The sequence below is a fragment of the Blastomyces gilchristii genome, assembly GCF_000003855.2.
Source record: "Blastomyces gilchristii SLH14081 genomic scaffold supercont1.7, whole genome shotgun sequence".
In the NCBI taxonomy this organism is placed as follows: Eukaryota; Fungi; Ascomycota; class Eurotiomycetes; order Onygenales; family Ajellomycetaceae; genus Blastomyces; species Blastomyces gilchristii.
In genome coordinates, this window is record NW_003101676.1 from 3066850 (window position 1) to 3138100 (window position 71251).

A 71251-nucleotide genomic window follows, 5' to 3' on the forward strand; every position below is an offset into this window, starting at 1 on the left:
ATAAACTCCTTCTTCTTCAAAAGACACTCAATGATCTATGGAATAAAGAATTTATATATATTAGCAATTCTTTCACTGCGGCCTTTATTCTCTTTGCAAAGAAATCAGATGAGAGACTCTGATTCTGTATGAACTATTAAGAACTGAACAGAATAACAAAGAAAGACTGCTACTCACTATCTCTCATCAATGAAATCTTAGCTTGTATTGAACAAGCTCAATAATTTATAAAACTAGATATTATTACTGTGTTTCATAAGATCTGCATCACTGAAGAAGATAAGTGACTTACAGTATTCTAAACATGATATGACCTCTTTGAATGAATAGTTACTCTCTTCAGACTGACTAATGCTCTCAGTACATTTCAAAAGTATATCAACTAAGCACTCTGAGATTTCCTTAATAAATTCACATCTGCATATCTTGATAACATTCTCATCTTCACTGATAAGTTCAGAAAAGAATATCAAGAACATGTACAGAAGATATTACAATGACTACAAGAAGCAGAACTACTGATAGATATTAATAAGTGTGATTTTGAAGTCAAGAGTACTAAATATCTGAGTTTTATTATAGAAGCTGGCAAGAGAATTTGAATGAATTCTGAGAAAGTTTCTGCTATTCTTGAATGAGAAGCTCTGTGTACTGTGAAAGATATATAAAGCTTTATCAGATTTACTAACTTCTATCAGTGATTCATACAAAACTTCTCAGATATTACAAGATCACTTACAGAACTTATCAAGAAGAACTCAGTATTTCAATGATTAGTGAACACTGAAGCTGCATTCATACAGATGAAGAAGATGTTTATCAATATCTCTCTACTAATGATATTTAACTCTGATCATAAGATAGTTGTTGAAGCTGATTTCTCTGACTATATGACAGAAGAAGTGATATTGTAATATAATGATGAAGATGTTCTACAATTATATATCTTCATGTCTAAGAAACTGAGTCTCACTGAATGCAATTATGAGATCTATGATAAGAAACTTCTCACAATTATACACTGTCTAGAAGAATGAAACTTCAAACTTCAAAGTATCTCTGAATTTGAGATAATCACAGATTATAAGAATCTTAAATACTTTATAACAATCTGTAAACTCCTCAAATAATAGATGTGATGATCAGAGTTTCTAAGCTACTTTCATTTTATAATACACTATCACCTCAGCAGTCAGAACTTGATAACAGATGTTCTCTTGTAATAAGAATAAGATATGCTATCTGATATGACAGATACACACTGAATGAATCAAGAATATCAACTCTTGAATTTGAAGATATTAGTTAATCATGATGAGATCACTTATAACACTATACATACTTCATCAGTCAGAACATTCTTCAGATCTACACTGAATGAATTGTAGCATATAACAGCTCAAACTGATGAACTTCTTCAAGCACTTATCAAAGCAGTATATCAAGAAGTAACCTGATTTCCCTCAGAACTACATATAAGAACTGATATCTCAGAATATTCAATTGATGACAATAATACTCTACAATTCTGTGAACAATGCTGAGTCTCTCACTCTGAACTCTTATACACTCAGATAATGCAAGAGATGCATAATTTGTATATAACTGATTATTCAGACTGTGAATAACTGTATAGAATGATCTTCTAAGAGTTTTACTGATCTGAGATATTAAACAGCATTAGATGCTTTGTCTGAAACTGTAACTATTATTCTTTCATCATCTTATAAAAGAACTGTAGAAAAGATCTGCTGAAATTACTCAATATCTCTGATAGAATCTGATAAGATGTAGTAATTAATCTTGCTATTGATCTCTCTGAGAGTAAAGATTGTAGAAACATTCTGATTATTATGAATTAATTAAGCAAAGATGTAATATTGAAATCTTGTGATAAAATAAATACTAAACAAGTCTCTGAAGCTTTTCTATAAAGTCTGTTCTATCAGATATATGAATTACTGAGATCTATAGTATCAGATCAGAGCTGTCAATTTGTGAGCATTCTCTGAACAAGAATCTGTCAAGTTCTTAAGATTATATACTGTTTATCAACTGTCTATCACTCTGAGACTGATAATGCATCAGAATGAATAATTCAGACTGTAAAGAATTATCTTTATAAGTTCTGTAATCACTTATAAGATAACTGATATGATTTTCTTCTACACACAGAGATCACTATTAATAGTCAAGATACTGTTTTAACAGATATAAGTCTGTTCTTTCTTACACATAATTATTACATAAAGGTGTTAGATCTTCTAGAGACTACACAGTTCATACTGAACTCTCACAGTCTGATTCAGATCACTAATAATATAGTAATAAAACTCTGAGATATCTGTGATTGAGTAGAAGTCTTTATGATAAGTGCTAAACAGAATTAAGAAGATTAAATCAATGTTCACTGAGACTCTGCTGAATAATATAAGATAGAAGATCTGATATGATTGAATCTTAAGAATATATAAATCACATATTCATCTTATATACTAGATTATCATCATATCAGATATAAAGTAATAGAAGTTCTAGATAGCTATAACTACTATTTTAACACATTATCAGAGATTCATGATATCTTTTATACAAGCTTGCTTCACTGCACTATCACTGATCTGTTCTCTTCTCAACTGACTTCTAACTGACAATCATCAGAGATTATAGAAGAAGATAATAAACTTGAGTGAGAGATTGAAGATATTCTCAATGAGAGATCATATAACTGTAGCTGATAATATCTTGTGAAATAAGTCAGCTATAATTAATCAATCTGAACTCTGAGTTTCATGTTATCTGAAACAGTAGTTCTTGACTGATGAGAACTGCTTCTGAAAGAAGAAGACTAATGTAGTAAGCTGTGCCTGATCAATTATATAGACTATTTCATTACACTTCACAGATTTTAATCACTTCATTCTTGAATGTGTACACTTCAATTCTCAGTCATTCTTGATGACTGATCCTCAGCTGCCATGAATGCGTACACTCCGATTCTCAGTCATTCTCAATCATCAATTCTCAGCTGCTATGAACACATATAGATTCTTCCGCCCTGAAGCCTCACTACATATATTATCATATATGCATATAAATATTCACTTTGATTGCTGATTCTCACACTTTCTCTTTCTTTTCTTCTCTAACATTTTTCTCTTTATTATATAAGTTCTGTTTATTATACTGATCTATTCGGCGTAGGCCTCTTACAAAATATATAGAAGTATCTAAGTGTTCTTTCAGTGTTTTTATATTTAATTCTATAGATATTAAAATTATATGAGTTTCTTATTAAGTTAATCATTGAATTTTCTTATATTAAAGTTATTAAGTTACATACATATCAGCTATCTATTACTGTTGTAATTTTAACATTACTTAGAGTCACTGTGATATTATATTTATACTCATATTCAAGAGTTCTCTCATATTATTATTAGACATAATTATATTGATTGTTAAATATGTGATATCTGTGAAAGTGTAATTATATAAATATCTCATACATCTGAGATGTCAGAACTCTTGAGTCTTTCACTGATATTCTCTTATAAAATCTTACTCTCTTTATAAGATTTTATTATAAAGTCAGAGTAACTGATAGACTGGCCGGCGGAACCATGAATTTCACATTTGGTCCCATTTGATCTGGTCTCATACATTTCTTGGCGTGAGTCCCACCAGGATCAAACCTCAAAAAAATCTGAAAATGGACCATTTCTGAGAGAAATGATGTGAAAAATGACCAGATTTAATTCAAGAACAGTGAAATGAGAGTAATTTCTCAGGATAAACTGTGAAAGATGATCATTCCTTCAAAATCAGAATGAGACTGAGACTGAAGATCAAAATCAGTCTCATTCAGTTCATTCAGTGATTGCTTATATAATCAGAATTTGATAATGATTATTGATAACACTCATGAAACAACTAAATACATTCTTGTGCAAGTTTATTCTTCACTTTCTCATGAAAACTACACTTCTCTGATATACTATGATCAGAGGTATTAAACTGTCTGATAATTTCATGTTTTACAATCATGAGTTTCTTGATTGTTTCTTCTTATAATTATTCTCAGTGATAGTGACAAATATCTTGACTTGAGTTGAACTTTCACTTCATTCCCATCTCTGTCAATGAAATTGTCAGAATATCATGCATTATCAGTGCAACAGTTGAATATATACTCTCAACAATTTTTCATAACTCTAGAATTGATTTGATATGTAAATTTGTCAGATTATCTTGAAGATAGCAGTCAAATTCAGTTTTACAAGTATATAGTTTTGCCTGATTTTCAGTTGTAATCAATGTATGCAAGTTCTGTTTCAAAGTTAGTATTATAGTTCTATGTGATATGAAGTGTTATCAAAGATCATTACTTACTAGAGAATTGTATTTCACTGTCTTCACATCTCAAACATCTGCTCATTCAAATCTCTGATAGTTGACATTGTAGTAGTCTCAGGCTAATTTGACATACAAGTCTCATTCCTTCTCTATTCAATCTTGAGAAGTGTAGATGTTAACTCAACAGAAGAGATCTAGTAGAGCTGCTATAGCATAGTACTCTGCAAAAGATTGTTCAGTTTTGCTGTAGTAATATGCCAGTTTATTCCTTACAGTAATAATAGCCTGTGCTATAGCATTATCTCAGACTGAATTTCTTTTTGAGTGATTCAACTGCTTCTCAAGATGAGTAAATAAACTGTTATACACTCATCAGGCTGACTGCAGCATTGATGTACAAGTGATTGAGACTGTCTTTGTTATCTTATAAAACTAAAACAGTAAATCAATCACATATTTCAACTGAGTTCACTTCATATCAGAAAGTTTCAACATCTGAATCTTTTCTCAATCAGAGTATTACACTCAATGATCAATTATCTGATATAATCAAAGAATCTGAATAGTTATCTCATATATTGAACTTCACTGTGTTCTAACATTCTATATCATATTCAGTGATGTGACTAATTTGTTTGTTTATTGAATATCATGGAATTATTATTGTTATTTAGAGAAGATACAAATCACATTAGCAATGTTTTGAATCTGTGATATTTAAATTATTAGTCAATCTATTCAAAATTAACAGTAGTGTTATCAAAAAGTGTTATTAAAAAGCAATATTAAAAAGTGTTGTTAAAAAACATTATCTTTTGTAAAGTGAATGCAAAAGTTACTTGAGTAATCACTTTTATCTCATTCTCATCTCAAGAATCAGTCATCTCATTATTCTTCATCTCAATGTTAAGATTCTTTATCACTGTTTATATCACAAGTTGAACCACATGAGCAATGCAGAGAATATGACCTTGTTTATCATTTCAGAAATGCAAAGTCAATTTTTGCTTCAAGCTCTTCATCATAGTGTAGTTATTCATAGCATTATCAGTTGTAATTGTAAGAAGACTGAGACTAATATCTTAATAGTTATTTTTAATCACAGTCATTAATATCTCTGTTATATAATTCTCAGTATGACTACTGATCAATGATTCAAATTCAATTAATGTCTCTTAATAAGTTCAGTTCTCATCAATGTAATAACATGTAACTCTCATAAATGTAAGATTGTTTGTACTAGTTTATACATTCACTGTAAGAGACACTCTTCAATGATTCTTCAACTCTGATTCTAGATGTTGCATATTAACTTTGTAGTGTATCTCAAGATTGAACTGAAGACAGAATTGATGTGAAATATGAAGATTTGAATTAAGTATTTGAAGAAGTGTTCAGAATTCGGGGTTTTCAATTAATTGAAGAGAAAGATTCAGAGATATACACATGCAAAGTAATTATTCACAGAAGTTATCAGATGAGAGTTGTGAAATCAGAGTACTGATATATGATTATTTTTACATGATTTTCTTTAAATTAGAAAGTTAGCATTATTAAAAATCATTACCTGATAGAGCAACTTATCAGCTCAGTAGTAATTTTCTGATTATTTTTCTTTTATTATCTGCATTCTGATGACTTCAGATGTCAGGAAATTCCTTCAGAGTCATGATCAGTTCATGATGAATATTTTTAAATAGAGTTGCAGTGATTGTAGCAGAGAGATGACTCTTCAGTAATCTGCAATACAACCTGTTGATAATTATTCCATAGTTTATCTCAGTGTTTGTGTTGAGTTTTCCATAAATTTCATAGCCTGAAATCAGATGAGAAGAATGAAGTGATTATTCATCATAATTGAAAGAGAGCATTCTGTGTTGAATTGTAAATAACATAGACTTTGTGATTCACAGTGATTTCTTAAAGAGTTTATGAATCTTCAATAGAAGTAAAAGAAGTGAAAGAAGTGAATTCAGAAGATATGATAATAATTTAAGAAAGATAACAATTTATTTTCAATAACTGATCACTGATGTGTGTAAGAAGAATTAATATAAGAGAAAATAATCTTGTTTCTTAGCTTAGTTATAATTTTAGTACTAACTCAGATTAAATATCATTGATGTATAAAAGTAAACAAACAATCTTGATTAATCTCTATCATATTTCTTGAAATATATTAATATTGTGAAAGAGAGTGTTATCAAATTGCATTATCAGATGATATCATTAAAAATATATTAATATTATGAATATCAATATTGAAAAAATGTTGATACTTATACATTATAGTGATTTGTGAATCATGATAGTTAAATATATATATATATATATATTATTCCTGACTTGATTACAACTTGTACAATAATTTTTGAAAACTTAAAATCAATTTTAATTATTAATAATTATGAACTTAAACTTATAACTAACTAATATAAAAAGAAAAAAACTTTTTCTACTTCTTCTCTTTCTCATTCTTCTTATCATTCTTCATAATTCACTTCTTATTCTTCTTCTTCTTCTTCTTCTTCTTATCTGAGATGATAATCATCTCAAAATCTCTCTTCACTGCCTTCTCAGAGAAGGGTTTTCACTGCTCTCTCTCAGCCAGGTCAATCTGCATCTCAAAATCCCGCATTTTCTGATCTGCTGTCTCAGGTTCCACCTCAGCAGCAAGCAGATTGACATGCTCAGAGAGCAGAACTGTCTCCTTAATGTTCTGAATCATGAAGTACATTCAAGACCTGAATAAGACCTCAATTCTCTTCTTCTCTGCCAGCTCCTGCTAATCAATTAGAGAACAGAAGTATATCAAAAATTGTTATCTCTTAATAAATAAAAAACTTATCAGTTTTAACTTCTTTATCTCTTACTTTAACATCTTCTCAATCTTCTTCTGCTGCTGCTTATTTACAGTAACACTCTTCTTCTCTCTTTCTCTCTTCATCTTGAACTTAAATCATTCTCAGAACTTCTTCTAGTTTCACTGCTGCTGCATGAGACTCTTCACTGTCTTCTTCTTCAATCTCTCACAGGTGATGTCATCTGCATTATTTCTATACTTAGTTCAGTCTAAATCTATTAGAAGTATTACTTAAAATCATTATTATTCTACTCTCTTACAGAGCCTCTTCAAGACATCATAATATGTCTTATGATCTGTCTTCTCTCACTTGAACATCTTCTTCTTCTCTCTCTTCAATCTGTGACAGTACTCACGCGTCTTGATGATCTGCAGGATCACAGAATATTTGAAGAGAGATGATATAATTGATTTCAGTGAGTGTAAAAGAGAGATGAAGGCAAAAGAGGCGGTCAGAAATGATATAATAATGATGATAATGATGATAATAATAATAATGATAGTGATGATGATAATGATGACGATGATAATAATAATAATAATGATAATGATGATGATAAAAGAGAGAGTGTATTGAAATATATTACTGACTTATTAAATATAAAGAGACAAAGAAAATATTAACAGCTTTCAGAGATATTCAGAAACAGCTACAGTGTTGCATAGCAACATCATCTTCATTTAATACATGCAGTGTTGATATTCTTTGTATACAGTTATTATATAATCTATATCAGAAATACATGCAGAAAACAGATCTTTATTGCTAGAAAGAATGATTGCAGTGATTCTCTGTTTTCATATTATAAAGATAAGTTATTGTCATTTCTTTCTTCTCTCTTTTCTCTTCTTCTTCAACTCATCACTAAGTTCAAGCTGGTATAAAAACTATTAAAACACTCTTAGAAACTCTCAAATTGAAGAGTATAGACTAATTAAATTTTAAATATAGAAGAATCAAATTACATTCAATATTACTAATTATTCATTCTCTCTTAATAAAATCACAGTCATGTCTTTCTCTCTCCCTCTCTCAAATGAAACATGGCCTGCGAAAAGTGAGTATCACACCAGGTCATAATAATTAACATGGCCTCAGTATGCAGGGCTGCATACATACAGTACATGCTGAACTGAGAGACTGTGTAAATTGCAAATCAGTGTCAGCATCTCAGAAAGAGCTGTGCAGTGTGAGAAAGCTGCAACTCTCAGTCACATGTACAGAGAGTAAATCATCACAGTAAGTGTATATACATTGTATGAAAGTAATGCTTTTTAATAACACTCAGTCTCTGATATTATGAAAATAGAGTCTCTCTGTGAGATCTGTTTTTATCAGAAGTCAGAGAATCTTATATTCTTCAAGATCATCTTCACCCGCCTTATCTGTGAAATCAATGAAGAAAATCATTGATTTCAGTATTCTGTTCTTGATATCATTCAAGTGACAGCAGAGTTCACCCTGATCACACTTTTTAAGTGTATATTTTCTAAATATTCACATTTATACAGATATATACTAATTATTTATTAGATGATATTAAGACAATGACTCATCACAGCTGTGTTACTCTCACTGTGAGAGATATATGATTGATGATGAATATTGTAAAGACTCTGAGAAGTGAGTATTTTGAAGATGCTGCAGCTCTGTGATCTTGATTTTTTTTTGTTTTTATTTTTTATTTTTTTATTTTTCTTTTATTTTTTTTTTTTCTTTCTCTTTTTTTTTTTTTTTTTTTCATTCTGATTTTTTCTTGTTTTTGTTTTGTTTTTTGTTTTTTGTTTTTTTTTTGTATTTTATATTTTTTTTATAATTAAAATTATATGAATTATGATCTGTGTTCAGAAAAGTAATGATATTTAATAATACTCTCTGTTGAATTTTCAACAAATGAGCACTATGTTATAATATTATGTAAGTGAGAAGTGATTTCATAATCTCATTTAATATCATTCTCAATAATGAGATCAGAATGAAAATGTAACTAAGAATTCAAATATATTCTTTATCTGAGACTAGATTTTTATTTGAAAAGTGAATCTGAGATCTTTAATATTTGAAATAACATGATTTGAGATCAATGTAATGAACACAAATCATAATCAGAAGTAATGCTTTTAGACAATGTGATAACTGTAAAGTTTGATTCTGATCTCAGACACGGTCACACAGTCAGTCTAGTAACTGATAAGCAAGCTTCTATCTGAGAACTCAGTATCTGCTTAACTATTTAACTGTTTCTCTATTTCTTATATATTATTACATGTTTGAATATCTCAGTGAGTAATCATTTCTAATAAGAAGATAATGAATATGAATAATTATTTCTAATAAGAAGACAATAAATATTTTTCTAGTATAAGAGATTTACACTGAATAGATTGATATAATATTGATAGATCTTATATAATAAAGAGAAAAATGTTAGAGAAGAAAAAGAAAGAGAAAGTATGAGAATCAGTGATCAAAGTGAATATTTATATATGTATATAATAATGTATACAGTGAAGCTTCAGAGCGGAAGAATCTATATATATTTATAGTAGCTGAGAATTGACAATCAAGAATGACTGAGAATTGAAGTGTACATGTTCAAGAATGAAGTGATTGAAATCTGTAAAGTGTAATAAAATAGTCTATATAATTGATCAGACGCAGCCCATCACAATTGAAAATCAGTTAATAATCAATTCAGTATAAATTATATAAATACTTACTTTATTATTAAATTCAAGAATAATTTCAGTATTAAATTGATTTTAAATTGATTTTGAATTGATTCTGAATTAATTATTAATTAATTATAGTAATAAAATAAATTCAATCTGTATATTTAAGTAATTAACAATTGATTGAAAATCAGTTGATAATCAATTCAGTGTAAATTATATAAATACTTACTTTATTATTAAATTCAAGAATAATTTCAGTATTAAATTAATTTTAAATTGATTTTAAATTGATTGTAGAATTGATGGTAAATAATTAAGAAAGAAAGAGTGGTTTCAAATTACAAGAAAAGATGTATTGAGCGAGGTCAGGTAGTGGCACGGGCCACATTTGCGAGGTCAGCTTACATAACAAGGTCAAGTGGCGCACTTAGCGAGGTCAAGTTTTCTGCTTCCTGCATTGGTAGCTTTAGTGCCAGGCATTCGTTGCTTACTAAACGCACGCTCGCTTGCTACGAAAACAATTTTACGCTTCACCATCCAATCTTCCTTGTGCTGCAACCAACCACCGTTTTCAATCCCCATCGAACTCGACGTCTCAGTCTCCGCCCAACTCGCGGTTAAATCGATTGATTCTCCTGTTCGGAAACTCTCAAATGTACGTATTATGCCTAGAAGTTATCTTGCCCTTTGCTGTTGACCACACCCGTATACTAATCTTGGTATTTCCTCGCTCTTAGAAAACAACACATACAAAAATGAAGCACCTCGCAGCTTACCTCCTCCTCGGCCTAGGTGGAAACACCTCCCCCTCTGCTGAGGACATAAAGTCCGTTCTCAGCGCTGTCGGTATCGATGCTGACGATGAGCGCCTCGAGAAGCTCCTCTCTGAGCTCAAAGGAAAGGATCTTTCCGAGGTCAGTGCATATCACCCCTAGCACGGAATTCCGAGGTCGTTAACTTAATATGAGTGTGGGATGGGATTACTGACATCAATTTCTTCCTTCTTTTTCTAGCTGATCGCTGAGGGAACCGCCAAGCTCGCCTCCGTCCCATCTGGTGGTGCTGCTGGTGGCGCCCCTGCTGCCGGTGGCGCCGCTGCCGCTGGCGGTGAGGCTGCTGCTGAGAAGGCGGAGGAGAAGGAGGAGGAGAAGGAGGAGTCCGATGAGGATATGGGCTTCGGTCTCTTCGACTAAATCAAGTGATACTTTTCATCTCTCGCTTCGCGAGGATATGGTCAACAACTGGGACTGCGATGCGATACTCTACGTGCCGCTTTGGAACAGAAAAATGTATCAGTCTGGCGATCATAGTTGTAAATGCATTGCAGCCGGGATGATGGCATTTGTCAAGATTAGGTTGACTAGCTTTTTGATGACATCCATGATGGAAAGGTTCATGTATTTCTAAAATCACAAACATGCCTAACGTCATCTATCTACTTGCCTACGAATCGAAGATGGCCGTTGTTCTGAACTGTTCAGGTTCCAGTAGTAGTATGCGCCTCCTCGCTCACTACAGCCCTATAGCGACGTGTAGTACCGTACCCCCAGTAGTATCTGCCGTAGATTAAAATGCCCATAAAGCTCTTCCCGCAGTATTAAGCCCTACCGTTCAATCTCTATCTCAGGACCGTCTACGAGTTATTATTGTACTCTGAACGAGCCGTGGAAGTCACGAATGACCGACCCCTTTCAACTTTCGAACAATCCCAAAAGGCTGGAAGCTCTAGGTTCACGCTAGTCCCAATCGAGAGAACAGTTAGGGCACAAACCTTAGCGCCGTCGCTTAGCCGAGCCTCACCCTCCACGCTTTTCAAACTCCTCCGCTGGTCCACCGAACGACGAGGAACGACGACCCAACCGCCTTCAAGCCCCCTTCAAGCGCGACAACAACTACCCATCGCTTTTCGAACGGCACTCGGAAAGCGTCTTAAAAGGGACATTTGCAATCATGGCTGACGTTGAATACGTGAGTGCTACTCTTTCTCGTTCTGTGTTATCCAGGAGAACTATTGAATACTGATTACTATGTGGCATTTTAGAACGCCGATGAGGCTGCTGGTACGTTGCTAATATCTATATCTCCCTGTTGTGTGTGGTTTTCTTCGTCGTCGTTCTGTGTGACAAGGGGTTAATGTGGAAGGAAATATTACGGTTGATGAAAAAATGAGTGGTTAAAATGACGAGGGTACGGGAGGAGTTAATAGGCTGGCCAGAGCAAGGGACAAACGACGTACCGAAAAATTTGAATTGGATCGAAGGGCTAGAAAGGAAATATGCAGTATGGATCAAATTTGGCTAACAGACCGTTCCTATCGAAACAGAGCTCAAGAGAAAGAGAGCCTTCCGCAAGTTTTCTTACCGGGGAATCGACCTCGACCAGTACGTTTGTTCTGCCGTCCTTCACACACACAGCCTATACATATCAAAGGAGAAGCGATTCCAAAAACTTTGAAACCTAGCCATTCTAATCGAAACATCGTTCTGAAATTACAGACTCCTTGACCTCTCCTCCGAGCAGCTGCGCGATGTCGTCCACGCTCGTGCCCGCCGCCGGTTCAATCGCGGCCTGAAGCGCAAGCCCATGGGCCTGATCAAGAAGCTCCGCAAGGCCAAGCAAGAGGCCAAGCCCAACGAGAAGCCTGACCTTGTCAAGACTCACCTCCGGGACATGATTGTGGTCCCAGAAATGATTGGTAGCATCGTCGGTATCTACTCCGGAAAGGAATTCAACCAAGTTGAAATCAAACCCGAGATGGTTGGCCACTATCTTGGTGAATTCTCGATCTCATAGTATGTGCTCTTCTTTCGCTTTTTACCGCTTCTGTGATATAATCGCTTTTGTCGTTCTATTTTGCCTTGGTTAATTCCGCAATACTAACCGTTTCCTTTAGCAAACCCGTCAAGCACGGTAGACCCGGTATCGGTGCTACCCACTCGTCGCGTTTCATTCCCCTTAAATAAACTCAAAAACAATCAAATTTGTTTCCTTTTGTTGCTACTCGGGTCGGGGTTTCCATTGTCTTCAGTTTTTTTTTTGGCAATCTTCATATTTGTGGGCTATGGAGAGGGTCGTGAAATTTATATCTATTCAAAGAGACGCATCAAAAATCCCACTCTTTGCCCCTTTTTTTTCTTTTTTTCTAGCTAGACGTTTTATATGATGATAGCTAAAAAAAAGATAATGTCATGTCCTTATCTGAACGGTTTCTAGCTTGTTTCACTAGCCTTCGAAGCATTTCCTTTTGAGTATTTTTCGAGGGAACGGGGTCCATACTTGTATGGAAAATTTGGGACAATATTTCATCGCTTGGATGAGATGAGATGCGATGCACTAATCTCTGACGCGTCTCTAGAGGAACTCCGCGAAATAGATGCCTTTTTAGACAAGGATTGCATAGCAATAAATGCGGCGCACCAACTCCCCTTCTCCCGCTCTTTCGACCCCTACTGGACCGACCATTTAAGCTGCGCCGTAACGTGGAACATCGTCGCTTTCGGACAAAAGGCAGTTACACACTCCCATAGGCTAGATGAACTACAAAAAATTCTGTGTTAATACAGGCTGTATGTAGTTGGTGAGTTGATATGTAACAATATCTAGCTCCGCCATGAGCGTCGATGCTTGACGTCAACGGTTAGCTATTATTCCGTCATAACTCACGTGGTTATAACGACGGATCAAAACAAGACATCCCGTTCCCTGAACTATACAGTTGCGAACCATCTCTAAATTTCAATCAATTGCTCGCTTTAACGCATACAGTAAATGTATTACTATATGGGAAGATAAATACACACGCGCGCAAGCCCAGCTATTTAAAAAGCGACGGTGTAAAAGACAGCTTTAATCACTTACATCAAATCCAATGTGGAAGCCAGACGACCGCTACCCAACCCAAATGATGTCCGGCCCCTCGAAGAAACTGCTCGCTAATGTGCGAAGGATTATCCCGCCCATGCTGGAGAAGTTTCATAAAGGTGAGTTCTGCTGATGAGGGTGGAAGGTTTCTTTGTCCTTCTCTCCACTCGCATGTGCGCTGCGAGTAGGCTAGCTGTATAGAGTGGATGTGGGATCAGTTAGCTAGTAGCTCGCCGAACGGATAGTACCGCACCCCCATTTTGTATCCTATCTCAGGTCATGGAGCGATGGATTTTATAATTTGCGAAATGGGGTAACTAATACCGCAATAACAGGACAGCTGGGACGTGTTGCAGTTATTGGAGGAAGTCCAGAGTGGGTACCCCGTCTACTACACTGCGTTTTTTCATTCCGCTTCCCAACATATCCAGATATCTTCCAATTTGAGATTGGAAGCAATTATCACCTTTCCATGCGTTTAGAGGCGTCTGTGCTTCATTGGTTATCATGGATTGTGTGCGCCAGAGGCTTTTGCCCTCTACCGCTTTGTCGTTCCCCGCTCTTCTATTTGATAGCGGCTGTTTTCTCCAAGAGAAAATTATCCTATTTGCTATTGAGAACAGAGCAGAGGCACTGATGCCATGTCGAACACTGCAGTTATACAGGTGCCCCGTATTTTTCTGCAATGGCTTCTGCAAGACTTGGTAGGCTTCCCTTTCTTTCCTGCTACATATACATTACACATACCCCTATTCAATTTCAGGACTTTCGAGTTGGATCTATGGGATCAACTAACTCCAATCTCGCTAACTCCATCTAGGCTGCGACATGGTAAGTCAAATAAATCGCTACATGAATACATCTCTTACCACAATTTGCATCCTCAACCTAACATAAATAATGTAGAGCCATGTTATCTGTGAACCATCCGCGGCAATCGTACGTATCCTCACTTCCTCCCCTATCGCAATCAGTTTATCCCCTATATAAATAACCCCTCCCTAACAATATCTAGGTAATAAAATCCTACTCCCCAAATCTCATGGTCCACCCAATCCTCCAATCCTCCAGCACCCTCTCCTCATTCGCCAACAGCCCCCTTTCCCCCCCACACGCCCGTGCGCTCGCAGAGCCCATCCTCTCCTTCCTATCCCGCCTACACGTCCTCGTCATCGGCCCCGGCCTCGGCCGAGACCCAACCACGCAAGAAATAGTCATCGAGATCATCAAAGAAGCACGCGCGAGGGAAATCCCCATAGTCCTAGACGCGGACGCCCTGCTTCTCGTCCAGAACCACCCGGATCTCATCCACGGCTACGCAGAGTGCATTCTGACGCCTAACGTTGTGGAGTTCGCGCGGCTGGCGAAAGCGCTGGGTGTGGATGCGGCATCATCATCATCATCACCACCATCATCCGTATCGGACAATGATGCGGGCAAGTCGGCGGCTTGCAAGCGGCTGTCGATTGCGCTGGGTGGCGTGACGATTATACAGAAGGGGCCCCATGATGTGATTTCCAATGGGATTGCCAATGTCATCTGTGACGTGCGGGGTGGGTTGAAGAGGAGTGGCGGGCAGGGGGATACGTTGACGGGATCGTTGGGGACGTTACTTGCGTGGCGCAAGGCGTATCACGAGGGGCTGTGGGAGACTGGGGAATCTGAGGCGGAGGCTGGGAGGGAGGAGCTATCTGAGCGCGATGTTGAGAAGGAACTTTCGCTTGGTGGTGAGGAGAGTGGCGGTGGTGGAGGCCGGGAGGAAGGTGGTAATCGGCAACAGAAGAAATTATCTAGGCCTGCAACACTTTTGTTAGTTGCGTGGGCGGGTAGTGCGATAACGAGGGAATGCTCGAGGAGGGCGTTTGTAGCGAAGGGGAGAAGCATGCAGGCGAGTGATTTGACGGACGAAGTGCATGGGAGCTTTTTGGATTTGATTGGGGAGCCTGGGGAGGCGAAGCTGTGAGTGGTTCATTGCAAGTACGCATTCATTTTCGGGTTGTAACGATGTAGATCATTGTTTTATAGCTCTGCAGGACCGGGATGGATGAGATTTATGTGAAAACGAGTGTTTTATGATGTGAATTTCCCTACATACTGAAAATTGAAAATGGCAGAGATTGCTAAACAGGGAGAAGTATGACGGGTAATGAAGCGGTGTCCATCAACCGCAAAACATTCTCTAAACTACCCCAAAGAGTTACAAAAGGAATGAAAGGAAACATCAAAGGAAAATAAACAGGAGAAATTATATCCAATCTAGTATTATAACTCGGGCCATGAATCTCTGAGAAAACCTGGCGTATCCCAACACTGCAGCACTTGAAAATGGGAGAAAGACAGGGGGAAAATCAAAGGGGCTAAAAAAGTACGCATGGAAACGAAAACTACCGCAGCTAGATATAAATAACCCTGGCTACCATATCCATCATGCAAAACACATATACCTAATAAGAAAAAAAAAAAAAAAAACCAAGACTTAGATCGTAATAACGGCAGAAGGTCATATTCCCGCGAGCCAAAGATCAAATGTGCTCAATTACCCACCCCATCCCATTCTTCCGAATCCCAGATAAACGAACAAAATTTTTCCCAATTTGACAAAGTCATAACCGCACTGTTTGTATTCCTGTTTAGAAACGAAGAAATCCAAAAGGGCGGAGAGCTTCCTAAGCTCGAAGATAGAACCAAACACAAACGACAAAATTCGTTTAATATATCCTCTAACCTTGGTATCCCAGCGAAAAGGTATATATAGAGCTATATATATAACGTGTAGCATGGGCGCCGCGACCGTCGAGGAGCTTACCAATGCACGTTGATATACAATAGTATTTGGTGGTATATATATTTAGACTGTAAACTTGCAATTGGCGCAAGGAGAATGGTCGCATTGGATACACCTTACTGCGACTTCGTACATGTATTCACTTGTCCCGGAGGGACACTTGCACTGCAGTCGCGCACATCTTGTCAGCTGGTATGATAAAGTGGGGTGAGAGGGGATATATATATTTGAGCTAGATTATTCATCCTCGCATTTTTCCCTTCTCACTCTTTTACAATATTTTAGGTGAATGAGAAGGAAAGAAGGGTGAAGAAGGGAGAGGAGAAAGGCGAAAGCCACTCAATAGAACAACGACACGTTAGACTTACACAAGAAATAATCGCGCATGGCGGAACTGTATTGTTGATAGGGATGAGACCGTTTACATCAACATAATCATAGTTCTGCCCAAATGGGTTGACAGCCGTGGAATAGCCGTTTCCCCTTCCGCCAAACGCTGCTGCTTGCTGCGAGAGTATCCGCTGCTGTCCATCGGGCATCGTCGACGCTGAGTTGAAAGATGAAGAGCGATGAGACACAGCATTGTCACCCGGGCGCGAATCTGCCATGGTAGAGGCGTGTTTACGCTTGGTAGCCGGTGCGAGAGAGACTTGAAGTGCTGCCCCTGGTCGACCGCGAGACCCCGGAGCTGGCGAGCGGCGAGTGTGTCTACGAATGGGAATCGTGAGAGGTGATAGAATAGACTCGGTGGCACTGGCGGTCGGAACGGTAGATTCCATGTCTCTTGTCGGCTCTGCTTCTCCGCCGTCGCTGCTTTTGGGCTTCTCGCCTACATCCTCAACTATCTCAAATCCATTAGACGTTTCCAACATGGCTCCTGTCATATCTTCTTTCTCTATACAATGCCCTGTAAGGGTCCCCTCTAGGTGAACCCAAACATCAATGCTTTGTTTCTGCTTATAATGTTCGTTGTCAATGTGATCAAACCGTTCGTCCCAAGCATCCTGCCCTTCTTTTCGCAGCCGAATGAGCTCGCGGCAGAATCCACACCAGAATTGGAATTGTCCATTTCGTCCAATCTCATTTCGTTTCACGGTTTGCTTTGCGGCCTTCCCGTCGAGGGAGTGTTCGGATTGGAGGTGCTGATGGAATCTGTCTTTGCGGTCAAAGACTCGTGCACAATCGATTTGAGAACGAACTAGGAAAGCCGGAGGGAAATCCTTATGGTCCGGCCCTTCCATAAGTGTCTCATCGCGGATCGTTACATGATCTTTTGGGGAAGGGTTTACTGGACAACGCCAGCGCTGGAGCTGGAAATGCTGAGTGTTTTCATGACGTTTCCAGTCGTTTTTACTTCCAAAACTTTTAGGGCATCCAAGCTGGGTGCACCCATACGGTCGAGAGTGACGCTTCTCGTGCTTTCTAAACTTATCCGTTAGCAATTGAGGTACCCCACTTAGATAAAGAGGAGAAAAGGAGGATACACTTCATCTCAGACATCCGTCCAGTCTCTCGCGTACAACCATCATAGCTACATGTGAAAACCTTTTTCTCGCGACGTCGCTGAGGGCTGTCCTTACTGGTGAGGTTAGTGGTTCTAGGTGGCGCTATGTTTGTATCCACTTGAGATGCTTCTAAATAATTCAGACCGGCCTTGAACATATCGCGTAGGGCCTTGTCCCTAGATTGCTTTGACCCATTCTTAATTACCTCAAGATATGACTCCATGCCGGAGCCACTAGGTAGTTGAGAAGGATAATCAGTGGCACCAGCATCTGGCGGCTCACATAAACCAGCACCGTTTCCATCTCGCAGTTGCTCTGGCCGTAAGTTGGGTACATATTTTCCCATGGCTTCGAACAGACCTAGAATAGCCTCTGTGAATGAAGCAAAATAAGGTCCCTGTTTCGTTTCAGGAAGGAATTGTGAGGATGGGTTATCTCCACCGTTGTGTTCGGAAGGTTGAGCAGCATCCTGTGGGAGTTCGATATCATCCCAGGCATTGAACGAGCTCAGCTGACACCTCTGATCCTCATGTGAAGAGCCGGATAAATCTTCCGTCCCAGCTTCGACAGACATCGAGTTGATAGTGCAGTTCAAGGTGTTACTGCTAACATGGTCCCACTCGTCCAATTGAATACCTTGTGGATAGTGGGAATTGTTGCTAGATGTCCCCTCATCTATGATGGTTGCCCCGTAGGGGTGAGATTGCCGATTGCTTAATTGAGTCGTTTCTTGGAGCGGGTTGAGCCTATAGCTATTTGGATCTATAAGCTCCTGTTGAGCTGAACCAGTGGGCAAGCTATGTCCCCCTGAACCGTTTAGGCCTGACTGCTTCACAGAGTCAAACCAAATATTAGAGCTATTTTTAGTCAGTATACTGATATGACATACTCAAAAGAAGAGAGAAAAGTCGAAACAACGCAGAAGAAGACAAGTAAGAATAATAAATAAATAAAACTGGTCTTACCGCCGTAAAAGCTCGTCGGTATTCTCGTCCCTGTGGACGCGCCTAAGATGTTGTTGAAAATTATCTTTCCGAGGCCAGATCTTATCTTTTGTCGCGCAGTTTGTCCCGAAGCACTTGAACTCGCTTGTATTTCCATGCGTTGGCTTGATCCCATGGCGACTTTTCTGATGTCTCTCCAGGTCATTGATTGTCCCGTAGCCCTCTTTTCGAGGGCAGCCGGGTTCTGTGCAGTGGAAACGTTTTTGATGACGTATCACGTGCTTCCTAAGCGGCTTCACATTAGCTAGGCCATCCTCCATTGAATTTTAGACATTCAAGATGGAGAAGGGAAAAGAAATAAAATAAAAGAAAATACAAAGAAAAGAAAAGAAAAAGAAAAGAAAAAAAAAAGATCAACTCACTTTTTATCTGATTGAGACTTTCCAACCCATTCACATTCAGCTTCATCGCATGCAAACGGCGGATCGTTTACTTGTGATCTTACCTCCATACTAGTCTGCCAGCAAGCTTGCTGTTGCTGCTGTTGTTGTTGCTGTTGCTGCTGCTGCTGCTGCTGCTGCTGCTGTTGCTGTTGCTTTTGCTGTTGCTGTTGCTGTTGCTGCTCACCAACGAAGGCATATTGATTTTGCAGGGGAGGGTAACCCTGTGGTGTATTCCAAAAGGGATCTATCGTCGGCGGATACACGGCCTGGTCAACTGAGAAGGGGCTTACAATGGACGTCGCCGTCACGCTTGTGGCGTAACCAGAGTCCGAAACGGAATGAACGTTGACATGACTACCTAACCCAGTCGGCGTTTGTCCAAAGTTGTTGCCCGACATGCCAACGTCAGGACCTCTAATCCTCTGTTTCTTATTCTCCTGCCTTGGGGTTGGGTTATCTTGGATAGGTCGTACCGGATCCCACAACAGCAGTTTGTTGGTGTTGAGATGCGCGGTGGGATCTTGTTCGAACGAATTACGGTTGAATATGTTCCCTGCAAACATCAACGGCGGTGAGCCTGAATGTATTTCGTAAGGAGTCAACGCTGGTGCAGGTCCCGAATTGTCGTATGAAGGCGTGATCATATGTTGGAAAGTATTTATGTCCATTCCCCCCTGATAGAAATATCCGTTATGCCAGGCTGAATTGCCATGAACGGTACTCGGCGTCTCCTCGTCCGGTACCTAGTGAGGGTGGGGATAAGGTGTTAGTTAGTGCGACTACATGGATGATGCTACCTCTTATACCCCGAAGCGAGGAGGTATATCGCTAATATACAGCTTTCTGAGGGTTACAAGAGACATAACCACATCGCATTAAACATTATTAAAGGAAAGATGAGCCATCCTTACAGTGGTAAGGAGCATTGGTTGCCCATTCCCGTGAGGTATATGATGGTTTGGGGCCATGGCGAATAACCCCACCTTAAACGGTAGACACCAAATGTTCTAGATCAGAGTATAAAATGAACGAGTATAGTAAAGAAGTATGAGAGGGGTACTCTTTTAACGTTTCGCATTTGAATGCAAGTAGAGGATTTAGGAGAAGGTTGTAGCTAAAATGAGACTATAGAGCTCAAATTATGGTCTAGGGAAGTAATGGTAATTATATCAGGTATAAAACCAGGGTGAGTAGCCAAAAAAAAAAAAAAAAAAAAAAAAAAAAAAAAAAAAAAAAAGGGTAACGAGAAGAGGGAAAATCGAGAGAACTAAGCTTATAAAAGTCAGTAGGAGTAAAGGTAGACGAACGCAAATAGAATTGGAGAAAGCTCGAGACAAGGAATATGACAACGGATTAGTTACGGGACAACTCCGGTAGTAGCATGTAAATCAAAGACGAGTCGGAATACTGATCCGAGTACGCATTGATGGAACTCCCGAAGGGAGGAAACAAAAAAAGGGAGAGGACGCCGGTAGAACTTCCAACAAATGAAGTGCTAGCACTAGGCGTGGCTTGTGCAAAAGTCAAAAGCTTCTCAGGTTTTCGAGGCCCTCCCCGTCGGCCTATTTGGCATTCCGGGTTTGGGAGTTTTTTTTTTCTTGCAGTTCCCGTCGTCGGCAGCTCGACGTGGCGGTGAAAGAGCGGCCGCACTGGAGCAGAAAAGAGAGAACAAAATAAATCCCTACTCGACTTTCGCGGTGTTATTGATAAACGACCAACTACAGAGTACATGCCGTTCGAATTATCATCGGGGAGAGGTTCCGGTGACAGATATGGTGACAGGAGGCGGAAACGAAACAGGTCCCACCGAAAAAAAAAGGAAGCAAACAGGGAGAACGTGAAGAGTCTGACGCTGATAGCAGCACAGATGGGTATCAAGTCAAAAAAGCATGCACTAAAAAAAAAAGAGAGATCAAAACCTCAGACAAATGACTTAGTGAAAAGCAAACTGATCGGCACACTCCTCCCTTGGGGATGGATATCTCGGTTTGTTCTCTCCCTTCCTCACTTTTGCAGAAGAAGAGGAGAAGAGAAATGAAGCATTGGGGAACTCTCTGTTGTCGATAGGGGAAGGAGACAGAAAAAGCAAAAACAACAAAAATCCCGGGTTTGGGCGAGCAAATAATAAGATGCTCAGAATGGTTTGGCTGCCAGCTCTAGATGTTCCATCGAAGCCATGAAGAAGAAGAGGAGGCTTGGGCCTCTAGCTTATTAGCGCAGCCCCGACGGGCGCACCAGAATGCAGTAGGCATACGGGGAGCTGGGTGGGCTGGACCCCGTCGTCTTTGGTTGGCGGAGACCTTTAGCGGTTGCATCCACGCCCTTCGACTCCACGCTCTGCTAGACTGCCAATGGCGATGGTTGGTGATGGTGACGGTGGTGGTGGTGGCTGATAGATGCTGATTGATGGGTTGTTGTCCTAGGTTTGAGCCGCAGTCGATCAGACCCTGTGACAGCCCTGGTACGGTACGTACACTCCGAACCCGTCTCATCCAGCGCACTATTGCTGCATTCCGCGTATTATTACCAGCTGGGAACGAACAGCATGTAAGTTATATATTAATAATGTTTGCTCTGCTGCCTGATCTGATCTTGGTCTGATGCCGGCCCAGCGCTAGTCCTCATTGGGCTCCGCAGCGCCGTCCATCTGCAAACCCACAGCCAACCAAGCGGAACTATCCCATCCCATCCCATCTTCGCCCTGCCCTGTCCTGTCCTGCCCTGTCCTGTCTCTAAATCCAGGCCTCGTCTCTTCACCGGGGGTCGCGGGAGATCGATTCCATTCCTCACAAATGTACAAAGTAATCCCAGTGCACGGTTCGTTCCCATTACGGATGCTTCCCTTGTATGTACTGCGTATGTTACCCCAAACATTGTTACCTTCTCTGACTGGCCCGGAATGGGATGCCGCTAAGGCAGATAGTCCGCACAAGTAAAACGTACTATCACGGAAGGAAATGGTATCCGGTGCCAATACCTTTTATCTCCTCTAGATACATACATTGGAGCGGCAGATCCCAAGCTGGTAGATGGACGGGAAAGAAGCCATTAAATGAGTATTCTAAGACACACGTCGTTCTCTGTTCAAAACGATTTTCACACCGATATTACAGCCAGGAAATAGGAAATTCGTGTTCGCACATCTGTCGATACGCTAATTTCATAAATAATGGGGCACATTATCACCAAAAATAGGGGAAGCATCGTAAATCAAGCGGCGAAATAATGGTTAGAGAAGATGGTCGTGCTAATAGCAAATCATTGAACGAAACGGAGCCAACTTAATAATAACGTTTAGGAAACCCGAAGGAAAAGAATAAAACACAATACAAGCATAAATGGCCAGTTAAGGGGTACGAAATAAAGAAGAAAGAACATAACGGGCTGGATAGAGATGGGGAGGTAATCGCTGTGCGAGGTTTTAATCACGAGAAAACATCCATGGGGCAGCTGAACACCAAAGGGCGGAGGACATAAACCACAAGACCACAAATCAGACTTAAGAACCGAATCAGAACAAAACGGAGAGAGCAAAAATAAAAATAAATAAAGGCCAAAGCCACAAAAACAAAATTAAAAAAATTGAAGAAATAAACCGGAAAAGTTCAACAATGACACAATCCGTCCCTGCCAGAAACTAAAGACCAGCAAAACAAGAAAGCAGATCTCACAGATCATCCCTGGTTCTGATATTGATATGGGCCGTCACGGTGTTGGACATAGCTTTCTACCTGACCTGCGGGACCGCCATTGGGTCCTGAAACTACTGGGTATTGCACAGGGGCCGTAACATCATTGTAGTGTAGAGCCACTGACGGGCCCATCCCACCTTGGCTTTGCTGATAGACATACCCGGCGTTTTCAACTGGCGAGGTGTATATTTGTTGCTGAGTATCATATGCAGTGGTGTTGGAGACGGCCGCCGCGGCGGTCAAGTCATATGCCGTCGCACCTACTGGAGACTGGGCGATGTCCGAAATGGGTAACTCTAGCCGCCGCGACACGGCATTATACGGGGGTGGGTATGTAGCGGAAGCGTGGTGAGGGTTGAATTGTTGGCTGGCTCTGGTTGTAACTGGATACACGCGCTGCTGCTCGCTAATTGATGGCGAAGCTGACTGTGAATAAGGTGAGAGATTGTAGCTCTGCCCACCAGCTGAGATTGACCTCCCTCCCATTCCCAGTGAGACAGCAGTTAGCTCATTTTGCACAGCATGCATCTGAAGATGGTCAGCTAGTGAAGAGGACTGAGTGGTTGTATAACTTTCCGCATTTTGTGCCGTCGAAGTGCCAAAGGTTGAGTGGCCAAGGTTGGCGTTGATTGCTTGATCTGATTGGAAGGAATTCCGGTAGGGCGTTGTGCCTGGAAGCGGACTCATTACTGGTGACTGGCCACTACCAGCTTTCGGGAGGGGTGGGTAGCTTCCTATCTCGATTGGGCTGATAAGGGTATTTGCACATATTGTTCGTTGTTTGACGAGACTTAGGACTGGCATGGCGATCTGCTCCATGTGCTTTGCCAGGTGCACGGAGAGCTTCTTCCAACTGTTACAAATATTGCCACAAAATCGACATGCCTCGTCCTGTGGTTTCTTGGGGTTAATATGGTGGCATTCTTCAACCAACTTCCACACTTGGTCAACCCCCTGATCATGAGCCGAGCTTTGCTGGTTATCCGTCTTCTTTGCTGCTCCTTTGTTGTTCCCACTACCACGACCTCTGGAGGATTTAGCCTTCGGTTCTGGCATTTTGTGCTCTCGAACGAGATGTTGCACGAAATTATCTTTCCGGTGGCATCTATGCGAACAGTCCTGCATGTTGCAGGTCCACCACTCCAGCTGTCGATGGCGCTCACTCTCGTGCCGTACCCAATCGGCTTTTCTCTTGAAAGATTTCGGCTCGGTACATTCAGGGAAAGTACATGTAAATGGCATAACGTCTTCGTGAACATGTTTCGTCCAGTCAGATGGTTTCTGGAACGCTTTTACCTTAAAGCAGAGAGAACATTCAAACTGAGCGGGAAGACGTTTAACTGGTGGCAGAGGAACGCCATGGGGGAAGAGCGCCGCAGTTACAGTTCCTTCGCCAAAGCCGCTCATATCCTCATCTGGATCGGCTGAGGCGGTTACTTGGAACTGCGCGTACGTGGAGTCTGGATCTTTCGAGCTAATTCTGGGTGGGAGCATTGTGGCTTCACCCCCCTGCTCAAAGCAATGTTTTTCTGAGGCGCAATTTTGCATGTTCACTGCTTGAACATGTTGCAATTTAAGGTCAATGAGCCTTTTATATCGACGTAACTGCTCTTGGGCGAATCGCTCTATCAATGCCAGCTCCTTAAGTCTCGGGTTGAGCTGCTGAATCTGGGTTTTGAAGCCTTCGAGCGTTGGCACAATGGGGTCCGCTCTGACAGTGAAGTCCATGGTAACCCCCTTGTCACCCATCTGCTCATCTTCGTCATCCTCTTCCTCATCATCGTCATTTAGCCCTCTCCCCGATAGAGGACTTGGAGTGAGGGCTTTGTCTTGAAGCGGGGAAGCAAGGGTGGGAACGGGAGGACCACCAAAGCTTGTCATTAACTCCAGCAATCCACCTGATCCGGGTGATTTTGAAGTTTTCGGTAGATCACTTTTGCTGCGACTGCGTCTCATGAAATTATTTTTCCAGGGGCTCGACGATGTGCTATGAGACGGTACTCCGACAGGCGCACCACCTCCAACCGCAGCAATCTGTCCGGTCATAGCCCAAACAGCATCTCCAGTTGTCGAGGGGGACCTTGGGGAACGAGTAAAACTGGGCTTCCTCTGTGGTAAAACTGAGCTGCCCAACCCTCCTTCCCTCGAGTCTTTACTTTTAGGCTTATCGACGGATTCGGTGCTGGATTGCTGTTGGGCAGATTCGGCTAATTTGCGTTTTGCACTGCTGCTGCTCCTCTTAGGTAAAAGCTTGTTCGTATGTTTGAAGATACTATTTCGTCTGGTGTGCTTCTTTTCTTTATCGACAAATGAAGGATTGAAGGAGCCGCCGGATGCATGCAAGCTACGGATATCTGATTCACTCATTCTCCGCGTGGTGCCCCATGTGGCAGCGCGGGACGCAGTTTCGATATTTTCAGCAGCACGCCCAAATCTCGCCATTGCAGCATTCGAGCTCGTTGGTTGATGTCTGGTATCGCCGATGTGAGGGTTTCGAAATGGATCTTGCCAGAGTCGAGCTCTGATAAATTGACGGGGAAGTGGCTCCGTATTTTGATTTTCATCATCGTTGATGACTGGAAGAAAATACCCTCCTCCGGGCGGTTCGTCTCGAGAATCTAAGTCCACTTTTGCCGGGGGTGTCTCTGGCAATTTGCTTGAAACATTCGAGTCATCGTCATCCTCTATATCTTCCAACCCGCTGTCCTCGTCGATTAGGACACCAGGCCCAGGAATTTTGGAATCATCAAAGAACTGCTGATGGGTCGCGACCGGGTCTCCAGTACTTTTTGCTCTGCGGCGAAGCGTCACCAGCTTGTTTCTTCTGCGAGGCTTACGACCAGTAGCACCATTATCCTCAACTTCGCTACTAACCTCGCTAACAGACAACCACTGTTCTACGTCTGCATTCTTTTGCTCTCGTTTGCGCTGTTCTATCATTTCTTTGGGGCTTGGGACATAGATGTCACCTCGAGAAGCAGGGTCGAGTCCGCTTGCCCCTGTGGAAGAGTTGGCGACCCATGACCCATCTTCCGCACGTAATGATGATGGGGGGACTGAAATAGACCTGTAGTGTGAGCCTACGTAGTGGCTACCGTCAGTGTCATCGTACTCGTACTCGTGTTTGTTGTCGGTTGGGGCTAGGTGAGATGATGATAACGTAGGTCGACCCCTCCTGTCTGGTCTCCGTTCCATCAGCTCATCATTTCCAGCAGGCGAATCGCCACGGGTATAGCTCGACACTTTAACGATTGGGCTCGTAGGTTGATCGCTATGAGAAAATTTATTATTAACTTCAAGCGTGTCGCTGCAAGGGCTGGTTGTTGTAAGAGTTGGTGTTTGCTGAAACCGATGGGCAGGAATATCCATTCTTGACGGCCGGTGCGCCTTATCTCTTCCGCCAGACATACTAGCAAGGTGTATGTTTTGGCCGTCAGATGGTGGGCTGGGGGTATTTGTAAGCCCCGGGCTCAGAAGTTGCGACGCCGTTAATGTTGTTGATTCCAAATTTTGCTCATTATTTAGCCCTGTAGGCTCCTGTGGTATGTGATGCTCTTGTACTTCTGATATGGGCAGTGTAAGAGGCTCTAGCTCGGGATGGATGCCAAACTCTGGCTCCAAGAAGAAGGGGTTGTCAGTCTCGGGGGATCCGAAGGAACTAAAATCGCTATATCCGTTTTCCGCGTAATCGGAGGGGCTTAAGAAATCCTGGTTGGATGTAGGAGAGTGGGCGTTGCTCTGGGGGTTGGTATTTGGCCGGGTGTGTGTGGGACCACCCTTCGAGCCACCTGGGAGGTAGAGATTGTTTGGGGAGACTGGGAACGAGCGGTTGTTGAAGCTCTCCCCTGACAATTCTGCGTTCGGGCGTTGATTTTCCAATTCAGAAAGCTTTACTGTTGCTGAATCACCATGAGAACCTAGTGGTAATTGCTCGTCGCTGTTGGAAGGGTTCGGGAGAAAGGGATCGCTGTAGCTTTGAGCTTTGAAGGCCGATAGATTCGGAGACTGGTTTTCGATAGGCCGTGGAGAAGAGGTTGCAGCCGACATAGTTTATAAAGAATAGTGGCCTGGAAAATGGATCAAAAAATTAGATCGGCCAGTGCCTGACCGAAACTGAGGTGAACAGCAGGGACGGAAATCACTAGCTATAGGAAACGTGAGAAAATTCTCTTGTGATCTCGTATCCCACGCGGAAGCAGCACCCTGCAATCGCGGCCACAGTGGTTTACGAGTCAACACTATGAGTCGGCCAAGATGCAAAAACAGACGTCCACGGATGGTGGCCACCTTTACATTTAGAGAAGTTTGGGGGGTTTCACGCAAAACAGTTGACCTTCCCGTGTAACTGGTGGTGGAAAGGTTGACGATTATTGGGATCACTACGGGATTAGACCGTTCGTCCTCGCGGTGCACGTTTGATGAGTGCGCTATTGGAAACCCCGCAGCTAGGGACATATGGATGGAGCTTGTTGGGCTTTTAGACTATATCAATTGCGCGGGCGCCTGGCTCAAGGGCGGCGATGAGCGATCAAGTGGATGTCCTCACTTTTAGAAAAAAAAAGAAAAAGAAAAAAAGAAAGAAAAAAAAAAGTTATTGCGCAGAGCCGGGTGGAGGAGGGGGGATTGCTGCAAATTCGAGGGTGCCAAAGCCAGCATTGGATAAACGGTGGAAACGGTGGACTTTTGAGCAGTTAGTAATCGGAGCCTGTTAGAGCCACCAACAGCGCCCTGGGAGGATGGACTGCAGAAGAGGTATCTTTGCCGAGACGGACACGGCGCAGTCTGCGGCTGATTAGATGACAGCCTGCCGATTGACCTTGAGGCTTGACAGAAGTCTGCCGTGAGACAGTAGCCAATTAGAGCCGCACTCCCCTCGACCCTATTTCAGCGCTGTAGTTATGGCTGCTTAAGTGGAGTTGGACATTTTGGGAGAAAAAAATTCTTCCAAGCGACCTACATTTTCAAACCGATATTTAATTTTGAGATGATCAAGGAAGCATAGCATTTGGTTTTCGTAGAAGTGCAGATACATACATGTACAGCAGTAGTACGCAGTATACGGAGTATAGCAAGGAGAATTATAGTAACTTTCCCCGCGCACCCGCTGTCCAGGGTCGAAATCTAAGCTTAGGCCTCAGGGCGGAACCCACAGTTCGAAAAATCCATTAGCGGTCGAAATCAAGCCTTAAAATTGTCCAAGCGGCGGCCAAATCGGGCCTAAAATTGTCAAGCTCTAGCGAGCCCTATCGTTGGGCTCACAGAGCAGAAAATGCTCCCGTTCTACAGGCAAGATAGTAAGTAACTAGTTATCCTGCAAACGAGGCCTCTGCCAACTTGCGGGTTTCGCCACATATTAAGAATAAATTGATCAATAATGCGCAGTTCACAAGAAAAAGGTAACATCAAATCGTATCGTAGGAGAATCCATACCCGTGGACATGATATTAAGCTGGTCGTGAACGGGTCCACATATTCTTCATGTCATGGAGTCGGGGCAAGGGGTTAGTCTCTGGATAGTCACCCCGACACACCCTGCGTAGGAGCTGGGCTCACCAACTCTTCTCATTTTCATTATCGTTGCTTCCTGCACTGTACTCCGTACGGTACTCAGCCATCCTCATCATGAGAGTTGGAGAATAATATCTTCAAGGATTATATGGCCCCCCACAAAGCAGATATCGGCCCCCAAGTCCCACTAAATTGGCAAAGCCCAGGCAGAAACACCCCACACAGCAGGGGGATGAAGTCATGGCACGTCTCAGATGGTTTGGCAGCTTGGACTCTCATTCTGTATGTTGCTTTCCGTGCTTGTTGTCCGATTTTTCCACTCAAGACGAAGATGCAGTAAAAGAAAAAAATAAGAGTTGTTTTGCCGTTGTTGAGCTTCCGTTTTGGGACAGCCATCAGATTAGGGCATAGGGCAAGGGCAACGGGCATACATACGTTCATTCATTCATGCTATCTCAACTGCAACGAGCTACATTTCATTCAAGCTCTTACATTCTCACTTGTCGCAGTATACTAACTCCGTCATGGCATGAGAGCTGTTGACCCTATGGGACGGCCAGTCTGTCAGTGGCCGTGCCACTCTGATAATCCTCAAATCATCAATTATTGCGGAGCCTATCTTCGTCTTGAATGGCAGAGGATCCACGCTTCTCGGAAACATTATGCTAAGCCTTTTTAACTAAACACGAAATATGCCTCCAGTGGATCTCCCACCCTTCGTGCTTGCGCCTTGTCAAGCTAGTCCAGTTAACAATCAAGGAAGTGAGCAAATGTGGCTGTGCCGGAAGGTGAAGCAAGCCTGCAACCAGACAAAATGAAGGAAAACGAAAAAGCTCTTAGCTTTCTCACACTATACATACGTTGTAGATGCAACTACGTCATAAATTATGTTTCTTCAACCTTTTCTCCGGCATGACGCTATGTAGTCATCAATCTGGGGGGTGTCGCCAGGAAAACACCCATGTTGTCATCGAAAAGCCTATGCCCAACCAAAGTGAATGTAGTTCAAAGAGGCTTGGTTGGGTACAGTTTATGAGTTCTAAAGTGCCAATGCATCTTGATGAGGAATGGTAACTGAGGGGAATGTTCAAAAGATCATGCAATTTCGATAGAAGAGCACCCCAGCGAAACGAAAAGATTTTCAACTACGACCAGGGTTCTATCAAAGAGTTACAGAGTATTAGGTCATTATTAGACAGGTGGGAACCAGATCTAGATAGAGTTGGGGAAAAATGGCGACATAAGTATGCTGCATTATCCTATATCTCGTAGCGAAATTAGGGGGAAAGTTGAAAACGAAAAGTAGGGGAGTGTAGCTGAGAACAAAAGTGTTTTTGAAAGTATAAAAGTTTGATACCAGATCGAACGAAAAAAGAATGAAAAGGTTAAGAAGTTCGAGAGTTGAAGGCTCATAGGAGTAGCAACAGAAGACAGAAACAGAGGAAGTACATATGCCAATTCAAAACGTAGATGCTAGGAAATGAACTAGGTTGGGAAAGGGGCAATTAAAGAAGGAAGGATGGAGACCGAAGATTATTCCCAGAAATCAAACATAATACGCTATGCATCGCTAAGTTCGCCAAAAATAGAAATCAAGTACAACAAAGACATATGGGAGAAGAACGCAAGGACAAAAACAGACGATGATGAAAAACCCCATCATACAACAATATGTCATCTATCATCACCGTTACAGGATGTTACAAAAAACTATGTATAAAGCATGTAAAAGAAAACCAGGAAGAGGAAAATAAACTGAAACAGGAAATTAAGCAAAAGTGAAGTAAGGGGGCATTAGTGAAATTTCAAACTGATATGTGGGAAGGGAGCACTCTAAGAAGGGCTAAAATTCTGGAGAAGGAGTTGACGGCTATGCAGCAACCTCCACTGCAGGAGTTCCAGCATCCTGATCCGCTGCGTCATTTTCTGCAGCTGTATCCAGGGGAAGATCGGAAGGATTGTCGCCGTCATTACCACTTGGGCCTACAGCAGGAGTGCCAGATCCGGATCCAGAGGGGTCAGCCGTTTTCCTGGCGATTTCCATTTTTCGTGCGAGGACAGAAGGCGAATCGGCATAGAGGACCACGCCCGGTAGGTACACGCATTGAGTGCCTTTCTCGCCGTCTTCGGTGAAGTCTTCGTGCACCGGTTCTCGGTAGATGCGAGGGCACATACGGAGGAGCACTCGTCGCCTACGGACCGAATGTGTTTCATTGTTGGACTCTTCTGCTGTTGGTGATGGCGCGGGATCATAAACGAATTCCTTCCAACCTTCATTCACGGTTTGTTCGTCCTCAGCTGAGGGCATGGTTGAGATGATCAGTTCCCGTTCGACGCGAGCAAGGCGCCAGGTTTCTGCAGCAAGTTTCACGATTTTCCGCACGCCTACGAGCAACTGGTCGAGGTGTTTGGGATCCGCGAAGTGGCGTATATGGTCAATGATCTCGTCCACGATGACTGCAGCAACTACATTGATAGCTTGTTTGGCGTCGGACGTCGTGTAGGCGGCCTTGAGTGTCTGTTGTCTCCAGTAAGCCTCGCGCCTCACGGATTTGCGACGGATATCCATGGATAGCATTTGGAAAAAGGTGTCTGCTTTATCGTAGCGTCTGCCGAGAGTGAACAAGAATGGCTGGAAAATCCTATAGGTGAGTGTCTTAGAAATGACATGCTGCACATAGGCAGATCGAAGTTCCCGCGATGCTTGGGTGTTGTCAAGGAACTGGGGGATTTCGGAAGGTATCTTTGCAATGATGTCTGCGGGTGGGTCGATAGGGAGGTAGCCAAAATGTTCTTTCGAGAGGTCAACAATGAGGCGCGTAAGTTGGCCAAAGCATTGAAAGCTAGAACACCAGACGAGACATAATTAGAACTTGTCTATAGAAGAAAGGTGGGGCGCTCTATGAAAAAACAAAACAAACGACAATTTTGCAGTTACGTTTTTTTAAGGCCAACAGATGCTGAAAAAGGGAATGCAAAAATATAACACAAAAACAGATCCGAACCCCAATATGCAAAAAGAAATCTAGATGCCACGGCCTTGCTTCCGTTGGCTAAGCTTGACGGCATACTTACAAGAAGGCGTCCCCTTTAATTTTCATATCGGTTGCCTCTCCGAGACTATGTAGTGTTTTCTTCAACCTTTCACGGTCTTTGCTTAGATTCTCATGAGTCTGCCGCATCTCCTCTACCACATTCCGCAGTTGTTCCTGTTTAGCTTGACCCTCCCTGGCGAGAACCTCCTTCTCTTCCCCAGCCTGTCTTAATTCCTCCATTCGTTGTACCAGCTGAGCCTCCAGGTCCTCGCGTGCCTTTTGCCACGCCTCCTCCTTTTGCTGGTACTCATTTATCAAATTGTTAATCTTTTTCTCGGCTTCTTCCGCTGCGGAGTCACGTTCCTTCTCGTGGGTTTCGTTTAACGCGGCGAGTTCGGCTATATGGCTTTCCCTCAATTGGTCGAGTTCCGCCTGCTTCGCATCGAGTTCCGCTTGCTTCGCTTCCAGGTCGGATTGTTTGGATTCGAGTTCGGTCTGCTTGCTGGTTAATTCGCCTTGAACGGTCTCAAGCTCAGAATGCTTTGCTTCTAGATCAGCATTCCTTGCATCCAGTTCCGCATTTTTGGCATCCAACTCGCGCTTTTTCTCCTCAAGCGCTTCAAGTTTTTCCTCCAATTCGGATTGCTTCGAGTCAAGCTCACTTTTCTTCGAGTCGAGCTCTTCCTTCGTGGTGGTTAGCTCATCCTGCGTTGTCTCGAGGCCACGCTGCAAAGCGACCAGTTCATCCTGCTTTGCCTCCAGTTCACTTTGTTTCGCTTCCAGCTCCTCTTGTTTAGCTTTCAGTTCCTTGACTTTCTGCTCCAAATCATCTTTTGTGGTTACCAACTCGCCCTGGGTGCTTTCCAATTCTCCTTTCTTTGATTCCAGTTCACCCTGGGTGGTCTCCAATTCTCCTTTCTTTGATTCCAGTTCACCCTGGGTGGTCTCCAATTCTCCTTTCTTTGATTCCAGCTCACCCTGGGTGGTCTCCAATTCTCCTTTCTTTGATTCCAGTTCACCCTGAGTGGTCTCCAATTCTCCTTTCTTTGATTCCAGTTCACCCTGAGTGGTCTCCAATTTTCCTTTTGTAGATTCCAGCTCGCTCCGAGTAGCTTCCAATTCCTCCTTTGTAGTTTCCAATTCTCCCGTCGTGGTTTCTAGCTCGCCCTGTGTAGTTTCTAATTCTGCTTGCCTAGCAGTCAACTCTTCCTGCTTAGAAGTCAACTCCTCTTCTTTAGCAGTCAGAGCCGCTTGTGTCGCGTCCAACTCCGCTTGTTTGGCCTCCAGCTGCTCTTGCTTAGCATCAACTTCTGCTTGTTTGGTGTCGATATCGGCCTGCTTGGACTCTAGCTTGCCCTCGTAATCCGCGGCCATGGCATCCTTTGCTTCCTGAAGTTCCTGCTTTTCAGTCTCCAACTCCGCCTTGAGTTTGTCTCGCTCAACCGTTAGTTCCTGTTCACGAGCCTTGAGTTGCTCAGCAGCGAGCCTGTCATCTTCGTTTTTGATCTCCTGGAAATAGCCTTCCAATTCTTGCTTCTGATTGACGAGTGCCTCCTTCTCTTGCTCCCTCTGCTTTGCCAATTCTTCCTCGTGGGCTTCCTTCTCGTCCTCGATGGCTCGTTGGAGATTATCGATATCCTCCTGAAGATCTTCCCGAAGTTGCGAAAGTTCATCATTCTCCTTTTGGGCATCAGCTAAGCTCTCCTCAATGTCCTTTTGTTTCTCCTGGAGTCCACCAAGCTCGAGCCGAAGTTCGCTAATCCTGCTTTTTAATTTCGAGCATTCCTTCGCGCTCTCGTTGGCTGTTTTTTGCATCTGTGCTTGGAGAGCTTCGATGTAATACTCCTTGCGCATTAGGGATTCCTCATGCTGGGCCTCGATTTGCTTGTGTTCCGCTTCTCGCGCAGACAGCTGAGTTTGCTGGTCTCGATAGCTAATTACCAGTTGGCCGATGTCCGGAATAATGCTTTGGATTCGTGATAGGAGACTGATATTGAGTCCCTCGCCATTAGACGCAGATTTCCCGTTCTCAATCACCGGTGGCTGGACGGGTGCTGGTTCCCGAACAGGGCCATAGTCGTTATTGTAATAAGTATCTGCATATCCCCGACCATATGAGGTTCGGCTACTCCTTCTAGCATGGTGGTATGGGCTATATGGCGAGTCCATCGTGGATGATCGCATAGGGGTATGATAACTTGGGGCGGTAACTGCCATATTGCTAGCCGCGTGGGGGTCGAATGATGCTCCGTTATGTGGCGGTATCATGGGATGTACATACGGGTGCACTACTGGGCTACCGTATGAATAGTGGGGTGAAGAAATAGGTGCTGGCGGATGGCCGTGAAGGTAATGGTGAGCTGCAGCAGGATTAGATCGTGGATTCAGTTCAGATGGTGATGGAGAAGGAAGACGGATTTCCGCTGCTGAAGGTGATGGATGCCTCAGTGGCTGTGGTGGGTCTTCAATCTCTTTATTCGTGTTATTGGGACCATCAAATGGATTGTTGGATAATGTGGCAGCTGGTGTTGCAGGGCCGGGGGATGATAGGGCGCTTGCAGGTGACGGAACTGAACGAACTCGCGGTTCTTCAGGTTCGCTCTTGTTATCTTCGCCGTCGTTACTTTTTGCACCCTCTTTGCTAGTATCTTTGTCTTCCTGGTTGGAGTTGCTATTCTCAACGGGCGTTTGAAGTTCCAAGTTCGAAACCTTTGGAGAAGATATGCTTTCTTTGCTGAAACTTAAGGGGGTAGCTGACGGGGTTGAACTAGCGGAATCTGGCAAAGGTTGAAGACTCTCTATGATAGATGGGGGCGGTAGAGGATGTTGATCGTCCTGAATTTGGGGAGGTTCTTTGGAGTCTGAAGCTGTCTTAGGTTGTTCGGGTTCATAAGGTGCTTCAGCTTCTTTAGGTTCTTCAGGTTCTTGGCGCTCTTGAAGTCCTTGGAGTTGTTCAGGCTCCTGCAGTTCTTCGTACTCTTGAGGCTGTTGAGGAGCTTCTTGTTCTTGAGCTTCTTGAGCTTCTTGAGCTTCTTGAGCTTCTTGGGGCTCTTGGGGCTCTTGGGTTGCTGGAGATCCTTCGGGTTCTTGGGGCTCCTGGGGTTCTTGGGGTTCTTGGGGTTCTTGAGGTTCTTGAAGTTCTTGAAGTTCTTCGATGGGTTGTTTTGTTTCTTCGGGCTGTTGAAATTCCTCAGGCTTTTGAGGTTCGAATTTTGGTGATGGTGGTTGAGATGGCTGAGGTTCTTCAGGTTGGTCTTGTTTCTGCGCCTTTCCTTTTTTTCCTTTCTTGCCTTTATTCTCCTTTCCCTTGCGGGCTTTTGCATTTCCTGGAGCCATGGTGCCGGCGAGAAAAGGTATCAAATACTTTAATATGTCTGCTGTCACCTGATAAAAATCGACGTGGACCCAGTTAAAGAAAAGTTAAGGATCCTTGTTCGGGATAGAGGAGAAACAGGTTTGGCGAAGTTCACATGTATGACTGGTAAAAATTCGAAAGCATGGTATGCGGCAGTGAGGCAGAAGAGGGCAGTTAAGTGAAGACACGAATCCTTAGTGAAGGTCCTCGATAGGAGACACGCACCAAGGGGGGTGAGTGAGACGAAGGGTAGCAAGGTATAGATGTGAAAGAAAACCGTTCAAATTTGAATGGTTCTATCAGATTGGGCCTGCGAATGGGCATGAACAAAAATAAAAAAAAGGTGGTGTACAGCGGAGCAATCAACGATGAAATATGTAGGCGGGGTGAAAACAAAGAAAGCAAGTTGAATCAAAACTGACGTTGGGTGCATAAAAGAAAAGTATTTCTCGAAAGGAGAGTGGAAATGTGGAAGTGTGACCAGAAATAATAAGCTGGTTGAGAGTCGCGCGCCCAACGACTGATATAAGCTTCCAGGGGAGCGGGTTGGACAGCCAACGCTCGAGGAAGACGCAGAAAACCAAATAGGGATGGCTGGTGCATTTTGCCCACGTCAGGATGACTGAAATAAATGAAGGCGCAAGTGGTTCTTTAGAAAACGACTGGCAAGGGGCCAATGGAATGTTGAGTGTAGGCATATTGGGCATCAATTGAAGGTCTTCCCTCATCTGTTCGCCCAGTTGTCTACGTTAGTCAGGTAGCAACAGGACCTGCATGCATCGTCGAGAACCGAACACATAGGCAAAATTAGAGGCTGGGGTGGTCCAGAGAATGGGGACTCCTCCCCCCGGTGGACTGAGTGGCGGGCATATGGGGATTGATGACGCTCGGAACGGGCGTGATGAAGCGTATAGACAGACAGCATCTGGCAGCCGGTCAGCGCCCGAGAAAAGAAAAAGCACCGTTTTCGGTCCTCTGCTGCAGCTAGTGGGTGGAGTCCTGGAATGCCCAAGGCGAAGAGGTTGTGAGCTGTGAGTTGTGCGTTGTGAGTTGTGGTCCTGATGCATGAAGAATGGAGCCGCCAGCCCGACGCTAAAGGGTTAGGCGAGGCCCCCAACGGTGGCTAGCCAGTAGATCAACCGCTGCGGGTATGTCAGGGAATTAAATGGTTGTTCCTAGCACAGAGACGACTAGGCAGAAAGGACAGATATCAGCCAGATCACGACAGAAATTGGCCATGGGAAGAAAAGAGAAGAGCAAAGAACCGTGTGCAAAGTGCTGATTGAATACAAAGATCGGTCGGGTGATTTTTACCAAGAGCAAGTGTGCATGCAACCCTGACATAAATCCGAAACTTTTACCCAAAAAGAAGCTTGGTGTGAATTATCAACAGAACTGGTAAGGCGATAAGGCGCGCTAAATATAACATACAAGCCAATGTCCAAAAGATATATCAATGGTGTGTTTGCAATATCCATATCATCCAAGGCCCCATAAAGATACGGCCAGTTCCCCATTCCTGGTCACCGCTAGACGGCAAGAGAGCTCTTTTATCACAGAGAATGTGGCCTAGATCCAACACCGTTGTTTTGAATATTTTGAATATCCGTCCGTTTTAGAAATCAAGTATCCACTTGTCGCTGCTGCCGCTCTTTTAGCCGCTAAGTCGTCCCCGTTTACATCTTATCAACCCCTTCGTAAATCAAACACGGTGATCGTCACTCTCCCGCAGCTCTACTAATAATCCCTCTGTCTAGCCCACTTAAACCTCATTAGTCTGTATGACAGTAGCAATCGAATCCCAACTCAAGGAAGTGTACTATGGAACTAGTACGGAGTACACTCCAGAATGTTTATTAACCAGCATATTAGCAGACAGAAGCCCCAGTAAATAATGTAAGTCACTTCGAAAGTACGGCTCAGGGTGAGTTCAATGACGAGTGTTTATGAGTGTTTTCTAATGATGCTGAGACGCGAAGTCGCCTTGGTTGGACTGCATGTCCGTTGGAAATCCAGCTCCATTTTATCCCGAGCTAGACTGATTCATAGCGCGAGGAACCCCTCAGGATGCGGTTTAGAAATTAACAGCAGGCACATGGTGGGGCTATCTCTGCTTTCCTTTCTCTAGTGGGGCCGTCGAAGGTACGACCGATATATCCTTTTCAAGGGTGTAATATAAAATTATATCCGTATGGAACCATGAGCAAGTCTGAGTGATGCCATGTTCGGATTTTTTTTTCTTTAGGTAGACATTTGAATCACCTTGCTTGACGGCAATGTATCTGCGAGTAGAGATACAATTTGCCACCTAGATTGCTCAGTAGCCGCTAGAACATAGCTTGTATGCTATGGTAACAACGATATCAATTATCAATAAGCACCAGGTAGAAATTAGATAATGCTGTTCAAATCTTCCCAGCTATGGAGAATGCAGATTGACTATCAGGGCTGAGACCGTCGCCTTTAGGCGTTGGGGATGCTCCTTACCAGCCACTCTGCTAAACAACCTCGGACGGATTCAAAATTCGAGCTGTAAAGACGAAAAGGGGCTCTCAGCGATGCGACTGGCAGCGCTTGCCAGTAAATAGTGAGACACTGGCTCGAGACCCCTAGTCGACAACAGCCGCCTCACCATTAGACCCTGATTCCTAACAACGGTGAGGGAGTGTAGAAGAGATACACGGAAGCTCGAAATGTCCAAGGCGGTGGGCGATCCGCTAATTCTCCCATTCGCCCAAACAGCAACCACAAGCTTCGATGAATCCCGTGCCTGCCGACGACCAGCTCGTCCAGTTCAGAAATAAAGTGTGCTCGCCCTCCGAAGCCGACAGGCTTGACGACGGGCTGCGATGCGAACGTGGCTGGTGAATTCAGATCAGCTACCTGGATCGGCGCCGGGCAGTGGTTACTGTAGAAACAGCATCTCACATCACCATTTTTCAGGGCTTGTCATCAGGTTGTATATGGATACTGTGGAGCCATGCTAACATAGCGAAGCGAAAGGAACCATGTTGTTTCTCATTCGAGAGTGAAGCAAAATTGGAGCGAATTTGTCGCTGGTTGGATTTGTTGTCTCGCATCACTTTCCGTTTAACCCTAGTCCTAATCTGGCTGCCTTGTCACATGATCGTCTCTCACCTACCTGACTTCTGCTTCACCAACGACAAGCCCGCAATAAGCTGGAGCCCATAGACATCAACATCTTTTCCTCGACGCATTGCGGTTTACGAGGCCCAATTGTCGAATCCCAGCCACAATGTTTCCCGCTCGCAGAGCAGCTGTTCCTGCTCGTGCCCTCCTCCGCCGCCAGCAGCCTCGCCGCCTAGCCTCCGCATCCCACCATGCCGAGCCCGTGAACGAGAACTTTGGTGTAAGTAACCAACCACGCATCCCTCACCAGCCCCCGTTGTATCTACGCGGTTCTAGACAGGGTCGCACGTACGGAGATAGATATCACGGATTGGAACAATGGAATCAGGCCACCAATTGGCACCGTCCATGTCTACATTGAACGATATAAAACCATACTATGCTACGTTCTTGTCCGCTTTCAAAACATGATACATATACGCATGCGCTGGAATCCACAGGCTAACATATTTCTTCTTCATCCATCTTGCAGCGCGGTTTTTACATATTCCTCGTATCCGTTCCTATAGGCTTAACCCTGTACAACTACTCCACATCCGATCCCAACAGCAAGCCATGGATGACCCGCCTGATTGAAAACTACTTCCCCAAGGAGAGCATGTGGGAGCAGCGGAACGCCCTTCATACAGCCGCGATCGAGCGAGCTGCCGCTGATCGACATCTATTCCACAGCCAGAGCGCCTCCCTAAACCTGGAGCTGAGCTTTCCTGAGTGCGTCATTTGTTGTCCTCCCTAGAAAACCCTTGAATCTAGCTATCCCGCTCATTGTTTCAGGCTTAAGAAACCAAGCTAACCAAAATGCTAATTCTCTTGGTGAATAGAGCTTTCAACACCGGGGGGTGCATGAATGTACCTGCAGGTAACGCCCACGCGGATCTCACAGCAATTGTCGCCCATTATCAGGCGAAAAATAAGAAGATTGAAGAGGAACGTGTTGCTCGAATGAAGGATGGGAAAGTGGCCTCTATCTATGAAGATGGTCGATACTTCTAATCCAATAAAGTTGACAATAAAGTTGATTTACCTAAAAAGAAAAACAAAGAAGTAAAAGAAGTAAAGACGGGGCTGGAGTTCTCGATTTTTTATTCTTTTCTGACCCGCTCCCTGCATTTGTTTCCTCAGCTATTTTCCTCCCACTAGGTTTTATTTGTTATTCCGTTACCTCCCATTTTTTTGTATATATGTATATATATCATGCAACCATTAGCATAATCCCGAGATGTGCAGGTGCTCGATGCGTGACGTGAAATGGGTGACCCTCGTTCAGCATCTCGACCCCTGTCCAGAGCATACCATCCAACGAAACCAACATTCGTGTCCTTCCTAAAGCGTTACTCCGTTGATGGGGTTGATCAAAGGACCTAAGAATGCTCTTTCGTACCCTCCTCCTATTATACGAAAATAATGGTGCTGCATGCACACCTCTCGAGCCGTTGTACGGCAACACCAGCCTATCCATACCCTTGTTATTTTCCTTTCTATTCTATACGCTTTGTGCTATGTGCTCCGGGGGAAAAAATAGAAAAAAAGAAAAATATAATAGAAAGAATCTTTAAAGGGAATCAACTCTAACATCATCCAATAGCCGCTAGCTCATTACGCTGTAATAATCCATCAACTCACCTAACGCGTGGTCCTACAACTCCCCCCCCCCCCAGAAGCAAAGGTTCGATGTATGGTTTTAGCAAGGGTCGACATCCCATTCATCCAAGATTCAAACAACACACCGACGGTAACTATAGATTTAATTCATCTCTTGCCTTGTGTACTTTTCCTAGCTCGTGATTTATCATTTATCAAGATGAATATCCGGGCACACCTAACAAACTAAACTAAAAAAAAATAATTCCCACAGAATATAAATCCCTGAACTTCACAGTCTACCACATACGACCATAGGGAGTGGAAAGCAGGGCTTCCCGTCCGCTCAGCCGTACTTAAGCCACTCGCCGGCCGGTTAGTAGTTGGGTGGGTGACCACCAGCGAATCCTGGCTGTTGTATGTCTGTGTTCACCAGCTTTTTGCACCGCTCCTGGAACTCTGCCGGTGCTGCTTTAACGTGATCAACCACTCAACGCCCGCTTACACCCAACGCCCGCCATTTCGCCATCATGATGATGAAATATTTTCATTGATATCTCAACAACATAATTAGATTAAGGTGATATATTATATGATGAAAATGTATATAGAAAATTACATATAAAAATATACAGCTAATTCTGTAAATGTTTATTAAGCTTAATAACTTATCTGAAATATAAAATCTTGAGTGAAGACAGATTCAGTGAGTAAGTAATTATTAAATCAGTAGAGATTATAATATTATCAGATTTCTTCAGTAGTGAATTTATAAGTACTCTGACAGAGCTATAAAAATATAATTTAGTCACTCTTTATAAAATTAAAAGTTTACTTTTCTGATTAGAAAGATGATTTTTAAATTCTTTAATCTTTTTCTTATTTAACTATGATTACTGCTATACAGCAGCTTATTCTTTCTTCTCTTTTTACTCTTAAGTCTTTCTTACATCTCTAAGCTTCTTTTCAATCTGCTGTTGAGCAGCTTTTACAGTCTTATTTATATCTTTTTACTACTTTACTATCTGATAAGCTGTCTTCTGCTTTATTCTCTTCTTTATAATATCTATCTTCTTCTATTTCTTAAGAATAATGTGTTACAACTTGATATTCTTCTCATAAGCCTGCTCATTCTTTTTAACAGCTTCAAAAGAAGTCATTTTCTTATATATAATCTGTATCTTTATTAATGAAAAGAACTGTGTTAATAATAAATTTAAAGAATCTAGTAATCTTATTACTCTATTATACTTATAATATCTTCTCTCTTAATTAAGAGCTTACTGTAGCTGTCTGTTCTCTATTAAAAGAATCTCTTTATTAAGAGTAAGATTTTCTTCTATATGAATCATCTGATTAATATTACTAGATATTCAACACTGTTACTGCTTGACTTACTTCATCAATTTCTGTATATTAATAATAGAAGTAGAAGTTCTTGATTAATATTATACATCTAAGAGAGTGTAAGACTGTATTACAAGCTTTTTAAGAATCTGTTCTGAATTAAATGAATATAGATTAGTAGTAGTGAATGCAGATATAATATTTAAAAATATAACTACTTTCTTTCATACAGTATTAAATAGCTGTCAAAAAGACCTCTTTGTAATGTATATAAATCTCATTTCAGTTCTCATCTGTTCATTCAGTTGATTGAAGTACAATTTACTCAATAATTTAAATATTTCAATATCTAGTGACTGTAATTAATATATAGAATAAGAAGAAAAGATAGTAAGTAGAATCTGATAATAATCTATATAATTAATGAATGTTATATTAATATGAAAGAAGTAATCATTTAATATAAGAAGTCTATATTCATATTCTACTTTCTTTTTTATAAGAGATTCAAAGATCTTCTTTAATCACATTAATTTATATTCATTATTACTTCATTTATTTACTGAAGCAGCAAAGTAAATCTGATTCTTTTTACTATTAAAATTCTTCAGTCAAGTATCTTGCATATCTCTTAATTCTTCTTGATATATAAGAGCAGATGAAAGCAAAGTTTCATCTGTATAAATTGAGATAAGTAGTATTATGAATTCCTAACTGTCATTCTGACTGATATCTATTATATAACCTGATTTAAGTGAAGTAATTAATATGATATGTTTGAGAATGTAAATAAGTCTCAATAGAAATTCTTTCTCATCAAAGTTGTAAATATTTGCAGATTTAATATTATATTAAGTGATTTTTATCTGTAGCTATAAATTAATTAGTAAGAAGTAAAAAATCAATAGAAGAAAGATATAAGAGGTCTACACTGAATAGATCAGTATAATATTTATAGGTCTTATATAACAAAGAGAAAAACATTAGAGAAGAAAAGAAAGAGAAAGTGTGAGAATCAGTGATTGAAGTGAATATTTATATATGTATGTAGTGATGTATGCGGTGGAACTTCAGAGTGAAAGAATAGAGGTTTTTGTACATAGTGAAGCTTCAGAGTGAAAGAATAGAAATTTCATAGATTTTCAGCTGAGAATCAGTGACTGAGAATCAGAGTAGTAGAAATCTGTAAAGTGTAATAGAATAGTCTATATAATTGATCAGATGCAGCCTGCTATATTAATTCTTTCTCTCTTTCTTAATTATATATAGCTCTCATCAGTCAAGAGCTGCAGTCTCAGATAATATGAAACTCAGAGTTCAGATCAGACAATTATAGCTGACTCATTTCACAAGATATTATTAGCTGTGACTGTGAGATCTCGTATTAAGAATATCTTCAATCTCTCATTCAAGTTCATTATCTTCTTCTATGATCTCTGATAACTGTCAGTCAGAAGTCAGTTGAGAAGAGAACAGATCAGTGATGATATAACAGAGTAAGCTTATATGAAAGACATTATGAATCTCTGATAATATATCAAGATAATAGTTATAACTGTCTAGAACTTCTATCACTTTATACTTTATATAATGATAATTCAGTGTGTGAGATGAACATGTGATTCATATATTCTTAAGATTCAATCATATCAGATCTTCTATCTTATATTATTCAGTGAGATCTCAGTAAACATTGATTTGATCTTCTTAATTCTGTTTAACACTCATTATAAAGACTTCTACTCAATCACAGATGTCTCAGAGTTTTATTACTATATTATCAGTGATCTGAATCAGACTGCAGAGGTTCAGTGTGAAATATATAATCTCTAGAAGATTCAGTACTTTTATATAATATTTATATGTGAGAAAGAATGAGCTTACATCTGTTGAAACAGCATCTCAGTCATTAATAGTGACTTCAGTGTGTAGAAGAAGATCATATCAATTGTCTTATAAGTGATTATAGAACTTATAAAGATAATTCTTTATGATCTGAATTGTGACAGGCTGCGCCCGATCAATTATATAGACTATTTCATTACACTTCACAGATTTTAACTGCTTCATTCTCAAACACGTACACTCTGATTCTCAGCCATTCTCAATCACTGATCCTCAGCCGTCACGAATGTGTATAGATTCTTCCACTTCAAAGCCTCATTACATACATCATCACATATGTGTATAAATATTCACTTCAATCACTGATTCTCACACTTTCTATTTCTTTTTCTTCTCTAACATTTTTCTCTTTGTTATATAAGATCTATTAATATTATATCAATCTATTCAGCATAGGCCTCTTATACTAGAAAAATGTTCATTATCTTCTTATTAGAAATGATTATTCATGCATTGTCTTCTCATTAGAAACAATTATTCATTGAGAGATATCTAAACATGTAATAATGTGTAAGAAAGAGAAACAATCAGTTAAAGCAGACACTGAGTTCTCAGATAGAAGCTTGCTTATCAGTCACTCTGACTCTGTAATAAAATCTTATAAAGAGAATAACAGTGAAAGATCTGAGAGTTCTGACACTCAGATATATAAGATATTTATATAATTACACTTTTTCAAGATTTCACAGATATCATAAACTCAATGAATGGCATGTCTAACAACAATATGAGAGAACTTTCAAATGCGAGTATAGAAGCAATATCACAGTAACTTTAAGCAATGTTGAAATTACAATAATAATAAATAGCTAATATGCATGCAACTCAACAATGTTAATATGAAGAAATTCAACAATTATCTTAACAAGAAATCTCTGTACAGACAATTTCAATATCTACAGAATCAAATACAAAAGTGCTGAAAGAACACTTAGATACTTCTGTATATTTCAATACTTTCAATCTCACTCTCTACTCATCATGAAGAATGGAAATGCTTGTGAAACTAAGTATAGATGAAGATGTCATCAGTTCATTAATCAATCAAGATTGATATATCAATGAATAATTGAAGAATTGCATGAAACAGAAGTTTCATTCATGAATGAAAGCATGTGAATCAGCATTCCAAATGCCTGATAATATTATCAAATATCTTGATGTTCTGTTTCAAGACACTGTCATATAACAGAAAGTATTAGATTGATTACAGAGCATCTGACAGAGAAACAATTCTCTTACAACATTCATCTCTGACTTTGACATCAAGATTCTAGAAGCAGGTGATCAATCTTGAGAGAATCAAATGAAGATTAGTATGCTTAAGAAGATATTAACTTTTGAACTCTTACAGGTTCTTGTAAGTGTAGACAAAGATCAGACTTATAAAGATTTCTGCACACAGCTTCAGACATTGAATGATCATCTTATCAAGCTCAAGAGTATACAGAACAGTAATAGAAGATGTTACACTTTAGTCACTTATACACTCACACTGAAGAACAGTAATGATGCAGATGTTATAAACTGAATAGATTCAAATGTCTATACATAAGCAAGAGTTTTCACTGTTTAAACAGGCTTCTGAGTCCCTGGGATCACTTCTGAGAAAGTCACTGATTGACATTAATGTGAAGTATGTATTAACTGTAACTGATTGAAACACATTGCTTTCAACTGCTGATCAATCTATGTGTCTTCACACTTAAGAGAAAGATCAGCATCTTTTCAATTAAGAGAAAGATCAGTGTCTTCTCATTCAAAGAATGAATCAGTGCCTGTCTGCATTAACCACATTGCAGTGAAGAAAGATTCAGAAGATAACTATAAGAATACTCTGATAAAACAGAGAAAAGATTAGCTTTTATTCAAATTTGTAAACAGAAGCTTAAAGAGGTCAGATAACAATGATTTAAAGAGAAAATGACAATGAATATAATTCTTGTATCTACTGTGATTGATAACATGTATAATATGAAAGTCATGATAGACAGTGACCTAGATCACTATGCAATGATAAAATCTTCAGTTATAAGATATTATAATCTTCAGTGTATCTTCTTATCAAAACCCTAACTTCTTGCAGGATTTGATAATCTAAAAGATGTTTGTACTCATTACATGATGAAACTAAACATAGATATGAGAGAATATTAATATGAAGATGTCTACACATATAAAGTTAATAATCTTAATTATAATCTTATGTTAGAACTTGCCTGATTATCTGAATAAGACATCTTATTGAACACTTGAAACAGAAGCTTGATATTTTCTAACAATGATAGAATTCATGAAGATGATATTCAGAAGACTATAAACCTTACACAGATCTCTGTCAACACTTACAAAATACTCTGAAAAAGAAGTCATTATTAAAATCACTGACAGAGTCACTGACAAGATCACTGATAGCAGAATCATGTGTTAATCTATTTCATCAGTCTGATCAATATTAAAAAGACTCTAGAAAAGTTATCTTATGTTATAACAACAGATTCTTATATAAAACTCTCTCAATAATATTATGAATATCTAGATATCTTCTGATAAGATAATATTGTTACAAATCTATCTCTCTTACAAGGTTTAGAAGTGAATCACAGTATCAAGTTGAAAAAGAGAAATGATAAGAACTCTGAATCATTATGAGATTCTCTTTATAATATGTTCTGAGATGAACTTCTTCTCCTTCAAAAGACACTCAATGATCTGTTGAATAAAGAATTCATATGTGTTAGCAACTCTTTCATCACAGCCTCTATTCTCTTTGTAAAGAAATCAGGTGAAGAACTTCAGTTCTGTGTGAATTATCAAGAATTGAATAGATTAATAAAGAAGAACTGTTATTCTTTATCTCTTATCAATGAAACTCTAACTTGCATTGAACAAGCTCAATAATTTACAAAGTTAGATGTCATTGCTATGTTTCATAAGATTCATATCACTGAAGAAGATGAGTGGCTTACAGCATTTCAAACATAATATAGTCTCTTTGAATGAGTAGTCACACTCTTTGAACTGACTAATATCTTCAGTACATTTCAGAAGTATATCAACTGAGCACTCTGAGACTTTCTTGATAAATTTGCATTTGTATATCTCAATGATATTCTCATATTCACTGATGAATCCAGGAAAGAATATCAAGAATATGTGTGAAAGATATTATAATGACTACAGAAAGCAGAACTGCTGATAGACATAGACAAGTGTGATTTTAAAGTTAAAAGTACAAAATATCTAGGCTTTATCATAGAAGCGGGTAAGAAAATCTGAATGAATTCTAAGAAGATCTCTGCTATTCTTGAATAAGAGACTCTATGCACTGTGAAAGATGTATGAAGCTTTATCAGATTTACTAACTTCTATCAGTGATTTATACAAAACTTCTCAGATATTATAAGATCTCTTACAGAACTTACTAAGAAAGACTCAGTATTTCAATGATCAGTAGACACTAGACTGACCGTATGACCGTGTCTGAAACCAGGACCAGATTTTTTGTTAGTTTCATTACCAATTCGACTGATCCCATTACATGATTTTAACATTAGATAGTAGTCTCATACTGTCTCAGTGAGACTTACTGTCTACTCTTGTCACATTTTCCAAATGAGATCATGATTTCCACTTCTCAATTTAAATTATTTTTATTGCTTTAAATGACTTTAAATCTCATTTAAGTGTTATCAAAAAGTGTTACTTTTTAAAAAATTAAAAATAGTCTAAAAGAAACCTTAAAATGTCTAAAAATAGTACCTTTATGCCAAGAATGGGACTAAATGAGACCAAATGAAACCACTTTCTCATTTTTTTCAAGTCATGGTTTCATTTTAAGATCTGATATATAGTCACTTTACATGTTTTTTTGATAGCCAGTCCCAGCGGGATTCACGCCAAGAAATGTATGGGACCAGACCAAATGAGATCAAACGTGAAATTCATGGTCTCAGCGGCCAGTCTAGTAGACACTGAAGCTGCATTTACACAGATGAAGATGATATTCATTAATACTTCTCTACTGATAACATTCAATTCTGATTATAAGACAGTTGTTGAAGCTGATTTCTCTGACTATGTCACAGAAGAAGCTATATTACAATATAATGATAAAGATATCTTATAACTATACATCTTCATATCTAAGAAACTGAGTCTCACTGAATGTAACTATAAGATCTATGACAAGAAACTTCTTATAATTATATACTGTCTAGAAGAATGAGACTCTGAACTTCAAAGCATCTCTGAATTTGAGATAATCACAGATTATAAGAATCACAAGCACTTTATAACTATCTGTAAACTTATTAAACAATAGATACAATGATCTGAGTTCTTAAGCTACTTTCATTTTACAATACACTATCATTCTGGCAGTCAGAACTTGATGACAGATACTCTCTCATAACAAGAGTAAGATATGTTATCTGATGTAACAGATACTTGCTGAATGAATCAAGAGCACTGACTCTTGAATTCAAAGATATTAGTTGATCAAGATGAAACAGCTCATGACACTATACATGCTTCTCTGATTAGAACACCTTCTCTCTGAACTGCTATTAACACTGATACTGACACTGATACTGATATCTCAACTTCTTCTGAATCTACACTGAATGAATTATGATATGTAACAGCTTAAACTGATGAACTTCTTCAAGCACTTATCAAAGCAGTATATCAAGAAGCATCTCAATTCTCTCAAGAACTACATATAAGAACTGACATCTCAGAATACTTAATCAATGATAATAACACTCTACAGTTTCACAAATAATGTTGAGTCTCTCACTTCAAATTCTTATACACTCAGATAATGCAAGAGATGCATGATTTGTATATAATTAGTCACTCAGATCATGAATAATTATACTGAATAATCTCTCAAGAGTTCTACTAATCTGAGATATTAAACAGTATCAGATGTTTTATTTAAAACTGTAACTATTATTCTTTCATCATCTTATAAAAGAACTGTAGAAAAGATCTACTGAAATCACTCAATGTCTCTGATAGAATCTGATAAGATGTGATAATTGACTTTACTGTTAATCTCTCTAAGAGTAAGAATTATAGAAACATTCTGATCATTGTGAACTAATTAAGTAAGAATATAATATTAAAACCTTGTAATAAGATAAATACTGAACAAGTCACTGAAGCTTTTCTACAGAGCCTGTTCTATCAGATACATGAATTATCAAGATTCATAGTATCAGATTAAAGCTGTTAATTCATGAGCACTCTCTGAACAAGAATCTGTCAAGTTCTTAAGATTATATACTATCTGTTAACTGTCTATCACTCTGAGACTGATAATGCATCAGAATAGATAATTCAGAGTGTAAAGAATTATCTCTGTAAGTTCTGCAATTACTTACAAGATAATTGACATGATCTGCTTCTACATGCAGAGATCACTATCAATGAACAAGATACTGTTTCAACAGATATAAGCCTGTTCTTTCTTATACATGATTATCACATGAAAGTGTTGAATCTTCTAAAGATCACACAGTTCACACAGAATTCTCACAGTTCAATTCAGATCATTAATAATATAGTAATAAAGCTCTGAGATGTTCATGACTGAGCAGAGGTCTTCATAACAACTGTGAAACAAGATCAAGAGAATCAAATCAATATTCACTGAGATCTCACTGAATAATATAAGATAGAAGACTTGATGTGATTGAATCTTAAGAATATACAGATCACACATTCATCTTATATACTGAATTATCATCATACTAAGTATAAAGTGATAGAAGTTCTAGATAGTCATAACTACTGTCTTAACATATTATCAGAAATTCATAATGTCTTTTATACAAGCTTGCTCTGCTGTGCTGTCACTGACTTATTTTCTTCTCAACTGACTTCTGACTGACAGTTATCAGGCATCATAGAAGAAGATAATGAGCTTGAGTGAGAGATTGAGAATATTCTTAATAAGAGATTCTGCAGCTGTGACTGATAATATCTCATGAAATGAGTCAGCTATAATTAACTGATCTGAACTCTGAGTTCTGTGTTATTTAAAACAGCAGCTCTTGACTGATGAGAACTGCTTCTGAAAGAGAGAAACTAATGTGACAGACTATGTCTGATCAATTATATAGACTATTCTGTTACACTTCACAGATTTCAATCACTTCATTCTCAAACATGTACACTCTGATTCTCAGTCATTCTCAATCACTGATTCTTAGCCACTATGAATGCATATAGATTCTTCCGCTCTGAAGCCCCACTATATATATTATCATATACACATATAAATATTCACTTCAATCACTGATTCTCACACTTTCTATTTCTTTTTCTTCTCTAATATTTTTCTCTTTATTATATAAGATCTATCAGTATTATATTAATCTATTCAGTATAGACCTCTTACATGAATTATCTGTTCTGATGCATCATCAGTCTCAGAGTGATAGACAGTTAACAGACAGTATATAATCTTAAGAACTTGATAGATTCTTGTTCAGAAAGTGCTCATAAATTAACAGCTTTAATCTGATACTATATATCTCAGCAATTCATGCATTTAATAGAATAAGCTTCTTAGAAAAGCTTCAGTGACTTGTTCAGTATTTATCTTGTCACAGAGTTTCAATATTACACTCTTACTCAATTGATTCACAATAATCAGAATGTTTCTACAGCTCTTACTCTCAGAGAGATCAATAGTAAAGTCAATTATCACATCTCATCAGATTCTATCAGAGATATTAAGCAGTTTCAGCAGGTCTTTTCTACAGTTCTTTCATGAGATGATGAAGAAACAATGATTACAGTTTCAGATAAAATGTCTAATGCTGTTTAATATCTCAGATCAGTAGAACTTCTGAGAGATTATTCAATACAGTTGTTCATAATCTGAATGATCAGTTATATAAGAGTCATACATCTCTTGTATTATTCAGATATGTAAGAGTTCAGAGTGAGAGACTCAGTATTATTCACAGAATTATAGAGTATTATTATTATCAATTGAACATTCTGAGATGTCAGTTCTTATACATAGTTCTGAAAGGAATCAGAGTGCTTCTTAATATACTGCTTCAATAAGTGCTTGAAGAAGTCTATCAGTTTAAGCTGTTACATGTCATAATTCATTCAGTGTAGGTTCAGAAGAAGTTAAGATATCAGTGTCAGTATCAGTGTCAGTGTTGATAATAGTTCAGAGAGAGAGTGTTCTAATCAGAGAAGTGTGTATAGTGTCATTGTGGCGGGCTGCGCCCGATCAATCATATAGACTATTCCGTTACACTCCACAGATTCCAACCACTTCATTCTCGAACACATACACTCCGATTCTCGGCCATTCTCGATCGCCGATCCTCGGCCGCTACGAATGCGTGTATATTCTTCCGCCCTGAAGCTCCACTGCGTACATCATCACATACGCGTATAAATATCCATCTTGATCACTGATTCTCACACTTTCTCTTTCTTTCCTTCTCTAATGTTTTTATCTTTGTTATATAAGATCTATCAATATTATACTGATCTATTCAGCATAGGCCTCTTCTACTATAAAAATGTTCTTTGTCTTTTTATTAGAAAATGATTATTCACACATTGTCTTTTTATCAGAAACAATTATTCATTAAGAGATATCTGAACATATAACAATGCATAAGAAATAGAGAAACAGTTAAGTAGACACTGAGTTCTCAGATAGAAGCTGCTCATCAGTTACTCTGACTCTGCAATAAGATTCTACAAAGAGAATGTCAGTGAAAGATCTGAGAGTTCTAACACTCAGATATATAAGATATTCATATAATTACACTTCTTCAGATTTCACAGATATCACATATCTGACAAACAATATAATCATGTCTAATGATAATATGAGAGAATCTCTGAATACAAGTATAGACACAGTGTTACAGTGACTCTGAGTAATGTTGAAACTACAATAATAATAAATAGCTGATATGCATGCAACTTAACAACATTAATATGAAGAGATTCAATAATTAACTCATACAATTTTAACATCTACAGAATCAAATACAAAAGTGCTGAAAGAATGCTTAGATACTTCTGTATATTTTAATACTTCTGATCTCACTCTCTACTCATCATGAAGAATGAAAATGCTCATGAAACTGAGTGTAGATAAAGATGTCATTGGTTTATTAATCAATCAAGATTGATATATTAATAAACAATTGAAAGATCATGTGAAACAGAAGTTTCATTCATGAATAAAAGCATGTGAATCAGTGTTGTGAATATCTGATAATATTATAAAACATCTTGATGTTCTGTTCTGAGACACTGTCATGTAATAGAAAGTATTAGATTGATTACAGAGTATCTGACAGAGAAACACTTCTCTTACAACATTTATCTCTGACTTCAACATTAAGATTCTAGAAGTAGATGATCAATCTTGAGAGAATTGAATAAAGATTAGCATACTTAAGAAGATATTAACTTTCAAACTCTTACAGATTCTTATAAGTGTAAATAAAGATCAGACTTATAAAGACTTCTGCACACAGCTTCAGACAATAAATAACTGTCTTATCAAGCTCAAGAATATACAGAACAGTGATAGAAGATGTTACACTTCAGTGACTCATACACTCACACTGAGAAATAACAATGATACAGATGTCATGAATTGAGTAGACTTAAATATCTATACATAAGTAAGAGTCTCTGCTGTCTGAACAGACTTCTGAGTCTCTGAGATTACTTCTGAAGAAGTCACTGATCAATGTCAATGTGAAGTGTACATTAACTGTAACTGATCAGAACACATTGCTTTCAACTACTGATTAATCTATATATCTTCATACTTAAGAGAAAGATCAGTGTCTTCTTATTTAAAGAATAAATCAGTGTCTGTTCATATCAACCATGTTACATTAGAGGAAGATTCAGAAGATAACTATAAGAATGTCTTGATAAAACAGGAAAAAGATTAGCTTCTGTTTAAATTTGTAAACAGAAGCTTGAAGAGATCAGATGATAATAATTTGAAGAGAAGATGATAATGAATATAATTCTTATATCTACTGTAATTGATAACATGTATAATATGAAAGTCATGATAGACAGCAGTCTATGTCACTATGCAATGATAAAATCTTCAGTTATAAGATATTATAATCTTCAGTGTATCTCTTTATCAAAACCTTGACTTCTTACAGAATTTAATAATTCAAAAGACATTTGTACCTGTTACATGATGAAGCTGACTATAGATGTGAGAGAACATCAACATGAAGATGTCTATATATATAAAGTTGATAATCTTGATTACAATCTTATATTAGAACTTGTCTGACTATCTGAATAAGACATCTTATTGAATGTTTGAAACAGAAGCTTGATATTCTCTAACAATGATAGAATTCATGAAGATAACATTTACAAGACTATTGATCTGATACAGATCTCTGTCAATATCTATAAAATGCTTAGAAAAAGAAGTCACTGAAAGAATTGCTGATAGCAGAATCATATATCAATCTATTCTGTCAGTCTGACTAATATTAAAAAGACTCTAGAAAAATTATTCTGTGTTATAATAACAGATTCTTGTATGAAACTCTCTTAATAATATCATGAATATCTAGATGTCTTCTGACAAGATAATATTACAAATATACCTCTCTTATGAGGTCTCAGAGTGAATCACAGTATCAAGTTAGAGAAAAAGAATGATAAGAACTCTGAACTGCTATGAGACTCTCTTTATAACATGTTCTGAGATGAACTTCTTCTTCTTTGAAAGATACTCAATGATCTGTTAAATAAAGAATTCATATGTATTAGCAACTCTTTTACTGCAGTCTCTATTCTCTTTGCAAAGAAATCAGGTGAAGAACTTTGATTCTGTGTGAACTACTGAGATCTGAACAGATTGACAAAGAAAGATTGATATCTCTTATCTCTTATCAATGAAACTCTAGCATGGATTGAGTGAGCTTAATAATTTATAAAACTAAATATTGTTACTGTGTTTCATAAGATTTGTATCACTGAAGAAGATGAATAGCTTACAGTATTCTGAACATGTTATGATCTCTTTGAATAAATAGTCACACTCTTTGAACTGACTAATGCTCTCAGTACATTTCAGAAGTATATTAACTGAGTGCTCTGAGATTTTCTTAATGAGTTTGCATCTACTTATCTAGATGACATTCTCATCTTCACTGATAAATTCAGAAAAGAATATCAAGAGTATATGTGAAAGGTATTACAATGACTATGAGAAGCAGAACTATTAATAGATATTGATAAGTGTGATTTTGAAGTCAAGAGTATCAAGTATCTGAGTTTTATTATAGAAGCTGATAAGAGAATTTGAATGAATTCTGAGAAAGTCTTTATCATTCTTGAATGAGAAGCTTCATATACTGTGAAAGATGTATGAAGCTTCATTGAATTCGCTAACTTCTATTGATGATTTATATGAAACTTCTCAGATATCACAAGATCACTTACAGATCTCACTAAGAAAGACTCAGTATTTTAATAATCAGTGAATGTTGAAGCTGCATTTATACAGATAAAGAAGATATTTATTAATATCTCTCTGCTGATAATATTTAATTCTGATCATAAAACAGTTATTAAAGCTGATTTCTCTGACTATGTGACAGAAGAAGTGATATTGTAATATAATGATGAAGATATTCTATGATTATATGTCTTCATGTCTAAGAAACTGAGTTCTGCTGAATACAATTATGAGATCTATAATAAGAAACTTCTCATAATTATACACTATTTAGAAGAATGAGACTCTGAACTCTGAAGTGTCTCTGAATTTGAGATAGTCACAGATCATAAAAATCTTAAATACTTCACAACTATCTGTAAACTCACTGAATGATAGATGTAATGATCTGAGTTCTTAAGCTGCTTTCATTTTACAATACACTACTATTCTGATAGCCAGAACTTGATGGCAGATGCTCTCTCATGATGAGAGTAAGATATGCTATCTGATGTAACAGATACTTGCTGAATAAACTGAGAGCACTGGCTCTTGAATCTGAAGATACTAGTTAATCAAGATAAAACAGTTCATGACACTATACATGCTTCTTCAGTTAGAACTGTCATTGATATCTTCACTTCTTCTACACTGAATGAACTGTGATATACAGCAGCTCAGGCAGATGAACTTCTTTAGACTCTCACTAAAGCAGTATATCAAGAAGCATTCTGATTTTCCCCAGAACTACATATAAGAATTAATATCTCAGAATGTTCAATTGATGATAATAATACTCTACAATTCTGTGAATAATACTGAGTTCTTCACTCTGAACTCTTACACACTTGAATAATGCAAGAGATGTATGATTTGTGTATAATTAGTTATTCAGACTGTGAACAACTGTATAGAATAATCTTCTGAGAGTTCTACTGATCTGAGATATTAAATAGTATCAGATGCTTTGTCTGAAACTGCAATCACTGTTCTTCTGTTATCTCATGAAAGAACTGTAGAAAAAATCTATTGAAATCACTTGATATCTCTAATAGAATCTGATAAGATGTAGTAATTGACTTCACTATCAATCTATCTGAGAGTAAGAGTTGTAGAAACATTCTGATCATTGTGAATTGACTGAGCAAAGATGTAATATTAAAATCTTGTGATAAGATGAATACTGAACAAGTTGCTGAAGCTTTTCTATAAAGCCTGTTCTATTAGATACATGAATTACTGAGATCTATAGTATTGAATTGAGACTGTCAATTTGTGAGTGCTCTCTGAACAAGGATCTGTCAAGTTCTCAAGATTATACACTATCTATCAACTGTCTATCACTCTGAGACTGATGATGTGTCAGAACAGACAATTCAGACTATGAAGAATTATCTCTGTAAGTTCTGCAATCACTTATAAGATAATTAACATAATCTTCTTCTACATGCAGAGGTCACTATCAACAGTTGAGATGCTGTTTCAACAGATGTAAGCTCATTCTTTCTTATATATGAATATCATATGAAAGTGTTGAATCTTCTAGAGATCACACAGTTCACACTGAACTTCTGCAGTCTGATTCAGATCACTGATAATATAGTAATAAAGCTCTGAGATGCCCGCAATTAAGCAGAGGCCTTCATGACAACTGTGAAACAAGATCAAGAGAATTAAATCAATATTCACTGAGACCTCACTGAACAATATAAGATAGAAGATCTAATATGATTGAATCTTAAGAATATATAAACCACATGTTCATCTTGTACACTAGATTACTGTCATACTAAGTATAAAGTGATAGAAGTTCTAGATAGTTATAACTACTGTCTTGACACATTATCAGAGATTCATGATGTATTTCACACAAGCTTGCTCTGCTGCACTGTCACTGATCTGTTCTCTTCTTAACTGACTTCTGACTGACAGTCATCAGGCATCATAGAAGAAGATAATGAGCTTGAGTGAGAGATTGAGAATATTCTCAATGAGAGACTCTGTGACCGCAGCTGATAATATCTTATGAAATGAGTAAGCTATAATCAACTAATCTGAACTCTGAGTTCTGCATTATCTGAAACAGCAGCTCTTGACTGATGAGAACTGCTTCTGAAAGAGAAGGCTAATGTGATGAGCTGCGCCTGATCAATCATATAGACTATTCTGTTACACTTCACAGATTCCAATCACTTCATTCTTGAATGCATACACTTCAATTCTTGGCCATTCTTGATCACTGATCCTCAGCTGCTACAAACATATGTATATTCTTCCGCCCCGAAGCTCCACCGCGTATGCCACTACATACATGTATAAATATTCATCTTGATCACTGATTCTCACACTTTCTCTTTCTTTTCTTCTCTAATATTTTTATCTTTGTTATATAGAATCTATCAATATTATACCAATCTATTCAGTGTAGGCCTCTTACAGTTATGAGTTGTTTCATCTTGATTAATCAATATCTTTGAATCTAGAAGCCAGTGTTCTCAGTTCATTCAACAGATGTCTGTTACATTGAAAGACATATCTTACTCTTATTATGAGAGAGCATCTGTCATCAAGTTCTGACTGCTGAGACAGTAGTATATTATAAAATGAAAGTGACTTAAGAACTCAGACTATCATATCTGTTATTCAGTGAGTTTGTGAATAGTTGTGAAGTGCTTGAGATTCTTATAATCTGTGATTATCTTAAATTCAGAGACACTTCAGAGTTCAGAGTTTTATTCTTTCAGACAGTGTACAATCATAAGAAGTTTCTTGTCATAGATCTCATAGTTGCATTCAGCAGGACTCAGTTTCTTAGACATGAAAATGCATTATTATTATTATTATTATTATTCTTCAATTATAGATGTATGCAGTCAGAGACTATGACATCTACCTGAGAACTTTAGTTCTCAGGGTTTTTTCTATGTCTGTAAAGTTAACTATTGTACATTCATCAATTTCAGATATGCAAAATCAGAAAATTCCAGCCCAGAATACAAAAACTGTTTACAAATTGCAGTGTTTTAACATCTTTTAATACTTTGAAACCATTTGACAATATCATGACAAAAGAAAAGAGAGAAAGAACACAGTCTCAAAGATAGACACATTAAATAGATAGATAGAAAGAAATTGAAAGGAAAAGATACAGAAAAAGATAAAGTAAAGAGAGACTATAACAAAACAAATTATTAAAAGAGAGTGTATAGCTGTTTTAACAGACTATATCTGATTGATTTCCTCCTCTTCATATTCAGATAATTCTGAATTTAGCCATTTTCTTGTAGCTGCTTGAGTTTCTGATAGAAAGTCTATTAAGTATTTAATTCCTGTCTCAGTTGAGAATAAGAATCTCATATTTAATTGATTTAGATCATACTTCTCTTTCAATCTGGCTCTGAGACTATTGTATAATGCACAGTGCATTATAATATGCTCAGGGTTCTCATTTGTATTGCAGAATGAGCATTCTATTGAGTCAAATCTATCATCAAATCTTTGTATATAAGATTTGAAATAGCCATGTCCTAGTTTCAGCTGTATTATAGATGAGAATATTTTCTTTTTACATTTAATTGAACAAGATTTCCACTTGGGTTTTGTTTCAAATCTTGAATAATGTATACTCTTCTTTTGTTTCTGCCAGCTTTCATTCCACTTGTCTAAACAAGATTCTTTTATTTTTCTCTTTATAAAAGACCAGGACACAATTTTTTGAATAGATCTGCTTAATTCTGCACCCTTTTTTGCAGCTGAATCAGCCAATTCATTGCCATGAATATTCATATGAGCAGGAACCCAGTGCAGATGAATTCTCAGCTTTGATGTTCTTCTCTTTTGAATTTTTAAAACAGAGTTTAAGATCAGTTCAAGATTCATTTGATCATTATGAATCTGACTATTTCTAAGTCTTTTTAAAGCAGCTTGACTATCAGAGAATATCCATGCCTCTTTCAAACAATTTCCTCTTTTATGAGATTTTATTTCAATGAGTTTGAAAGCTTTCACTATTGCAAATAGTTCAGCATCAAAGACTTCACATTCAGAGCCTAGATTCCAGAAATCTGAGATAAAATTAATATTATCTTCAGTATAAGCAATGCCTGCGCCTAATCTATTCAAGTTCTCATTTTTTGAGCCATCTGAATAAATCAGAATAGAGTCTTTTATATTGATTGTAGAAGTTCTCTTCAAATGCTGTTCATATTCTTTCTCTTTTGATAGTTCACTTATTTGTAAGTCTATAAGAGATTCAAGCTTTTTTCTCCAGGGAGATAACTTCTCATGATCAACTTTTTCAACATTTAAAGAAGAAAATTGATTTTTAATCAGAGAGCATAGTCTGTACAGTTGAGAAGACATTTTCTTTGAAGAATTATTTTCATTTCAATCAAGAAATCTATTTCAATCCAGTTCATTTCCAGAGTTAATTGGTGGAAATGAAGAAGAGACTCTTTCTCTGATTATATGATTTGAGCTCATCTTTACAACTCTCAGAGCATAGTTCATACAGGCCTTTTCAAATCTAATAGCAGGAGGAGGAATTGAAGCTTCAATTTCCATTGCTTTAATAGGAGATGATTTGAATGCTCCCAGAATTCTTCTCAAGGCTCTGTTTTGCAGACTTTGAAAGAGTTCAGTGAAATTCCCTTAATTATTCCACCAAACTTGAACTCCATAATCAGCTACTGATGTAATACAGGCTATATATAACTGTCTCATAGCCTGGAAGGATAGACCTCTCTCTGTATTTGATAGTCTGATTATGTTGTTCAATAGTCTTTCTGCCTTGACAGTTCTCTGTTGAATATGATATTTAAAATTCAACTTGGAGTTTAACCATACTCCTAACCATTTGACATTTACACTGGGTTTAATCTCTCTATTTAAAAGAGTTAGAGATAGTTCTTTCTCATTGAATCTAGGAAAGAAATGAATTAACTCAGTTTTATCCATATCAAATTGAATTTGATTGATATCTGCTCTAACAAAGATTTCCTTTGCAGCTTCTTCAATTACTTTCAAATTCTCTTTGATAGTTTTTGAGCTGTAGACTAGACCAATATCATCCACATAACTCGGAGATCGCACTATTCTCATATTTCTATTTTTGAATAGATATGCAGTGTATATTGCAAATAAAATGGGTGAGATTGAAGACCTCTGTGGTACTCCTATTTTTATCTCAGTCTTGTCTTGTTTCATTCCATCAAAGAAGAGTTGTATAATTCTTTTAGACATAAAACAGTTAACCCATTTTATTAGAGAAAGTGGCAGTTTTAATATCTTCAATGTCTGAATTAACTTTGACTTTGAAACATGATCAAATGCTCCTTTTATATCAATAAAAACTGCAGTTGAGACCAGACCCTCATGCTTTGCTATTTGAATATCATGAACAACTGAGAGAACAGTGTCAATTGCAGAACACTGATGAAAATGCATGATTGTAAGACATCTTTAATATTATATTACAATATAACTCTCTCTGTAACATAGTCAGAGAAGTCAGCTTTAACAACTGTTTCATAATCAGAGTTAAATATCATTAGCAGAGAGATGTTGATGAATATCTTCTTCATCTATGTGAATACAGCTTCAGTGTTCACTGATTACTGAAATACTGAGTTCTTTCTGATAAGTTCTGTAAGTGATCTTACAATATCTGAGAAGTTTTATATAAATCACTGATAGAAGTTAGCAAATCTGATGAAGCTTTATACATCTTTCACAGTATATAAAGCTTCTCATTCAAGAATAATAGAGACTTTCTCAGAATTCATTCAAATTCTCTTATCAGCTTCTATGATAAAACCTAGATATTTAATACTCTTGACTTCAAAGTCATACTTGTCAATATCTATTGATAGTTCTGCTTCTCATAATTGTTGTAATACTCTTTGCATGTGTTCTTGATATTCTTTTCTGAACTCATCAGTGAAGATGAGAATGTTATCAAGATATACAGATACAAATTTATTAAGGAAATTCTGAAGTGCTCAGTTGATATACTTCTGAAATGTACTGAGAGCATTGATCAGTTCAAAGAGTGTGACTATTCATTCAAAAAGATTATAACATGTTTGAAATACTATAAGTTATTCATCTTCTTCAGTGATATGAATTTTATGAAATGTGATAATAATATCTAGTTTTGTAAATTATTGAGCTTGTCTGATATGAGCTAGAGTTTCATTGATAAGAGATAAAGAATAGCAGTTCTTCTTGATTAATCTGTTCAATTCTCAATAGTTCACACAGAATTGAAGTTCTTCATCTGATTTCTTTACAAAGAGATTAGAAGCTGCAGTGAAAGAGTTGCTAATATGTATAAATCTCTTATTCAACAGATCATTGAGTGTCTTTCAAAGAAGAAGAAGTTCATCTTGAGACATGTTATAAAGAGAGTCTCATGATGACTTGAGATTCTTATCATTTTTCTTTTCTAACTTGATACTGTGATCTACTCCTGAGCCTTGTAAAAAGAGTATATTTATAGTGTTATCTTATTGAAAGATATCTAGGTATTTGTGATATTATTAAGAGAGTTTTGTATGAGAATTTTGTTATTATAGTACAGAATAACTTCTCTAGAGCTTTCTTAATATCAGTCAGACTGATGAAATAGATTGCTATATAATTCTGCTATCAGCAATCTTTTCAGTGACTTTCTTTTCAGAGCATTTCATAGATGTTAACAGAGATCTGTGTCAGATTCATAGTCTTGTGAATATCATCTTTGTGAATTCTATCATTGTTAGAAAATATTAAGCTCCTGTTTTAAGCATTTAATAAGATGTCTTGTTCAGATAGTCAGGCCAGTTCTAATATAAGATTATAATCAAGATTATCAACTTCATATGCATAGGCATCTTCATATTGATATTCTTCAATATCTATGTTTCACTTCATTATGTAACAGGTACAAATGTCTTTTAAGTTATCAAATTCTGTGAGAAGTCAGGGTTTTGATAAGAAAATACACTGAAGATTGTAATATCTTATAACTGAAGATTTAATCATTATATAATAACATAGATCACTGTCTATCATGACCTTCATATTATACATGTTATTGATCACAGTAGATATAAGAATTGTGTTCATTGCTATTTTCTTTTCAAATTATTATCATCTGATCTCTTCAAGCTTCTGTTTATAAATTTGAACAGAAGCTAATCTTTTCCCTATTTCATCAGAGTATTCTCATAGTTATCTTCTGAATCCTTCTCTAATGTAATATAGTTGACACAGACAGATGCTAATTCATTCTTTGAGTGAGAAGACACATAGACTGATTAACAGTTGAAAGTAATGTGCTCTGATCAGTTACAGTTGATGCACACTTCTTGTTAACATTGATTGATGACTTCTTCAGAAGTGATTCTAGAGACTCAGAAGTCTGTTCAGACAGCAGAGACTCTTGCTTATGTATAGATATTCAAGTCTACTCAGTTTATAGCATCTGCATCATTGTTATTATTCCTCAGCACAGGTGTATGAGTGACTGAATTATTTCTCAGTGCAGGTGTGTGAGTGTAATGTCTTCTATCACTGTTCTCTATACTCTTGAGCTTGATAAGACAGTTGTTCAATGTCTGAAGCTGTGTGCAGAAGCCTTTATAAGTTGAGTCTTTATTTACACTTATAAGAGTCTGTAAGAGTTCAAAAGTTAATGTCTTCTTGAGTATACTAATCTTCATTTAATTCTTTCAAGATTGATCACCTGCTTCTAAGATTTTGATATCAAAGTCAGAGATAAATGTTGTAAGAGAAGTGTTTCTCTATCAGATACTCTGTAATCAATCTAACACTTTCTGTTATATAACAGTGTCTTAGAACAGAATATCAAGATATTTGATAATATTATCAGATATTTATAACACTGATTCATATGCTTTCATTCATGAATGAAACTTCTGTTTCACATAATTCTTCAATCATTCATCGATATATTAATCTTGATTGATTAATGAACTGATGATATCTTTATTCATACTCAGTTTTACAAGCATTTTCATTCTTCATGATGAGTAGAGAGTGAGATCAGAAGTATTGAAATATACAGAAGTATCTAAGCATTCTTTCAGCACTTTTATATTTGATTCTGTAGGTGTTGAAATTGCATGAGTTTCTTGTTAAGTTAATTATTGAATTTTCTTATATTGAAGTTATTGAGTTGTATGTATATCAGCTATCTGTTGCTGTTATAATTTCAACATTGCTCAGAGTCACTGTGATATTACTTCTATACTTATATTCAAGAGTTCTCTCATATTATTATTAGATATGTTATTCATTGAGTGTATAATATCTGTGAAATCTTGAAGAAGTATAATTATATGAATATTTCATACATCTGAGTGTCAGAACTCTCAGATCTTTCACTGATATTCTCTTTATAAGATCTTATTACAGAGTCAGAGTGACAGATAAGCAAGCTTCTATCTAAGAACTCAGTGTTCACTTAACTGTGTTTCTCTTTCTTATACATCATTATGTGTTTGAATATCTCTCAATAAATAATTATTTCTAATGAGAAGATGATATGTGAATAATTATTCCTAATAAGAAGAAGATGAATATTTTTCTAGTGTAAGAGATCTACACTGAATAGATCAGTATAATATTTATAGGTCTTATATAACAAAGAGAAAAATGTTAGAGAAGAAAAGAAAGAGAAAGTGTGAGAATCAGTAATCAGAGTGAATATTTATATGTGTACATAGTGACATACACAGTGAAACTTTGAGGTGGAAGAATAGAGGTTTTCATACATGATGAAGCTTCAGAGCGGAAGAATAGAAATTCCGTAGATTTTCAGCTGAGAATTGATGACTGAGAATCGGAGTGATAGAAATCTGTGAAGTGTAACGGAATAGTCTATATAATTGATCAGGCGCAGCCCGCCACAAAAGAAATCTATTATAAGATCAAAATATTGCTTGAAATATGTTGAATTGTCTGCAATCCTGTATTTTTAATCAATATTTCAAAGATAGAGTGACTTGATTACATTCTTATGATGCTGACAGAATCATGACACTCAGTTGATTTCAATAGATGCTTTTAGAATCTCAACAATGAGATTATAAAGGATTTGAGATGTACAAGAGAAACTGCAATCTGTTAATTGATTGATATGAAAAAGAAGCTGTTCTTCTTATAAATCTGTGAGATTTTTGCAGTGAATAGAGCTTGCTTTCTTTCTTGATATTTAAACATCTCTATACTGCTGTGATAATGTATATTGACTGATTCCATATTTTTTAGCAGTCTCAGTGTAATTAGGGATCAATTGTGCATTCAAATCATCAATTGCTGCTTGTATAACTGCTTCATGGTGCATGTTGTGAGTGGTTGAAGATGAATGAAAAAATGAAGATTGGACGGGCGTTGAGTGTACGCGGGCGTTGGGTGGTTGATTACGTTACCCCCTCTCGCTGTTCATCATGCTTGCCCGGAACCTTTCAGGTACAACTGAAAGTGCACCTGAACTCTGTGCTGCTCATCACCTGCAGTTCCTGTGAACGCGCATTCTTGTCTTGACTGTCAAAGCACCCAGATTTGATTGATTCAGTCATTACTTTTTCAAAACACAATTTCATTAATTTCTTTCTCTTCAGTTAAATTCTTACCTGTGAAAGGTGTAAAGCTCGTGTGATTGAAAGGTTGCTAGCTTGTGGAAAGTTATATGATGGAAGGATTAGTAAGCCAGATCATGTGACCTGACATCCCCACTCATCAGAGTAACTATACACGATGCTATATACAAAATTCGCCTTCAAATCAAGTACAGATACAAAAAATAACTGGAAAATGTATAGTAATGAAAAACCAGTCATGAGATACATCATTTTTTATCTCTCTATTTCCCTATCTTCTTTATATTCTCTTTTCAATGTGTATATTTCAATGTTTCAAGTGGTTTAGTAAGCTCATTCACTGTGTTCTCAGCAGATGAAACATATCAGATAGATATCTCATTCTTGTGAATGAGATTCTGAAGAATGTGAAAACAGACCTCTATATACTTTGAGCAGTGTGGAATTGCTTTGGAAGAGAATAGCTCTATGACAGACTTATTATCAGCATGAATTGTATAAGTCAGATCATTGACTGTGATGAGAATGAGGTGATCATCAGCATTCAGATTGTTGAGACAGAATGGAATGAATTCAGCATCTTTTAGAAGCTCGCGGAGATAGACAAGCTCATATGCAGTCTCAGAGAATGCAATATATTCAGCCTCTGTTGATGACTTGAAGACCTCTGTTTGCTGGCAGCTCTGTCATGCAACGGGGCCACCTGTCATGTAGATGATATAACCGGTGGTTGAATCCCTACCAGCTCAATCGGTATCTGTATATGCTACAGGTTCAATTTCAGCACCTCTGTAATAGATTATACCCTCATTGATTGAACCCTGTAGATATCAGAGTGTACACTTGTATACAGCTCAGTTCTTTGATATAGGCTGAGAGCTGAATCATTCAAGAAATCCTGCAGTGAAGCTCATATCAGAATGTGTATTAAATGTCAGATATTGCAGAAATCTGATATCAGATTGATAGAATTATAGAGTAAATTCTGCTGTGTATGTAATCAATTTCTCATCATCATTTATAAAATCAATATTCTTCTTTATAGAAGTGAATGTAGAGTGATAGTTATTCATTGAGAACTTCTTCAGAAGATTTCTTACAAAGAGAGATTAAGATAATGTCAATGAAGTTAAATCTCTATCAATCTTCATTCTCAGATAGCAGTTGAAATTTCCTACATTCTTGATCTCATAATTAGCAGTGATTTTAGCTTTGACTCAGTTCAGATCTTTGATTTTCAGGCTGTAGAGACAGACATTATCTATATAGATAATTATATAGATCTGTCTTTCATCATGAAGAAATAGTTCAGCATCATAGAGACTGATATGAAAGTCTGAGTGTAATAGCATCTTTCACAGCTTCTTATATTATAAGAGTGCTGCTTGCTTAAGACTGTAGAGTCTCTGCATCAATTTATATATAAGATTATCACAGTCTTCACAGAATTCTGTGAGTTGATTCATATATATTCATTCATCAGCAGACAGTTGAGTATTTAAAAAAGCAGTCATTATTTCAATCTGCAGAACATATCATTCCCAGAATGCTGAGATTGTTATGAGAGCTTGTGAGATGAATGCAGAGATGACAGATACAAAGATTCTTAAGTAATTGACTCTCTTCTATTGAAGATTTTTACAGACAATTCAGCAGGTCTTATAGCAGATAATCTCACTCATATTATTGAACTTTTTATTAAATACTCATTGACTGTGAAGAACACTTATTTGTAATGTTCTCTCAATCAGTTATCAGATCTCTATCTATTTCAAATAATTGATCTCTTTAACACAGGCCTTGTAATAATACTTTCATTTTATGAAAGCTTTGATATGTATGAGGTTTTTCAGGATCAGAAGTGCAGCAATCTTGAGATCAGTGAGTAGATCTTCAAGACTGTTTCTTACTGAAGCTTCTCTCACTGTAGTGATATCTCTTATAGATGTCAGAGAGTCATCAGATTCAACTGTGAGTTTCAGAGAGTTCAGTGTATTCTGAACTAAAAAGATAGATACTCTCACAGAGATATCATAGTCAATTCATCAATTATTAGTGAGTATAAGAAATAATGAACACTCAGATTAAATTTCCTCATCAATGAATAGATTATCAATTGATGAATCAGGAATTGCTGTAGTCTCTTAACAGACTGCAGTAAGTAGGTCTGATGTTACTGAAGAAATCACTGCAGTCACTTTACAGACTGCATTGAGTAGAATATTCAGATTGTGCATAGTAGTTGATATCAATGAATTGGCAAGATAAAGGTCCTTCTGAAAGATGACATCTTTTGATATGTATAAACACCTGTTGAAAGAATTCATTAATCTGTAATTGATAAAACTATCATATCTCACAAAAATTAACTCTTTGAAACAGAAAGTCATCTTATTGATGAGCTTGAAGACTATCTTCAGAAATGCTTTGCAACCTCATCAGCAAATGCTGCATGCAGAAGATAGAGCTTCAAGTCAGACCTCATATAAAGTAATTGACTTTGTATTTTCAGAGCTCTTATACAATATCATTGAGATTGACATAAGATTAAGCAGCTCTGTGACTGTAATAACTGTATCATCTCACATCTTTTCTGAAGCTGAAGAGTCTATTAATAGTGATTGAAACTTCTCAATGATCAAACTGATTAATCATTCAGATACTTCATCTTACTGTGAAGTATGAGAGAGAGTCAGCTCTTATTTTATATCTTCACTGAGTATATATACTGTGACTGTATTCAAATTCAATTCTTCATAATCTGAGTGAATGATTGCAATGCCACATCTCAGTAGATTCTTGATGAATTGATTGAAGATCTGTAGATATCTCAACATCTCATCCTTGTATTTCAATAGAAATATTCGTCTCATACAGATGGCATCATCTGTTATCATCATTGCAAGCTTCTTGCCAGTGTAAGATAATATATCATTTTCAGTCTCAAGAGTCTCATCATCACTGAATATATTCACTCAAATCTTCAAGACCTTGCAGATGGCATGATGTGGTGTGAAATTCTTATAGAAAGTGTGTTTCTGTTTAGTCTTAACACATGTAACACAGAATGATAATTTCTTCAGACTGATAATAATAATATCAAATTGCAGATCTCTGATCATTTTTAATATACTATTTTCACTGATATGATCAAGTCAATGATATCACTCATCTATCAGAAGCTGTTTCAGAAGAACTGTAGATAATTAAGATGAAGATGAGATAATAAAGAAATCAGTATCTGAATTCTTAGAGTTGATTAACTGTTCAACCTTCTCACAGCTGAAAGATCTCAAAGACTCTGCATTCAGATCATAATCTATTGAGATTGTCTTTGATTTCAGAACAGTCATATATGTCACTGCTTCATACATTGAGTTATTCATTATATTATAAAATGTTGATGAGCTGTCAGATAGAATGTAAATATTATTATGAAACAGATTAGTGTAAAAGATATCACTGTTGATAGATGACAGAAACTCAAAGTAGTTCCCAGCATTAACTTGTATATTATGATAAATATAGCTCTGACACTTTATAAGTTCAGTGAAGATTAGATTTGCAGATAGTTCTGATACATAGTATACATAATTGAATTCTATCAATCTTTTACTCACTGAGATGAATGCAGTGCTGACACTCTAAACCTTCAGAATGACCTTGTTAATCACTTGAACTATTGAACTATTGATTGTTATAAATTCTGAAAATTGTGATCTATCACTCACTATGTGGCATCCGGCGCTACTATCTCATATAGTGAGGGAATTCTTGTGAGATTTCATGAAACAGACTGACACATTGATAATCTCTGTGAGATTTGTTATCTGATAGATCTCTGATTCATCTGTAATAGATAGTTAAGTTCTACTCTCACTATTGTTCTTTTTCTTCTTTTCCTTGAATTTCTTTATTCTTGCAGCATTGTTTATTCTTCAATTATTCAGAGTACTGTCTGAATTGATCAATCAACAGATGTCAAAGTGAGATCTCTCACATTCAGAACATGTAGGTGAATTGCCTGATTCTTGATAGTTTTAAGAGCTCTCTTGAGTATTACTATGACCACGTCCATTACAGGCTTCACAGGCCGAATTCGATATATTGTTGTTAGAATTGATAGGTGTAGTTATTGTAGCTGTTGTAGCTGAGTTGGCTGCAGAATCTGTATTCTGTGAATTCTTTTTATCTTTTGAAGAATCAAGCTGTGAATGAATCTCCTTTATGAGAAGATCAACATTTAATACCACAGCTGTGGATTTGAAATCCTGTATCTTCTCAATCTTTCTCTGAACATAATTCCTTCAATTGTTGAATAGAACTGAGTAGAAGATATCAAATATTCATACATCTGAAGAAGAAGCATTCATTATCTTCAATTTTATAATGACAGACTGAAACTTATCAAAGAATGTGTGTAGATTGATGACCTGTGTGTCATCAAGTAACATGAATTCCAGAACTGTCTCACAGTGTAACTGTGTTTTAAGGACCGAGTATTTCTGTTTGATTGCATTTCATAGAGTATAAGCAATCTGATTTTCATCATATTTGAAGAAATGTGGTCTGACCCCTGCACTCAATGAGTTTGAGATGAATGTATAGAGTCACCGGTTTCTGATGTCTCAGAATGATGCTTATTTATCATCTCTTTGTAGAGAATTCTGAGTCTGTTGTTTCTCTATTATATATTAACACTGTGTATCAATCAGTTTTGATTTCATGAAGATGCTTCATGTGATGTAATTGAATATGTTAGTTAGACTATTTGATCTCACAGTATTCTTAACATCTTTCTAGAATTGAGAGATTGCCTTGTCAACACAGCTATTCAGTTTATAAAGATTGAATTCCAACCTTTCACTAAGATTAGAATCTCATGTGACTGTAGAGATGATAATAGAACAATTGTTAACATTCTGTGATCAATCTGTAGAGAATGAGAATCTCTGTTAACAGAGTTTTTTCAGTTGTAATTTGAGTTCTGGAACTCTACACTTCTTCTTCTTTATCTCAAATGTTATCTTGAGATGTTTCATCTGTTGGTCTGATATTGCCTCGCCCGAATAATTGATTTCATGAGAATTAGCTTCATCAAGCTGTCAAGTAGATCAGAGGGCCGGCCTGACCGTGTCAGAAGCTGTATTCAAACCAGCTTTGAATTAAGAGAGTGTTTTGAGATGTTCATCAATGAAGCTTTCAAAGGCTTCAGAAGAATGTTCACTGACAGAGTGTGAGTGTGAAGAATCATCATCATCAACTGATTCAGTGAAAAGAACATGAGATCATGAATGTGTATATGAGCGAGATTGTATTGAATCCGTCATCTTGATATTCATTTATTGAATCCTTGTCAATATTGTTCTCTTTTTCTTGCTTTTTTGCAAATGTGATGTGTTTTCTGCAAGCCTCTTTTTTTTAAGTGAGCAGTAGTATTATTGATCATCAAGATCTCAAACACATCAATACTGATAGAATAAGATGATTTTAACTCCTGATGAGTGTATTGAATGAAGCAGTAGTTAAATAATGATTATATCAACAAGGAATCCTGAATTGGCAGCAATTTTGTGCAAAACAGGTCTCAAAACCTGTGAAAGGTGTAAAGCTTGTGTGATTGAAAGGTTGCTAGCTTGTGGAAAGTTATATAATGAAAGGATTAGTAAGTCAGATCACGTGACCTGATATTATCTTTTTCAGCTGAATATTTTCTATCTCTCTTCTTTTCTATAGTCACAAACTTCAGTCTATATAGTTGTGTGTAGTCAAGAGCTGCTCACTCTATTAATTACATGAGAGATAGAAATAGAGGTAAAGAATCTGTGAGAAGTGAGATTTCTTACAGTTTTTCTAGTATTTATAAAACTAACTATTATATATTTAGTAATAAGAATCTCACAAAGATAACAAGATCTTATAAAGAGAATGTCAGTAAAAGACTTAAGAGTTTTAATATCTTAGATATATAAGAGATTTAAATAATTACACTTCTTTTAAATTTTTAAACATAGATATTATTAGACTGACCGCTGAGATTATAAATTTCATGTTTAGTCTCATTTAATCTGATCTCATACATTTCTTAATATGAATTCTGCTGAGACTAGTCATTAAAAAAACATGTAAAGTAACTATATATCAGATCTTAAAATGAAATCATAACTTGAAAAAAATGAGAAAGTAATCTTATTTAATCTCATTTAGTTTCATTCTTAGTATAAAGTTACTATTTTTAAACATTTTAAGGTTTTTTTTAGACTATTTTTACTTTTTTAAAAAGTAATGCTTTTTAGTAACACTCAAATGAGATTTAAAGTCATTTAAAGCAATAAAAATAATTTAAATTGAGAAGTAAAAATCATAGTCTCATTTGAAAAATGTGATAAGAGTAGATAGTAAGTCTCACTGAGACAGTATGAGACTACTATCTAATGTTAAAATCATGTAATGAAATTAGTTAAATTAATAATAAGACTATTAAATATTCTGGTTCTGATCTCAGACACAGTTACACAGTCAGTCTAGATATTATACATCTGATAAATAATATAACTATATCTATTAATAATATAAAAGAACTCTTGAATATAAGTATAGACATAGTATCACAGTAGCTCTAAGTAATGTTAAAATTACAATAATAATAAATAGCTGATATGCATATAACTTAATAATATTAATAGAAAAAGAAATTCAATAATTATTTTAATAAGAAATCTCTGTACAGATAATTTTATTTCTGGACTAAATTACTCTAGCTTAAAATTTGACTAGTAATCTAGATACACTGTTACTCTTACTATAATTTAATCAGAAATTAATTACATCTTTTTCAAAGATAACAGTAAAATTTGTCAAATAGTTACTTTATAATAAATTTTTATTAAATAAGAATATAACTTCAGTTTTAAGTATATAGTATAGAAAGAATATAAATAATATTTCTACTAATATGAATTAGAAAGCTTTTTCAGTATGAAGTACTTTATACAGAGTAGTAATACTGTAAAAGTGTAATTATATATCTTCTTAAAAATTCTTGACTTCTTTAACTGATATATCTACTCAGAGTCTTTCTCTATAATAAGTAGAATAACTATTCAGATATCAGTGTCTGACGCTTTTAAATAAGTTATGAGAAGTATGAGAAGCGTGGAGTGTTAATCTGTACTAAAAAGTCTAGAGCTTCTGCAGAAAAATATAATATTTTAACTCTTGCATAAATAAATGCTAGAGTACGTGACCTGTACCTACTCTATATAACTTACTCTGTAGTTTTATTTTCTAATTATCACTTAAATTATTGATATCTTTCATCAATAATCACACTTAGTTTGTCATTATCTTATTATTTTATCATTGTTACTATCATTTTCATCACTTATTCATCTTCTTCATATCTCTTGTTATTATCATTTATCATTTCTACTCTTCTTTCAGTATAAGTATATTACCTTCAGCACTCTTCTGTAAGAAAACTATTCTATTAAAAGACTACTCTGAGTATATAAAGTATCAGAAATTCTCAGCTATTACTTATAAATATTACAAGAGAACAGGTGTCTGAAAAGACAGTGTTATTCACTTCTATCAGAAGTTGATAGAAAAACATATGAAATATTATATTATATTCTGTCAGTATAAAAGAAGTACATCTGCAGTTTCTGATAATAAGTATAAAGATATTCTTCTCTACTTTCTCTACCTTTTAACTGATAGAAATTAAACAGATAATAATGATAATATATCTTCATCTAAATTCTTCTTAATGAACATTTCTTTCTCTTCTTAGCAGTCACTCGCTGACTAGCTCTTTAAAACAGTATCACTTTCACTAGACTCAAGAATCATTGTTCACCACGAACTCGCTCAATTTTTCGAATAAGAACCCGCCGATAGATCCATCGAAAAGCCCTCGATCATACGAGCATTTTGACCTCATCGCCGACCGCATACCCCGTGTGGTTTCAGAGTTATCCAGCCAAATGTGAACCAGATGTTGTTTGAAACTCCTGTGTGGGATTATCCCCCGCTCACCCCTACCACACCACAACCCCGGGCCAAATTGCCATACAAATTGTAAGGTGAAGAGACCTAGCCATATGCATCAATCTTCTTGATTTTGGAAGATTCCCAACCTGTAATTGTGGA

General features: G+C 37.8%; 8 protein-coding genes and 1 non-coding gene across 12 annotated transcripts; 5 read left to right on the top strand and 4 right to left on the bottom strand.

Moving 5' to 3' along the window:
• Nucleotides 1-10369: 10369 nt before the first annotated feature.
• Nucleotides 10370-11371, top strand: BDBG_04433 (60S acidic ribosomal protein P2). Its single transcript, XM_002625518.2, has 3 exons — nt 10370-10550; nt 10633-10809; nt 10909-11371. The coding sequence occupies exons 2-3, from the start codon at nt 10651-10653 to the stop codon at nt 11086-11088; spliced, it is 339 nt and encodes a 112-aa protein (XP_002625564.1). The 5' UTR covers nt 10370-10550; nt 10633-10650; the 3' UTR covers nt 11089-11371.
• Nucleotides 11372-11845: 474 nt separating this feature from the next.
• On the top strand, nt 11846-12858 carry BDBG_04434 (40S ribosomal protein S15; the record flags this gene model as incomplete). The annotated part of the gene is made up of 5 exons (XM_002625519.2): nt 11846-11863; nt 11937-11955; nt 12219-12276; nt 12391-12687; nt 12789-12858. 5 exons carry the CDS (start codon nt 11846-11848, stop codon nt 12856-12858), a joined length of 462 nt encoding a protein of 153 aa, XP_002625565.1.
• Nucleotides 12859-13589: 731 nt separating this feature from the next.
• BDBG_04435 (YjeF) lies at nt 13590-16180 on the top strand. Its single transcript, XM_031721660.1, has 6 exons — nt 13590-13875; nt 14092-14131; nt 14414-14460; nt 14577-14587; nt 14663-14695; nt 14772-16180. Exons 1-6 carry the CDS (start codon nt 13764-13766, stop codon nt 15717-15719), a joined length of 1191 nt encoding a protein of 396 aa, XP_031578314.1. The 5' UTR covers nt 13590-13763; the 3' UTR covers nt 15720-16180.
• A 45-nt stretch (nt 16181-16225) lies between these two features.
• On the bottom strand, nt 16226-20401 carry BDBG_04436 (uncharacterized protein; the record flags this gene model as incomplete). Its single annotated transcript, XM_002625521.2, has 6 exons — nt 16226-16706; nt 16910-17963; nt 18028-18903; nt 19012-19275; nt 19413-20176; nt 20345-20401. The coding sequence occupies 6 exons, from the start codon at nt 20399-20401 to the stop codon at nt 16605-16607; spliced, it is 3117 nt and encodes a 1038-aa protein (XP_002625567.2). The 3' UTR covers nt 16226-16604.
• A 1188-nt stretch (nt 20402-21589) lies between these two features.
• On the bottom strand, nt 21590-22321 carry BDBG_04437 (uncharacterized protein; the record flags this gene model as incomplete). The annotated part of the gene is made up of 2 exons (XM_031721661.1): nt 22089-22321; nt 21590-21880 (listed from the first exon to the last, which is right to left on the bottom strand). Exons 1-2 carry the CDS (start codon nt 22305-22307, stop codon nt 21590-21592), a joined length of 510 nt encoding a protein of 169 aa, XP_031578315.1. The 5' UTR covers nt 22308-22321.
• Nucleotides 22322-22385: 64 nt separating this feature from the next.
• Nucleotides 22386-29436, bottom strand: BDBG_04438 (C2H2 finger domain-containing protein). 4 transcript variants are annotated; one of them, XM_031721664.1, is made up of 3 exons: nt 28683-29436; nt 28083-28599; nt 22386-27805 (listed from the first exon to the last, which is right to left on the bottom strand). In XM_031721664.1, the coding sequence occupies exon 3, from the start codon at nt 27170-27172 to the stop codon at nt 23108-23110; it is 4065 nt and encodes a 1354-aa protein (XP_031578318.1). In that variant the 5' UTR covers nt 27173-27805; nt 28083-28599; nt 28683-29436; the 3' UTR covers nt 22386-23107. The 4 variants fall into 4 exon arrangements, with proteins under 4 accessions (XP_031578318.1, XP_031578316.1, XP_031578317.1 ...); XM_031721662.1 differs by having other exon boundaries at nt 22386-28599; nt 28679-29436; XM_031721663.1 differs by having other exon boundaries at nt 22386-28078; nt 28160-29436.
• Nucleotides 29437-29719: 283 nt separating this feature from the next.
• On the bottom strand, nt 29720-38073 carry BDBG_04440 (RNA polymerase Rpb1 C-terminal repeat domain-containing protein). Its single transcript, XM_002625525.2, has 2 exons — nt 31709-38073; nt 29720-31476 (listed from the first exon to the last, which is right to left on the bottom strand). Exons 1-2 carry the CDS (start codon nt 35002-35004, stop codon nt 30504-30506), a joined length of 4269 nt encoding a protein of 1422 aa, XP_002625571.1. The 5' UTR covers nt 35005-38073; the 3' UTR covers nt 29720-30503.
• On the top strand, nt 37849-39735 carry BDBG_04441 (NADH-ubiquinone oxidoreductase 178 kDa subunit). Its single transcript, XM_002625526.2, has 3 exons — nt 37849-38393; nt 38646-38884; nt 38995-39735. Exons 1-3 carry the CDS (start codon nt 38280-38282, stop codon nt 39164-39166), a joined length of 525 nt encoding a protein of 174 aa, XP_002625572.1. The 5' UTR covers nt 37849-38279; the 3' UTR covers nt 39167-39735.
• Nucleotides 39736-40062: 327 nt separating this feature from the next.
• On the top strand, nt 40063-40178 carry BDBG_17056. Its single transcript, XR_004198596.1, has one exon. It is a non-coding gene; the product is annotated as a 5S ribosomal RNA (ribosomal RNA).
• The last annotated feature ends 31073 nt before the right edge of the window (nt 40179-71251 follow it).

Coding starts and splice junctions, on each gene's coding strand:
- BDBG_04433 (XM_002625518.2), top strand. CDS start 10,651: ATGAAGCACCTCGCAGCTTACCTCCTCCTCGGCCTAGGTGGAAACACC. Junction 10,810..10,908: donor AAGGAAAGGATCTTTCCGAG/GTCAGTGCATAT, acceptor TTCTTTTTCTAG/CTGATCGCTGAGGGAACCGC.
- BDBG_04435 (XM_031721660.1), top strand. CDS start 13,764: ATGTGGAAGCCAGACGACCGCTACCCAACCCAAATGATGTCCGGCCCC. Junction 14,132..14,413: donor GTTATTGGAGGAAGTCCAGA/GTGGGTACCCCG, acceptor CGAACACTGCAG/TTATACAGGTGCCCCGTATT. Junction 14,696..14,771: donor GTGAACCATCCGCGGCAATC/GTACGTATCCTC, acceptor AACAATATCTAG/GTAATAAAATCCTACTCCCC.
- BDBG_04441 (XM_002625526.2), top strand. CDS start 38,280: ATGTTTCCCGCTCGCAGAGCAGCTGTTCCTGCTCGTGCCCTCCTCCGC. Junction 38,394..38,645: donor CCGTGAACGAGAACTTTGGT/GTAAGTAACCAA, acceptor TCCATCTTGCAG/CGCGGTTTTTACATATTCCT. Junction 38,885..38,994: donor CTGGAGCTGAGCTTTCCTGA/GTGCGTCATTTG, acceptor CTTGGTGAATAG/AGCTTTCAACACCGGGGGGT.
- BDBG_04438 (XM_031721664.1), bottom strand. CDS start 27,172: ATGTCGGCTGCAACCTCTTCTCCACGGCCTATCGAAAACCAGTCTCCG.
- BDBG_04440 (XM_002625525.2), bottom strand. CDS start 35,004: ATGGCTCCAGGAAATGCAAAAGCCCGCAAGGGAAAGGAGAATAAAGGC. Junction 31,477..31,708: donor ATTAAAGGGGACGCCTTCTT/GTAAGTATGCCG, acceptor CTGGTGTTCTAG/CTTTCAATGCTTTGGCCAAC.